Here is a 72089-nt window from a genome sequence, read left to right on the forward strand (position 1 = left end):
TGTAGAGTGCTCGATCCACAAGTCGCAGTTGCTTGTGACCATTGTGCACCCGACTTAGCGGCGCCCGAATCGAGGGGCCTCCGGAAAAGAGGGGTGTCCGCTCTGGTAACGCGAAGCCGTGAAATACAATATCCACGCGTTTTCGAGCAGTCTCTGGCCACTTGCGTCCTTGGCTACACAAGCAGGGCGCGCACTCACGCATTCGCTTAAAAAAAAACAAAAATAAATGAACCAAGACACTCATGAGGGGGCCGCTGGCCGCAATAAAAGGGTCCGCGGGCCGCGTGTTTGAGACCCCTGATCTATACGCTCTCATTCTGGTTCAGTACACTCTGTTCTGGTTGAGCAATTTCGAGTCAGGAGCAGTTTCCTATTTTGATATGTTTTCCTACACTGTGTACACCATACGTGTATATTCAACAAAACTGGTTTTAATTATTACATGTAATAAATATGTCCTGTGCTTTGTTTTTTTTTTTCAAATAAATGAATGATTCATGGATCCTGTGCTATAACCAGTCTCCCTTTTTCATTGAAGAATCGCATAATCCATATCAAACGATCAGGGCCCGAACAAAGGAAATGCTTAAGACGCCCTGCCGTTTTCTACGCAATGACGGCACGTGTATTATATTTTTATTATTGAGTAATTTTTGGCAACTTTAAATGCACGATGTAAACACGCCTTACGCTGTGCATGAAGGCGTCTGCTTGAGAGCGTTCGCGTTACTTGCTGCCGAATTCTGCTTTGTGGGGTCTATGAAAGAGCCGAAAAACAACCACGGGATGAAGCTTCTTTGATTACGTGGTTCATCTTTCCCGGCCTAATGAAAAAAAAAAAAAAAAAAACACTGCGCGCGCGGAAGGCTTTCAACCCTGCAGTTGCGCGTACCCTTTGCCCTTTTCATTCGGGTCTTTAATAAATAGTTAGTAATAAATATATTATTTATTTTTATTGATTTATTTGTTTATTTGATTGTTTATTTGTTTGTTTGTGCATTTGTGAGTTTGTTTGTAAATCAGGCCTCTATTTAGGCCCAGCACAGGAGCGTCAATATAACAAATTCGTCGACAACAACAAAAAGACTGAGCAACACGTACGAGACTAGCATCGTCCCCGACAAAGCATTCCTGGAAGCACATCATATACACAGCTTACAAAAGTTGATAATTTGCGTAAACAGTTCTGGAACAGGCGCTACAAGGATAGGATGCACAGCCAAGGGCGCCAATTTTATCAAGTGACCATCGCAATGAAAGCCCATGCTAGCGCCGATTAGCTTAGTCACAACCAGCGCATTTCGAAATACGACACGAATCGTGAGATCAGCTGTTCATCGCTAGGCTGAGCAAAACGTGCCCAATGCCTAAATCTCCGCGTTCGAATCTTCTTCTTTTCTTTATTTTTTTTTTTTTTTTTTGCTTTTGTTTTTGTTTCTATCGCGATCGCATACGCGGCTACACGCTTTTCGTTGCCGACGGCGCGCATCGACGACCGGCGTGCCGCTCGCTCCCGTTTGACTTCGGCGCCGCGGCGCGCGGCCGCGGCGGAGAGAAAGCAGACGACGCAGGCGACGCGCCTCCGTTGCCATAGCAACGCGGCGCATGCGCAGAGAGCAGTGGGGGTGAGATCAAGTGCGAAAAACCGCTCCCGTGGTCGACGGTAGAGGCGTGGCCTCCGCGATCGGCTACCGGCGGCACGGCCTCCGCGATCGGCTGCCGGCGGCGCGCCGTTGCCGGACGCCGATCGCGGAGGCCGTGCCGGCGGCATTCTAGTTCACTCTAGTCGACGGTAGGTGCTTGTTGTCGGTGTTTTTATTCATGCATTTTTTGTGCGATATGCCGTCGTAAAATGTGTTCGCCCTTTGTGGATAAAGCCTGCTTGCCACTTGGGAAACACGTGAGGTTAAGGATAAGGTGAAATACAGCGGTCAAACGATCGAAGAACGGCGGCGTTTTCCTGTGCCCGGACAAAGAAGTAGAGATGCGTCGCTCAGGAGTGATCCGGATCTTTTAAGCCGCTCTTTTTGAAGAGCGAGTGAGCCGTGGCTCAGTAAAATTGAGCGGCCGTTCTTTTGGAGAGAGGGATCCCCTTCTCGCCCCCTCAGTGATCCGTGTAGAACGGAGCGAGCCACAGCACAGCAAACCACGGAGGAAGAGCCAACGGAGCCGAAGAGCCGGGTCAATGCTCTGTGCGCCTGCTATTGCCGGCGCGAGTAAGCAACTCCACTGCCGGGCTAGTTGGGGCTAATTTTCCAAATTCCTCCAGCGCCCCCTGTCGTGGGAGCAGACAATTCGAGTCAGGAGAACTGAACGCAATTTTCACCCGTTCTTCGGCTCTTCCGGCTCTTCCGCTCAGTTACTGAGCCGAAGAGCCGAAGATCCGGGTCAAATGAGCCGTCCCTCAGCGCCATCTATAATCGGTGCGAGCAAGCAACTATACTGCCGGGCCAGCTGGGGCTAATTTTCCAAATTCCTCCAGCGCGCCCCCTGTCGTGGGAGCAGACAATTCGAGTCATGATAGCCGGATGCAGTTTTGACCCGTCCTTCGGCTCTTCCGCTTAGTTACTGAGCCGATGAGCCGAGGAACGGCTCAAAAGACCCGGCTCTTCGGGGCGAGTTTCGCGCCATCTATTATCGGCGCAAGAAAGCAACTGCCGTGTCTGGCCGGGGCAGTTGCTCGGTGGGTCTAATTTTCCAAATTCTTTCAGCGCCTCCTGTCGTGTTGAGCAGACAGTCCGAGACTCCGAGTACGGAGAGCCGGTTCTTTTGAGCCGTTCTTCAATTCTTCTGACCCGGTCCTTTTGAGAGCCGCTCTTTGCGAAATGGATCTTCTGAGGCGAGACCGCGGTGGCGGCGGTGATTGACAGATCGTGAGGCCGCAATGGCAGCAGTGAACGAACTGCGCCTGTATTTTCAAAGTAATAGGAAAATAAACTCCTGTGACCATATTATTCACCGCAGTTACATTTGTGCGTTCAGCTGTTGTCCGAGTCAGGAACGAACCGGATCTTCTGAGCTGCTCAGTTCTGCGGCGATTCTCGGCTCCCGGCGGTTCTTTGGCAGAGCGGCTCTCGTAAGAACCGCCGCTCAGCGACTGCGCTCGCTCGATCAGAAAATCGTGCTGAGCATGGCTCTGGACGAGTCATGTCGGCACGTTTCGGTAGATTTATTAGAGGCGTATCGGCCGACCATGGAAGAAAGAAAAGGTTGCGGCCGACCCAGCTCGGTGTTGTGCGCAACTTGCGCGTCATCTATTATCGCTTACAAAAAGCCGACTCGTTTCGTTTCGAATAGACTGAACAAAGTGTTGTTCACAAGCCGCAATAATTAAATTATTTTCTTGCATTGTATTTTCCTGAACCACTTCTTCTGGCGTCACAGCTCACTAGTAGAGATCATATTTGCGAGGTAATAAAGTTGACAAAAAGTGCATTTTTTCTTTATTATATCGACCGAGAGTGATCCTGAAATACCACTCACACATAAATTCTTTTGTAATGATGGTGAGGCCAATTCTTTTCAGTACCAATACACGGGGTGTTGTTACAAAATAAATGTCTCAATAACAATTAAGCAATAATCTAACCTAACCTAACCTAACCTAACCTAACCTAACCTAACCTAACCTAACCTAAATGAACCGCTGAACCGTTCAAATGAACCGGTTCACTCCAGTGAACTGAGCCGTTCTGAGCCGCTCACTGAAGTGAGCCGTTTTGCCCATCTCTACAAAGAAGTTCGGTAAGTTCTTTTTTGCTGGACCGGTGACCTTTCCTAGCGCGACTAAGGTTCAATTTCTCGTTTCCGCGTCAGTCTCACGCTGTGGTTTGTGCAAGCTAAAGGCAATTTACTGACGCTGGCGCTGCTCGATATTTCTAGCGTTACTGACGGACAGGTGGTGGACGCAGCGGAGTGCCTTAGGAAGCTTGAACCGATGACAGCGTGAGGAATCGAGGTGTTTTGTACCGTATGCGGTTTTTATCGCATTAAGTCTGTTTCTATATGCGGCCGTGCGGTTTCACCGCACTTTTGTTTTATTTCGATAGCTGTGCCACTTTGAACCACGACCGGCTTTATAAAGCCGGTCGTGCTTTGAACAAAGCAAAATACAATGGGCGACTGCTCAACTTATCGGACGTAAAACTTACCTTGAGAAAAAAAGAAACCGGATTTGAAAATCTTAACTTGGCGATAAAATTGTTTTGATATTTTTTCATCGTCTTGTTAATGGCTGAAAACCTTTCCTGACCCTTTTTCGTGTTCTCGTTCTTTGGAAACTAGTGGGTATTTGTTTTCTTCAAACAGTTTATAGTTCAGGAGCTCCTAGGCGGAGTATATTTCACATTGCTGTAAACGCTGTCTACGCTTACATATCATTGGTTTTAAGCACGTACCTTTCATCAATTCTGTGGTTAGGTCTTTTAACATAACTGTCTTTATAATAAAACCATTCAGTGGGTGTGCTTACTTCTCAGAATGTGTAGTGTACTGTGAGCTTTTAAAGGGACCCAGAAAAGCCTTCTGTAAAAGTTACAAAAGGCCTGTATTGTCGCGTAGCACCAATATAGTGATGCAATGCCGTTGGAATTATTGATCTACATTCAGTATTAGCTGTGCCAGAAGCAATTAAATGTTACCTCTCCCCACTTGCCGATCGACTCCTCCTCCCTCTCTGCTTCCTTCAAAGCAGCTGCGCTATATAGCTACATTCCTGCGCCTAGGTACAGGTGCCGTCAGATGGAGCACGGGAGCTGTGGCCGAACCGCATAGGAGCGCCGTGTAGCTACAACAGCGGTAAACGAAAGGAGCAGAACACGCATGCGTGCCTGCCGACGGGGATAGCCCATCTATACTTCTCAACCCACTCTTAACTTAACGCCGCTTCGAGTATTATTCGCAGCATACTGCGATGGCGCTGATAGCACAGGCGGTATCTGTCAGCGCGCTCACACGCTTTCAGCGAACGCGAGCTGCTGGAGAAGCGTCGCAGGGATCTTAAGTGACAATTTTTGTTTTCTGATATTTTTAAGTGGGTCATCGTTGAGACCAGTATACTGCGAACAACGCTCAAAACCGAGTTAAAAGAATTCGTGGGTTCAGAAGTATTGATGGGCTATCGATGTCGGCAGGCGCGCATGCATGTTCTGCTCCTTTCGTTTACCGTCGGCGCAGCTGCACGGCGCTCCTATGCGGTTCGGCCGCAGCTCCTGTGCTCCAGTTACTGTTGACGGCACCTGTACGCGTCAATCGCTGCGGACCCGCCTTTGCCGCCTTTGCCTCGGGATCGCGCAGGAAGGAGGAAGAGCAGCCGGAAGACAATGGCAGTGACGCCGCCGGCGGCCGACCTCGCCGGCCATGGAGGAATGTCGCCGGCGATTGGGCAAATCAGGGGGCGCCTTCGCCGTTGTGTCAGCCGGTGTCAGCCGCGGTCGGCTCGCTGCGGCGTCGCGCCCATCGGCTGAAAAAGGCGACCTTCAAAAATTGTTTACAAATTATCCGTACATCGTATGGGGCTCGCACTTGTCTCAAAAATCCCTCGTGGTGTGTTCTACCACCTGGATGCATTTGACTGCCACCTTCACAAAGCTTTTCGGGGTCCCTTTAACTTTGGCAGGTAATGACGTTCGTGCTTATGTAACTTTTCTTTGCAACCTTTTCATTCAAAAGTGGCTGGAGCTTCAGGACGCGGGCTGTCTGGCAAAGTGAAAAGCAATACAGGTACGTACAGCGTTTATGTGGCCGATATAGGAACCCAGAAATAGAACTGGACCTATAAGTATGCGTTTGAGTGCTGTAGGGCCTTTACAGCCCGAGTGCGGGCGAGTGCTGTAGGGCCTTTACCTAACTTGTGGGAGTTGTTTATTCTTGCATTACCACAGGAATAATAGTAGTAGGTAGCCCTTTCAGCAGTACGATGCTCTGCATGTTTAGGACATTTGAATTATGTTGAATGTAGCTTTTTATATGTGCAGAAAGCGAATTCTTGTTTTATATTTTTTTTGCACATGATGTAGTACCTGTGCAAAGCAAATTTTGTGTGTTAAAAGTCCTTCAACGTCTGCTTGTGGCTGGGCAGCTGTTATGTCATAATGCTAGTAATGTGAGTAAGCACAAGGTCTTGCAGGTGCAGTACCAGTGCCGCAAGAAGTAATTGGAATGCTGGAGCTGGGGCCAAACTCGGGTCTGTGTAGCTGCACCACCAGTAACTGACAGGAGCATATCATATATGCATGCATATCGGCCACAATAACCCCTCTATACCTATGGACCCTTCTGTATTACCGTGGCACTGAATATTATGCATTGGATGTTGGATGCTGCGCCAGTGGAGTGATGGTGCTCTTAGCACACTTCTGGCAGGGTAGCCTGCATGCTTCCAGTGAATGCGAGCTAGTTAAGCCTAATCTCTTGTGGATACAGGAAGGCACTGTTCTTTTGTGTGAATACAGACTCCTGACATCCTTTGGCGCTATCTATGCACTGAGTTCACATCGGTTCCTTGTCAGTGGTCAGTTAATCAGCCGGCTGTTTTGCAATGCCCCGCACAATGCCCCGCACGGGGCACCTTGAGTATTCATGGTGACGGTGAGCAGCAACACCGCGGACCCTGAGCTCCCAAACATAAACCGTGTCCAACCGTGGCGAGGTGTTTAAAAGTGAAGGGTAGAAGCCGTAAACGGTGGCCGTCGGAACCTTGGTCAAGCTCCGGCCGATGGGCTCCCTGCCTGTCTACCAGACAGGGAGCTCCGGGACCTCTTTGACTACCAGGGTAAGGTCAAAGGAGAAAGTACCCCCGTCTCCCTGCTTTTCGATGTATCATATGGCATTTTCCAACCCCCCCCCCCCCCCCCCAAACGTGATCGGTCCCTGAAAAGGGGCCGCACCGAAGTATCCTTTCCCCCATTGCCGTCGTTAACATTTCCTGAACCGGATCGTTTTTCTCGATTTCTTGTCATGGAATCCCTCAATCCAACCCAACCTCTTGCATCTCAGTCAATCTTCTTGATTGCAAAATATCTTGAAGCCATAATAGGAAAATCATATCAGGCCAAAACACAAAGAACTGGTGAACTCCTCATTGAGGTAAATGACAAGCAGCAGTCCACAAAGCTTCTAGCTCAGACTAAACTGGCTGATCTAGACATCAGGGTCACACCCCATCGGAGCCTCAACAGCTCGCAGGGTGTGATATCCGAGACAGACCTCCTGAACGAAACGGATGCGGATCTCCTTGCCGGCTTGAAGGATCAGGGCGTCACTGCCGTGAGACGCATCACTATCCGCAGAGACAAGGAGATTCTCACCAAGCACATTATCCTGACTTTTGACCGCGCAGTTCTCCCACAACATATATATGCCGGTTTTATCAGGTGCTCAATACGTCCGTACATCCCGAACCCGCGGCGCTGTTTTAAGTGCCAGCGGTTCGGGCACGGTACTAACTCTTGCCGTGGCCGAACGACGTGTGCAAAATGCGCGGCGCACGATCATCCTAGCGACAACTGCCCATCCGAAACCCTCGCTTGTGTAAACTGCGGGGGGCCGCATGCGGCATACTCCTGCAAGTGCGAAAAATTCCAACTAGAAAAAAAAACCTCCGTCGCATGCCCCCGCGCGAGGGACACGAGTAAATGCAGAGCATTGGGGGTGGTCACGTGGCGTAGGTTGTGGTAGTTGGCGGTGGTAGTTGTAGTTGTTGTTGTCGTAGGGGTTGGGTAGTTGGGTTGCGAGGCGAGAGAGAGAGAGACGAGAGACGTAAGTACGTAACGTGTTATTTATTGCCATCGTTTGCACCACACCCTGTCTGCGGGGCAATCGGTTGGATCTTTATTATTATTCTTTTCTTTAAGCAGAACAGAGCGCAGGAGTAGAATGGAGTGAGCCGCGCTTATATTCGTAGTGCGTGATGCCCGCTTTATATTCGTAGTGCGTGCAGTAGAGGGAGAGGAGGTAGCACCTGCTGCTGCAACGCCTCTTTCAGCGCCGGAGCACGCGCATGCGCGCCCGCACCTGTTGTTGAGAGCGAATAGGAGCGGGGGAGGGGCGCACGTGCTGGCTGGCTGCGGACGCCGATCGCCAACGGACGGGTTCGCCTCTTTCCCTCTGGGGAGGTACGCCGACGCAGCTCGCCGGGGGGGCGGAGCGGCGTCTGGTGTCCAGAGGGACCCAGTTCAGCGAGTCTGACCTGGTCCCGCCCCCCGCTGGGTTGCCTCACGCAGCCCAACCCGGCACCACGCCGCTTGCTGAGGCAGCAGCGGTTGTGGTGCAAACCACTTCTGTCGGGACCGGTGCCGCTCCCGCCTCCGCCTCCCCGTCCTCCAGTGCGTTGGAGGGTACCGAGGTGATGGACACCACGGGCCCCACATCGGCTCCCACCGCCACCGCACCGCCCGTGCCACCTCTGGCGCCCCCGATGGTGGCGGCTCAAATGAAGGGCTCCCGAAAGGGGGCCAAGTCTGGGGGGCCCGGTCCGTCGGGCACCCCTCGGACATCCGACGACGAGATGGATGTCGGGCCGTTCCTGCCTGCAACGCAGCGCAAGGAGCGGCCACCGACTTCCAAGCCTACAGAAAGGCCCAAAAAGCCCAATCCAAGAGTAACAGCCCCGGAAGACGACACATGAACACACACGAACACACACACTCCAGTCATTCTTAAATTTAAATAATGGGAACAGAAAACATCATCCAATGGAACTGCAGAGGCCCGCTTAAAAATCTTGACGATGTGTATGAGATTCTGCATGCCAGTCAGCCAAGTATCATGTGTCTCCAGGAACCCCACCTCAATTCTAAACAAACAAATTTGTTAAATAGGTACATGGTATTCAGAAAGGACAGGGTTGGCTGCACCCACTCTTCGGGAGGTGTGGCCATTATCTCCTGGAAATTATTAGCATCCCACACTCTCTCTTTAAACACTGTCCTCGAGGCTGTAGTGATCCGTACAATAATATTTAATAGGTTGATAACGGTATGCTCCATTTACATCTCACCTGATTTTGCACTTCTGAGCTCTGATTTCGAGGCACTGGTTGACCAGCTGCCCGAACCATACATACTAACAGGTGACCTTAATGCGCACAACTCTCTTTGGGGCTCTTCCAGAACGAATGCCCAAGGTCGCCTGATAGAGAAGTTTCTTACATCCTCCGGAGCATGCCTTTTCAACAAAAAACAGCCTACTTACCATAGGTTAGGACACAATACATACTCTCATCTTGACTTGGCTATTGGTTCCATAGTTCTCTTTCCATGTCTTGAGTGGGGTGCGGGCACAGACCCATATGGTAGTGACCATTTCCCCACTTCATTAACGTATATGTATAGGTATTGGCCCGAGCAGCCCATCTTCCCATAAAAGGTTTAATGAATCAAAAGCAAACTGGAGCACATTCACATAAATATCTCAACTACACCACACATCCATAAAACACCTACACGTGGAGGAAGCCGCCCAACTCATCATGGCGCACATCCTCGACGCCGCCGAAAAGTCCATTCCCCAGGCCTCCAGTGGGTCCCGCACCCCAAGGAGGCCCTGGTGGAACGAGGACTGCAGGCGGGCGCGAGAGGCCCAGAACAAGGCGTGGGGCGTCCTTCGCCGGTACCCCACGTCAGATAACCTCATTTCTTTTAAACGGGCAAAGGCTTTTGGGAAGCAAGCGCGTCGTGAGGCGAAAAGGGAGAGTTGGCGCAACTTCCTCACTTCCATCAACTCATACACTGACACACACAAAGTCTGGACACGAATACGAAGACTAAAAGGACAACAGACACACAGCCTGCCCCTGGTTAGTACAACAGGGGACACACTGGAAGACCAGCTAACACACTTGCACAACACTTCGAACATGTGTCCAGTTCAGCACACTACACAAACACTTTCATGAAACACAAAACATCTGTATAAAAGAAGTCCCTGCGTGATAACAACAAGTCGCACACTTCTTACAATTCTCCTTTTTCAATTCATGAGCTGAAGGTTGCTCTGAGCACATGTAAGCCTTCAGCTCCAGGTGCAGACAAAATCACATACACCATGATACAACACCTACACCCAGACACTCTTGAAACACTCCTACATCTATTCAACAATATATGGCTTTCGGGGCACATTCCTCGCTCTTGGAGGGAGGCCATAGTAGTGGCTTTCCTGAAGGAAGGAAAGGACCCTTCCTCTCCTGCTAGCTATCGGCCCATCGCCCTCACAAGCTGCCTGTGCGGGCTCCTCGAGAAGATGATAAACAGGAGACTCTTGTACTTTCTGAAGTACAATGGTCTTCTCGAGTGCTGCCAGGCAGGCTTCAGGGCGGGGCGGTCCACCAATGACCAACTCGTCGCGCTCGAGTCCTATATAAAGGATGCTTTCCTCCACAAACAATATTGTATGACGGTATTCTTTGATCTGGAAAAAGCATACGATACCGCGTGGCGGTATGGCATCCTAAGCGACCTCAAGTCCTTCGGCATGTCACGTAACATGATGAACACACTTGCCAGCTACTTGTCTCAAAGAACCTTTCGTGTGCGAGTTGGAACTGCACTCTCTAGGGTTCATGGGCAGGAAAATGGAGTGCCACAAGGTGGAGTTTTAAGTTGCACCCTTTTTATTGTGAAAATGAATTCGCTTAGGAAGGCATTGCCACTGTCGATTTCCTGCTCAATTTATGTAGAGGACGTACAATTATCCTTTAAGTCTTGTAACCTGTCTGTCTGTGAGTGTCAAGTCCAGCTTGGTGTTAACAAGGTAGCTGGTTGGGCAGATAGCAACGGTTTTAAATTTAATCCAGGGAAGTGCACTTGTGTTTTGTTTTCCAAGAGGCGTGGCATCCGGCCGGATCCAGACATTCATCTCAATGGTGTCTCGATTCCTCTCGAAAAGGAACACAAGTTTTTAGGTATAATCTTTGACGAAAACTCACATTCATCCCACACATAAAACAACTAAAACATAAATGCTTAAAAACAAGGAATATCCTGAAGGTTCTGTCGCACATTTCTTTTGGTGCTGACAAACAACTTCTTTTACGTGTTTTTACCAGCTTGATAGGTTCACGATTGGACTATGGTAGCGTTGTCTATGGGTCAGCCACTAAAACATCCTTCAGAATGCTGGACCCTGTGCTTCATCTAGGGCTCCGCTTGTCGCGTGGTGCCTTTTGGACTAGTCCAGTCGAAAGTCTGTATGTAGAGTGCAACAAATGGAGCCTAGAACGTCAGCGAGCTTACACAGACCTGCTTTATGCTTTTAAAATTTCGTCAATCCTCACCATCATTTTACATCAGTTTTTTATGATACATTCATATCTCAACTTCTTACTAATCGTCCATCAGTCTCTGCTCCATTCGCTTTCAGAGTAAGAGAAGAAGCGTCACAACTTGATGTCATGTTCTCAGACACCATCAAAACCTCTGCTACTGAACTTCTGGTACCGTGGCAGCTTCGCCCAATATCATGTGATGTATCTTTTACAAGTGTCGAGAAAAACAGAGTGCCTAGAAGCACGATCGTGCAACATTTCTTGTTCCTGCAGCACAAATACAAGTGTGCTGAATTTTACACGGATGCTTCAAAAACTGCCACAACTGTTTCTTGTGCTGCGCATGGTGGCACCTTTAGTGTCTGTAGAACTATGAATAGAGATACAAGTATCTTTACGGCAGAGGCCTATGGCATACTTCTTGTAGTTCAACATATTGTTCTAAGTCAAATTCCGAAATTTGTAATTTATACTGATTCCTTAAGTGTTGTGCGTACATTATCCTCACAGAAGTCTAAAAACCATGTGGTCAATGCTCTCATTAGTACTATTATGTCTGTGTATGCGTTGAACCTTGAAGTGACCGTGTGCTGGGTGCCAGGGCACTCTGGAATTCTAGGTAATGAGACCACAGACCGAATGGCGGCCGCTGCTTCCCTTACAACTACAGTTGACATAACAACAATACCCTACACCGACCTCAAATCACACATCAGACAACACCTTCGCATAACATGGCAAGCACACTGGAATCAACAGACTGACAACAAACTACACGTTATAAAGACACTCTTGGGAGCATACACCACTGATACTCACAACAGACACAATGAAGTTACCCTGGCTCGATTATGGATAGGCCACACGCATGCAACACACTCCCACCTGCTCACGGGATCTCCAAGACCCATGTGCAGCGGGTGTGGAGAGGGCCTATCCGTAATCCACGTACTCGTTCAATGCAAGGCACTTGACACAACACGACGCAAACACTTTCCGCAACTATACAGACGACACATCCCGCTTAACCCATCGTACTTTTTAGGAGACGAGCCCATGTTTTCCATCAAGCGTGTTTTTAAGTTTCTCACTGATGTCAAGTTTTTACATCTCATCTCTTACCATGCATCATGACAACCTGGCCCTTTACACCAGTCGTCTTCATTACCGTGTGTTTTACTTTGTTTTTTTTTTACTGAAATGGTTTACTTTTACATTCATGTCACCTAAATTAACCAACCATACTTTGGCGCTCTTTGCCCTCAGTCGGCCTTGCGCCACAAAAATCCAAACATCGTCATCATCAAAATAAAAACAATGGGAAGGTTATGCTGAGTGTGTGTGCAAGGTCCCAAAGTTATTTGTGAAGTTGAGTTGTGAGTTGATCTCTCGATTGAATTTTTTCCTTTTTTTTGCATTCAAGCTCACCCACCCCTTTCTCTGAAATAAGATCATGTCTATGCTACTGAGCGGCACTGTTTGTGGCACCTGAAGTGAGGCATCTTTATGCTTCACTTCTTTATGTCGACTGCATACTGTGACTGCTCAAAATGCTGTAAGCAGTGCTTACATTATGCGCACAGCCTCAGTTGTTGTGGCATGAGCATATGAATGAGTTCAAATTCATTTTAGCCAAATAGATTTTTTTCGAAGGAAAACGAACCGTTATGCTTTTTTTGCCATCTTTTTTTTTATTGTTGCTCATTTAATTATTAAAAATATTCTTTTCATCTATATAAAATGTCTTTAGTGCCTTTAAACGTGTGCAGACAAAGTTTACATGTTGGGTTCTGTTTTTAAATGAGGCATAGCCACATGCTACTCAAGATCACCTCGAATCATAAGAATTGACGATTTCATTCTTTTGGGCCAGTGAAGTGGCCGCACATGTTTATGGGGTGGTAGTTCTGGCAAGGCATCAACCGCCTGGTCATCATATTGAACATATATTTGGGTAGATAGTGTGTGAAGGATGTGAAAAAAAAACTAATGGTACCAAAACAATGTAAATTAAGTGCAGTAAAAAGTTTGGTTCTTTGCACTATAGGGTAATGTTAGTACCTAAGCAGTATTTACTGCATTCGCAAGCTTGAGACACTGGCAGCATAATGCACCCTCAGCTAGGCTCAGTGGCTAAGGTGTGGTGCTGAGCTCATATATGCAGGTTTGATCTTGGCTGCGGTGGCGGCTTTTCTGATGGAGGCGAAAAGCGAAAACACCCTTGTCTCGAGATTCAGCATAAGTTAAAGTTTCCCAGGTGCTCAAAATTAATCTTGAGCCCTCCACTACTGTGCGCCTCATAGCCCATGTGCAGCTTCAGCGTGTTAAACCGTGCAATCAATCAATCCGACGGCGTAACGTAATCACGTGATTTTTATCAGAGCCTTTTGGTGGGATGAGGGGGCAAACGTTGCTCATAGCCCTGGCAAATAAAATGCATCAATAGTACGGATGGGTAGGTTTACCTGAAGTAGACCATGCTGGCTTGTGTTCCTGCATGGTCTACTTTAGGTAGATATTGGGGCAGCAAGGCAGTGCTCCCTAGTGATTTGGCCACAACCCCCCTGTGTACCAATTACTTTGTGTGTGCTTAAACTGTGCAGTATTTAGTGTCCACTTATTTTGTGGCCAGCATGTGAAGCAGGGGTACCTGAACCAGTCCATCATCATTTTTTGATACCTCCAAAGCTTTTCTCTCATTGATGATCCGGCACAAATAAGATTTTGTTTCGTTGTTGCTTATAGTCTTGCTCTTCTTATCGAGATCAGTTAAAAAAAGCACAAGAACATAGTGTATGCTTATTTTGAATTTTGCCCTTCCAATAATAATGCCAAAGACAACCACATACCGTGTTTACTGAATTGTAATGCGACCACAATTGTAGCGTGAGGCTGACTTCATCACACCTAGAAAGAAAAATTAAAACCACAAAAGTAACTCATAGAAACTTTCTGTCGAGGCAAAAAAAAAGCCGCCAAAGTACTCACGGGAGGCCAGGGGAATTATGGAAAAGCACATTTATTTTTCAAACACTTGGGCTAGGCGCCCACCTTTGACACTTATAACTTCGCAGGAAGCCCACCTGTCAAGCGATATCGCTTGTTTTGAGCTGTATAAGTTCAACACTGATCGCCAAAAGGCGGTTGCACTGTTTGGTGACCCTTTTGTAATTTGACGTGGCAGCTGTAGCAAGGCCCTCGGAAACTTTTTGCAGGGTTCGCATGTAAAAAGGTGTTCCCGCAGTAGCTGCCATCCACAGACGGTCGATGTTGACTCTTCGGGGAGCTGCCGAATTGCCTAGTTCTTGAGCCATTAAAATAGCATGGGTCATACTGAGTGCAACACGTGGCCGTAACAAGGGGAGCTGAAGAGGTGTTAAAAAACTTGAGGGCAAAGAAAGTTACCTATGCCTCAAAACAAAAGTACGGCGCAAAAACAAAGGAAAAACGGTGCGCACGCTGTCAACCACCACAAAAAAAAGCAAGGAAATGGAAAAAGTCGATCTTAGCTTGTACTGAACCCGAACAGCTCTGGCACATCTTGCTGACATAAATTGGGAAATGGTCAAAACTGTAGCCATTGATGACAATTGGGTGCATCCTTGCAATTTTTAGGCAACTTGGGTTGCGCTATTCGATTGTAAGCGAGGGTTGACTTCAGGTTGCAAAAAGAAAACGTGTTATGATCGACTAAATACTGTAACATACGTATTTGTATTTAACTATTTAAATTCAATTTAAGAAACGTATGATATTTGTTCACCTCCTCTATTGTTTTGATTGTTCAGCATGCTTGAGCATGACAGCATCATGTGACGTTTTCAAACTGCCTAGAAATGAATGAACTCATGTTGCTCATGGAAATTTCTGAAGCAGTGATTGAAATTTTGAAAAACTAGGGAAATTTTGACGCATCAGTTTGGTAGACGCCCTGACTATAACCGCAATTTTCCAACCCTCTCAGGGTGGCGCCATTTTCCGGGTATTGGTGTGGAGCCGTGCAGGCATTTCCCAGGGGACAGCGGGAGCAGCCACGGCCCCAGCCACTAGCCACCAGCCGCATTGGACTGCGTATCGTGTGGCTGATTTGGACGCCTCATCTGATTTGAAAATTGGTAAGTTCATTGTTCAACAGTTTGCAACCCACAGTTTAACAGTGGAGTAGAAAGTGGGTAAAAGGCGAGTGAAAGCTAGTTGCATGCGAGGATTGCGTATGCTGTACACAGGCTGCAAATGGACCATGCTGTGTGTGGTTCTCACCGAAATCGCGGTTTGTGGAGCTATATTTCCCTGTGCCAGGCTTTTTGCAGTCAATTGCTGCACCCGACTCCTGTACCCTACGAATTAGCTGTGCGCTCACCTTCCCCGCAGAGCTGAGCTGTAGCACTAGAAAAGGGTTGATTTTTGTTTGTTTCTCGTCTATAAAATGAACAGAGCTAACCTGTAGGGAACAGAAATTAGCGATAGATAATGGGATGGGAATCAATAACTGGGCTCTAAAAACAGCGTACGACAGCGCGTATTGTTGCCAAGTGCTACATTCTAATATGTTCAATTGGGCGTGATGATCTATTGGCGGAAGCACTCAGGGACCCCCAAGATCTTAGTTATGGTTTTTAATGCATAACGATCTTGTGTTTGTTATTCTTTTGTGTACTCAACAACTGTGCAGTGACACTCACACAAGTAGCCTTTGCACATTGTTAACTTCACCCAAGGCATGCCGACCTGCATGCTGGGGAAAAAAATGCCTGAAAAATGTGGGTACAGCGGTTATATTTAAGAGGACTGGCATGACAAAATATACCACCCAGAGACCATGAATCTGAAAAGACAGCATGCGACACGGTGCATTTGCAGCCTGTGCACAGCATGGGCAAACCCGCCGTGCAGTTAGTTCTCGCTCACCATGAGTGCACTCTCTAGCGCGGTTAAGCTGTGGGATGCTGACTCGTTGAATAAAATTGTACTTGCCAAAACCTTGGTGCGGAGACAAATCGTCTGGAATGCAATTGAGTAAGCACTGTTTGTTGGTAATGGCACTATCTAACCTCATTGGTGCTTTATTTTTAGAAAGTTCATAGCATTATCGAAAACCGTGAAAGATGCAGCTTGCACCAGTTCACGATGTGTGCTCTCAAATTGAGTCTGTGCTTAAAAACTTCCTTACTGGGGGCAGCTGGATGAAACATAAATTATAATCATACAAAGAACTAAATATTGCCAATGTTAATTCGACAGCAATTCGTGTTTATTGTCTTTTAAGCAGCATTTATTTATGCTTCCTCAGAAACTTCATTGCAGCAACCAAGCACAAGTTCAGAAGTTCTTGTACTGTGTAGGCAAGGCTTGCTCAGTTTTTTTAGTATCCTTTCCTGTGCAAGTTTGTAACCTCTATTGTTGGCTAGAAGCTTACTATGATAATAACCGTTGGATAGAACAAGCTGACAATGTTCCTGTCAGTGCTGCGGCACTAGCCCGAGAGGCAGTGGCTTTTTTGCCATTTACTATGCCAATGTGGAAAAAGCCATGTGTGCATTTCTCCTGGCAGGTCCCTGGTGTCAGGGGGGTGCTTGAAGTAATGAATCAGTGCTGAGGTAGATCAAGTTAAGCAATTATCACAATACAGACCTCGATCAAGAGCTTCTAAGAAGTCGAGGTAGGTATCGGTTTGTAAAGGTGATAGTAGGAAATTGTAGGGCATTTTCTTGCACGAAAGGAAAAAAGTTGATTTTCAGATGTTATGACATTTCTCAGAAGATCTTGCTCTAGGAGCTTGTAGGCATTTTGCTTGCAAACGGTGGTGCGTGCATGCTTCCCAGCTTTGGGGTAGTGCATGGGCCGCTGCTATCTCCTGTGAGCACCGCAGCAGACGTGAATATTGCCAACTGGTTCTTTTTTTTTTTTTTTTTTTCCCCATTGCAAACACAGTACACTGCTAGCCTTTAAATGTAGGTTGCAAACCTTCCTTAGAAAGCTAATATAAAAAAAGAAACATTTGAGCAAGCCATGTTTCTGCAGTACAAATAAACCGCTGTTTTGAAAGCAGTAAAGATGATGCTTAGTGAAACACTGCAGCGAATAGTTTGTTCTTCGCAAAACAGTATTTCTGGCAGAGAAGTTCTGAATGCAGCGTGGCTGTAATTTTAGAGCAGTCATAGTTATTAAGTGAAAGAAGCTGTGGCTTTCTACAGTGCTGTGAACCTTTTTAAAATAAGTCGTCAGTGAGCTTGGAAAGTGCTGTATTGCTAATCAATCAGTAGGCAAATGCATTCACACAATTTTTTTGGCAGAAAATAGTTTTTATACTTTTAGTCGCAAGACAACCGCTGGTGGCTTTAGTGAGCAACTACTGATGACCTCTGCCCCCCCCCCTTCCCTTAGACACACATACACACCTTTTTTGGCATCTTTGTCAACTACGACTGCGCGCTGCAATTTCTGTGGCTGCAAAGCTCGTGCGAGCGTACTGAGTTTGTTCCCTGCCATGTCCGTGGCCTCAACAATATTGGGGCAGCAAAGTATTACAATCTAGGCAACTGACCATTCATAGCCGTTGTGCATAAAAAATGGTCCTGTTTGTTTCTTATAGCGTGTGCTTTCTTTTTTCTTTCTTTCTTTTTTTTTTTTTTTTGAGGTTCAGCATTGTGAGGACACCTATGCGCAGAATTTTGCGGCGTGTGCTTATTGCAATACCCTTACTTCATTACACAACACTAAAGAGGAAATGCGGTAATATGCCGTAATTGAAACAACTCAAATAAAGCCAACGGTAGGTAGGCTGTAACAAAGTGCAATAATATAAGTATGTGGTCCAGGTTTTGTATTTTCATGGTAGAAGCATTCCTTTCCCGTCATTCGCACAAACCTTTTTACTCAGTGGCTGCTATGAGGCTTTTTGATCTTAGTGATTATTCGAATAAATGCTAATGTACTGCAGCACGGTTGAGATGCACTGCTTTAATTTGATAAAATTACAGGTGGCGAAATGTCGTATGATGCTTAATAATGACAGAACTGTATCAATAAGTGTTCTCAAAATACACATTTCATGGGCTTTGTTTTTCCACCTGAGAGAGTGAAATAGTACTCATGCATATTTAAATACACACTTCAGGTTGTTATGTAATTAGTAAAACTCGCCTGCTAGTTTCCCACAGTTGACTGAGACACTTATATCCTAGTTACACGGGCAAAGTTACCCCGCTAACCAAGGTAAACGCAAACTGAGCTTGGCCACCTAAGTTCGGGTACTCTAACTGCAGTTGCCGCTGCCGCAGTGTTCAAAAATCCCACAAGTCAGTTTGGACGCAAGTGGTGGCGCATCAGCGGAGGGGAAAGAAATCACCTGGCGTTCGCAGGAGACGAAAGCCTCAAATAGCGGGAGCCCCAAAGCTGCCCCCAAGAGGAGCTCGCGCTCTTTGTGTCGCTCTTGAAGTCGGCACAACCACCCGTGAGCAGCAGCTCGTTTCGCGGTCCACCCGATCAACTATGAGAAAAGCCTAAATTTGTAAATTCCGCTCGTTTGCGAAAAAAAAAATAGACAAAGCAGGCAATCGTGAAGCGTTTTCAGATCCGCGCGCACGTCCGCCGTGCCTGCAAACACATCGGCCCGTCTGTCCGCACAGCACTGAAAGCGGCTCGAACCGGCCCACACCTGGCAGCAACAGCTTGTCGCTGCTCTTCGAAATCAATCTGATCACGGGAAAGAACTTCCACATGCGAGAAAGTGGATGTTAGTGTGGTTAAAAATTGTGCTATGGATTGTAATTCGCAGCTGTAGATATAGCGCCTGTCAAATATCCACCGCGATCCTAAGTTCCCAACACTGAACCAACCCGAGAACAAGCCGGTCGCAAGCTGCTGGGGAAGCCCCTTTTTCGCCGCACGTTAAGCAACTGTTTAACGATATTTTCTTTTGTCTACACTGCTTCACCTTTGGTTTTTATCGTGAGGTTAAAAGTTTGTTACTTTATTTTTGATATGCTCACAACCAAGTCACCGCTGTCGACAGACTTGGAATTTCGCATGTAACAGCCAAAACCGCAGTTTGCGATAACTGCGGTTAAAATTTAGCAACCACTGTTAAACGTAACTGCGGTTACTTCTGCCGTGTAACTAGGGTATTAATCTCAATTTTATTTATTTATTTATTTCATACTGCAGACCACAACACGTGGTCCAAGCAGGACGGGCAATCACGAATCACAACAAGCAAAACAGTGAACTAAGATTGATCACGAACGCAAAAAAATAAAGTGAGTAAAATGAGGAAATATATACAGTGCTACATAAACAAATATACACAATGCGACAAACATACATACTATGCAAGGTGGTCACGCTCTGACAAGGAGTTCCACTCAGACACTGTGTGCGGAAAAAAGGAAAATTTATATGTATCTGTTTTGGCAAAATATGGTGTTAAATAGTTTGGTTGGTGATGTCGTGTATTTCTGGTTGACAAAGGGGTTAAATACAATGAAGGGTCAATCGCAAATCTATGGTTAAGCAAGGAATTCGGGAAGTCTAAGCGGAGTTGCCTTCTTCTAGATTGAAGTAGTGGAATATTGTTAGCTGACATTAGTTCCGATGGAGAATCCGTGCGACGAAATTTAGAATATGTAAAGTGAACTGCTTTTCTCTGAATTCTTTCCAATTTATCTATGTTACATTTTGTGTAGGGATCCCACTCTACGCATGCGTATTCTAATTTTGGTCGAATGTAGGACTGATAACACAGAAGTTTTACATTTGGTGGTGAATTGTGAAGCTTGTGTCTCAAGAAGCATAATTTTCTGAAAGCAGATGCACAAATGTTATCAATGTGTGAATTCCAAGACAGGTTAGCAGTGAACGTAACACCTAGATATTTGTAGTTATTGACGTGTTTAACTGTAGATGAACCAAGAGAATAAGCATAATGAAGGGGATATTTTTTTCGAGTTATACACATGGAAACTGTTTTTTCTGTATTTACAATCATACCCCATTTGTTGCACCATTTGTATATGTAGTCTAGATTTTTGTATAGCTCTATTTGATCATGTGTGTTATGAATTTCGCGAAATAAAGCGCAGTCGTCTGCGAACAACCGTATCTGGACGGCTGGCTCAATTACATCTACAATATCATTTATGTAACACAAAAATAGCAAGGGCCCCAATACACTACCTTGGGGTACACCCGACGTGACTGGCAAAAGACTCGAATTTTGACCCTCGATGGCGACGTACTACACCGATTGCTCAGGTATTCAGCTACTCGTGCGACCAATACCTTCGGAAGACCTATTTTATTTAATTTGTAGATTAATTTCTCATGAGGAACTGTATCGAAGGCCTTACAAAAGTCTAGAAAAATGGTGTCTATCTGAATGTTATTATCGAGGGCGCCGGCAAATGTATGCGTAACGGTAACAAGCTGCGTCACGGTGGAATACTTTCTTCTAAAGCCGTGCTGGAAATGTGTTAGTATGGAGTGTTTCAAGAAATTCTGTAATCTGGTTCGCTATAATGTGTTCTATTAGTTTACAACGTGAGGAAGTTAGAGATATTGGCCTGTAATTAGGTACTGATAATCTGTCGCCTTTTTTGAAGATAGGCGCCACTCGGGCCATTTTCCAGTCACGCGGCAATGTTGCTGTTGACAGGGAAGCATGGAAGATTACAAACAGGAATTTGCCAACGCGTTCGGCATAACGTCGGAGAAAGACATTGGGTAGTTCGTCAGGACCGCAACTCTTTTTCGTATTTAGGTTTACAAGCATGGAAACCTAACCAGCATATGAAATGAAATTGACTTCGCATGATTGAGATGACGCTACAGAAGACGTAGATGCTCCGGGAACATTAAACACGCTATGAAAGTATGTGTTGAAATGATTTGCAATGTCACCAGAATTTGAAACTATGCGGCCGTCAAGTGCAATCTTTGAAACGGGTTTCTTCCTATCTTTAAGATAATTCCAGAACTTGCAAGGATCATTCTTTATAAAATTGGGCATGAAGGTTTTATAGTATTTTTTTTTTTTGAGCGATGCATTTTTTCAGCAAGGATTCTTTGGTGCTCCTTGATAACTGTGCGCTGCGCATGCTGCTTTCTTAGCCGTTTAACTTTTCTTTTTAGTTTAACAATTTCATGAGTCATCCATGGCGTACGTTTGTGCGTTCGTTTGGGTTTGTTAGGGATAAAGTTCATACAGTGTTGGCACGTCTCAACGAATTTTGCCCAAAGAGCACACGGGCTTGAAGCGTCATCATTAAATTCTGCAAGTACAGCTACCGTGTATTCTATTACATGGTCATCATCAGCTCTTGAATAATCTTTAAAATACTGGATGGGTGATTTTTGGTGGCTACTGCATTGAAACAGAGGTATTGACACGCTTACAAGTTCATGATCTGAAAGCCCCTGTTCCACGACTACAGTATGTTCTGAAAAAGCACGTTTTACGAATACCAAATCTGGGATAGAGCTTGCATGTCCTTGCACGCGTGTTGGTTGCTTGACTATTTGAGTTAGATCATGAGCGAGCATAATATCAAAAATAGTGTTAGCATTTTTACTGAACTGGGAACAGGTCAGCCCCTCCCAGTCTAGACTTGGCAAATTTAGGTCTCCAACCAAAAAGATTTGCCTATTTAAAAACCTTGACATACGTTCTTTCAGCACGGTTAGGTACTCCGGGTTCGCATCTGGAGGGCTGTAACATGCGTACAGGATAAAGCTATGTCCCCAGCATGACAACTGTACGCGCAAGCATTCAAGAATGCCAACATCAGCTGCAATCGTAGCTTCTATTTCTGGCTTGACAAGGATGGCTACTCCCCCACCTCTGGCAGATCGGTCTTTTCGATACACGTTGTAACGGGGAAATACCTCGTCATCACTAATTTCCTCTCGCAGCCACGTCTCCGTTATCATCGCAATGTGGGGATCATACTGCATGAGCACGCTTTCCAAGGAATCTATTTTATTAGTGACACTGCACATGTTTATGTTAACTAGTCTAAGTTCTTTTCGTTTGTTTGTGTTCCCGCTATTTTTACGCAACCTAGCTGTGTTTTTATAGGGAGGGGTGACAGAAGGCATCTGGTCTATATTACATTCCTCAGTTATGTTTGTCGTGGCGGTTGGCTTCGCGTATTTGGCCGCCGGCATTTGGTATCTACGGTATATCGCTTTCTGGCATCGTTTTTTTGAACGGGCACTATATCATTTTTGTCTTCGTCCCAAACGTATTCCTTCTTGTTGATATATAGCTTGTCGTACACCAGCGAGGCTTTATCGCCGTTATCTCTAGTCATTTTACAGCTCTGCCATAGTTTTCTTCTGATTTCCCATACTCCTACAGAGAAATCCTCCCCAATAGAAAAATCAGTGTCTTTTAGTTTGATACACTTTTTCAAAATTTTTGTCTTGTCTCTTGAATCTAGTAGTTTGAGAATCACGGGCCTGACCTTGCCGGGTGATGGCCTCCCCAGTTTATGAATACGTTCAATAGCCACCAGATCTAGCTCAATAATGCCCTTTATTATCTCATTGTTTACAGTGGACTCTAGCGACTCGTTTTTCTCTTCTTCTGATTCAGGTAGTCTGTAAACAATGATATTGGACCTTCTGCTTCGGTTTTCAAGATCATCAATCCTTGCTTCAAGATTCGCAATCTGTTGCTGGCATGACATGACCTTTATTTCTAAGCTGGCTAATGAATCTAATTTTTTGTCTATATCGGTCAAGCGTTTTTCCTTACTCTCCTTGATGTCAGTTGCGATTTCGCTAAGTTGCTTTGCTATTTGTTCTAGAGTAGGGCCGGGGTTAGTCTCAATATCGCCACTTAGCAAAAGGATCCTCCTAACAGATGACGCCACATCAAACAATATGCAACATATTCCGCAACTGAACAACCGTGGGCACGGCAACATCACCAAGAATGGATCGCTAGAACGAAAGCACTTTCCGTATCGTTTGCTTACCTGTACAAAATACAGGAAGGGATTAGATGCGACCCACATGGTGGTGATGCCGCTGTGCCCAGTGCCAGCCCAGTCCTCGGGAGTGCCTTTTATAGCCGAACCGGCTGATGACGTCCTCCAGCCACTGGTCACGTGGTGATGTGGTGGTATCTTGATTTGGAAAACTGATGGGCTTGTGCACGATAAAGCTGGGAGATTGTCAGTCGGTTCGTGGCAGTCGGAGGCGTTCCACTCATGCGACGGCGCAACTTTCGTTGCACCAGCGCACGTTTCATTGACGATGTGCACCAGGCCAAATATCTGTACAAAATACAGGAAGGGATTAGATGCGACCCACATGGTGGTGATGCCGCCATGCCCAGTCAATCTAGGCTAAGGGGTGGTGTGGGGACAACCAAAATATTTGAATATTAAAACAGTTTTGTTGAATTCTTGCCAGAACTTCTAGGGCTCCATGTCAAAATTAACAATATTTTCTAATGATAACATGAAGGACAAACAGCTACAATGCAGTTGCATAAGGAAAGAAGCATAAAATGAAGGAAAGCTGTTTTGCAAATGGTGGGGTGTTGCACCATTCTTTGGATGGCTCTTCAACTGCATGGCAGCTTTTAAAGTTGAATGAATTATCGGCAAATCATCTAAATCATGCCTGGCATTCCCTCGGAACTCCGAGGGTTCAGGTGAGCTTTAGTTGCCTGCTTCTATTCAGAGTCAGCACCTAAAGCAAGAACGAACACCATGGCAATATCATTTTGTATTTAAAACACTGATCAGCTCCGCAAGGTTTGATCAGCGATTCCAAAGATTTGGTTTCATCACAATGGTGTGGAATCTAGTTTGCTGACTGCCCATTTTTTTGCTGCTGCCTTCCATTGTGTTACAGGGCCCTTGCCGCATTATAGTGCGGGGAATAGTGAGAACTTCAATCTGCCCCTTAAGGAGTGCTGGCACAAAATTTCAAAGCACAGATGAATACATAAAAAGTTTTCTTTGTAAATGGAGACACCCCTGAGGAAGGTTAACCTGTAACTGTTCGATAGAACATATTTTAAGTCAGTTTTAATATGTTCATGCTCGAAAAAGTTAAGGACGGATTCCCTTTCGACATCGACATCAGTGTGATGCCATGTGTGCCTCTCCCCAAACTGCCTAAGTCAGGGCTCCCCTGACGTATCCAAGGTGGCCTGCTCTGCCTGATCTTTCTGAGAAAACACAGATCCTTCAGTGATGACGCCAGTGTTTTCTATTGAACACAATTGCCGAGAGCCATGAGCTACTGCCCACTCTTTAGAAAAATGTCTGCTGTCGTCTTGGGTGAAAAGGAAGGAAATGCCCAAAACAGGCTACACAAAAGACAAAGAAATAAGTACAAACAACAGCACTCGTGTTTTTCCTCATTTCTTTGTCCTGTGTATCTTGCCCATTTTGCAGTCTCGTCTTTTTCAACTTAGAAACAACTTGGCCTAACCTAAACCCTAGCAAGTCTTCATGTGCCCTTCATTGAAATTACGAAGGGTTTAATGGGTTTGTATGCTTGCGGGATGCATGCAAAGGAGAGATCTTACTTATGTTCATTCACTTCGAATTGAACAAGTAGTGACAGGTTAAAAATTTGCAGCTTTTGCTGAATATTAGTTTATAGCAGGGGTCAGCAAGCTTTTCAGGCGGAGAGCCGGGTTTAATGCCATGGACACGGAGGGGGCCGGAGGGCACATTGGTTGTGAGGGGAGGAGGGCTTTGCAGGCAAATAATTTTTTTTGCGTAAATTGAAAGTAGTGTACAAAACTAGACTAGCAATCCTTATCATGTTTATTTTCAGCACGAACTTCACGAGCTTTCATGCCAGTTGAGGCCAAAACTGCCATGTCGGCCTTCAGGTAGTAAGTGACAGAGAAGGGGGTCTGCCATTGTGCCGGGGGCCACATAATACTGCCCCATGAGCTGCGGGTTGCCAACCCCTGATTTATAGCATTTTCGTATATCACCTGAACATGAAGCACTGGACAACCTAAGGTTGTCAGTTCGTGATGCCTTCACTTGTGACAGGGATGGGTGGCATCTGTGGAAACTTTCTAGGTGTTGCGAACAACTCAAGCAGGTTTTCGTGGGAAGATTGACAAGCATGCTCTCATTACGTTGCAACACTTGTGAGAGGGAACCCCTCTGTCAGAGGACCTGTTTACAGACTAGTTTCTCGGTGCTAAAAAATTCCAAAATTTTTATGGCTGCTGCAAATCCTAAGGAAAAAATTGTTTTTACAATTTTGTAACACTTTGTGACCCCGCTCAAGCATTTAAACTGCTTGCCTGGTTTTCTATTCGTTTTGGTTGCTTATTTTTCATTCGCAAAATACCGTATATTATGTCTGGTGTTTTTTTTTGCAGTGCCTGGCATGAGATCCTTACTACTGATCCCCCTGCCACAACCGCCGTGGACGAGAGTGGGCAAAATCTGTGCGTCACTGCTGCTAATCTCAGAAGGTTTGTATGATTTCTGCATTTTAAAATCGAGGAAATTGACGTGCAGTTTATTAGGCTTTAGACAATACCTGCTGGTAATAGTTACTGGTAAGTTCCTTGGCATAGCCATGAAGCAGAGTATGATTGCTTTGTGTTTAAGGTTATTTCAGCCCTTCTTTCAAGCTTAGAAAGATGTGTTTGGCGAGTTGGTGCATCTGAACGATACTTGCACTTGGTGCGAAATATCGACAATCACAGAGAGTAGCTGGTGAGAACAGGCAATGACTAGCAACTAACTTTTAGGCAGCTTAAGAACACACATAATTGCCGGCCAAAGTTACGTACCTCCGTTCGCATGCAAAAAAAATTGATAAGGAAAGTTCACAGCCTACTAAATACGCTCTTTCATATGAAGACTCGTTGAAATGTCACTGACACAATAGCATCCGTTCTTTCCTATGTGGTAAGCTTCCTGTATCGCCCTTCCTCATGTATCACTGCACCTGGACAATTTTCACTTGCTTTAAGAGCGTCATGCATGCGCGTGCAGAGCTATGGATGGGTGATGCCCACTTGTGCAGTTCTCAACTGAGAGGTTATGTTCATGTTCACGCAATCGCACATTCACACACCTTCCAGTGTGCCCTATGTAGACCTTTCCACATGAAAGAGGTATCTCATAAGCAGTGTCCCTACACAGAAACTTGCGTTGGTGTGCTTTTTCTCACACCCTTGCCTATCAAAGGGACCCGCACCACTTACCCTCGGCTACTCAAAATGTATTTTGGGGTAAAGTCTATTGTCCCAGCAGTCACCTCCCACAAGAATCATGGAAATCTGTTTGCTATGATGGAAGGTACGTGCAATGAGAGATTGCACATAATCATTCCCTCTCAACTCATTGCGGACAAGTGGGACAGCGCATGAAAGCTGCACGCTCTCTCCCAGAGAAGGGGGTGGCTCGTGGTGTTGCCTTAGGGGGCCTTCGATATATCGCAGGCTGGGGAGTTTTCTCCTTTTCTCCGTAACAAGGAGGGGTGTATTTCCAGTCTGGAGCAACAAAAAAGCAGGCATGGCTACCTGCGCGCAAGCGTGCACTCAGACGTTTTGAAGCAATAAAAGTTTGTTTTCAAGGGGTCTGATTGAAAGGGAAGTATTGAGTTTGCCACTCACACTTCGTGCATACTCAAGAAAAAAGAAACGCTGAGACTGTTCGTACAGCTTCAGGCAATAGAAGAGGTTGGTGCAAAGCGCTGATGGCGGCAGAGCGTTACAAACAACCAATAGGACAGCCATGGCAGAAATGACGTAATTTCAGAGGTGCCAATGGTGCATAAATTAATGAGAAAAATTGAAGAGAGCGCGGTTGGTATTTCCGCGTCTTTTACAGTGATTTGCGTGCTTGCTACTTCATGTGCACGTGTAATATTTGACTCGGATATTCTTCGCAGTGTAATCGAAACATCGCGTAGGTTGTTTACTGCTCAAAGCAAGTTGCAGGGTCCCTTTCATCTTGCTTACACTGCGGGTGCACATTCCTGCATGCTTGATGGGTGGTGAAAATGCACCTCAACTCCTGTCATTCATTACCATTCTTATGGTGTGGGACATATTTTGAAGCAGTGACACAACTTCACGGTTTTTATTTTCCCGCTCCTTTTCAGTGTTACTGTTTGCATTTTCGGTTCTCTTTTTTACTACTATATGCGCTGCCGCTAACACAAATGACTGCAGGAATTGCCATTCTTTTATTCTGACAATCTGCACGCCGAAGCGGTCCTTAACATTGTGGAGGCATGACTTGCACTGGTTGGCGGAGATATGGAGTCCAGCACCCCTTTGCGCAAGAAAAAATGTGGTGTTAGTGCAGCGACAAACGCAGGACAAACGCAGGACATGCGACAAACGCAGGAGGCTTACGCCATAAGAAAAAATATGAATGTGTCAAGAGGCCTGTATACTGGAGAGATGAAGTATGCAGAATAGCGTATTTATTAAGAGTGGAGACTTTTCTTATCACATTTTTTTGTGCATGTGCTTTACCTCTGGTTGTGTTCTTGCATTGCATAATAGTTGATACTCTGTGCCAGTCCCTGTCAGCTACTCACTCGCTCTGGTTGTCAATATTTTGCCGTTTACAAGTGTTGTTTCAAGCCACTTTTTCGCTTATTGGTAGACACAGCTAATGCAAATATTCATAGGCAGCATTGTTCAAATAAAGTTTGGGCTGTAATAGGATTCTCTGTTTATGAAAATGCAGGATTAGGGCAGAGTGAAAGAAAGGGAAGTTTGGTTTCAAATCGAATTTCTTCAAATTTGAAGCTCACGGAAATGTGAAGGGGCCGTGAAAAGAAAATCTTTGCTTAATTTTGTCTACATTAATGACCTTTTAAGAACATAAATCCAGAATATTTTCACAGTTCATTGCTTCTGGAAATTGGGAAACAACTTCTAAATTCTTGTTTTGAGGTGCATCGTAAGCGACCATGCGTGCATCGCCAGTTGGCAGTGCAACTAGCAGTGACGTCAAAGTTAAAACAGTCAAAAGTTAAACGCTCTTTGTGTATATTGTTCTGTACAACTGCAAACCCAATATTTTAAAAATAATAAAAATAATGCACCCTTTATTCGTTACCAAACCAGTTTTCTATTGACGTGACCGGTGTCGCAACCGCTTCTGTTGTGTGGCAACCATTGTGACAGAACTCAGACATAGCCTCCTGTAGAGGCTATGACTCAGACCTATGGCTGGCTGTTTGTACGATTTGTAGCCAGTTTCCCTGCTGAAGTTCACGTTTTGCTGCATTCTCTTTGGAATTGTGCCTCTTTTATATCAAATGCAGTGATGCTACCACTGCGCCAATTGCGCCAAACTGCGCCCAAGTGCTCTGGCTGCTACATTCTGCTACATTTCCTCTAAATTTGGCGATTCTGCACCCAACCTGCGCCCAAGGGTGTACGCCGACTTTCAGAAACGAAATTAACTACTTGAGGTTCTCCATTGAAAGCGACATCGCGGTGCACCTGTTTTCGGCACACAATCGGCGCCAAGCCAAGGCAAACTGGCCCTTGCGATAACGGCGATGATGTGTTTTGCAGATGGCGCCTCGTAGGCGTTGTGAAATATTCCCCCTACCCGAGACTTAATTCCGTGCAGTGCGCTTCGCACCTATTGCACTCGCGAGACCGGCTGCTGCCATCGCGACCGCCCTCCTTGCGGTTTTCGGGCCGCGATAAGCTCGTGATATGCGTTGATATTGCATTGTTTGAAATGGGAAAAATTTCGGCTCTTACGAACGGACCTGCAGTGCCCGGCGGATGATACGAACGCGTTGGCGAGGCGCCCGACTGCCGAGCGAGCAAGCTACGTCGACGTACGGGCTCGCTGCCCTCTTTGGCGCTCTTTCTCCAGAAACAGCCAGGCTGTTGTTTTCTGCTCGCGAAAACGCACCGCGAAACCACCCGCACGCTGCGCGGGGCGCGGCCGGCCACGGCAACATGTCGACGGTTTCGGTCGCGAAGTGGTGCGGGGCGCTCAAGATACCACTTCTAACCGCTCTTTAAAATGTCGCTCAAAGTACACACGAAGTTTTTTATGCGGTAAGTGAGCTAATAATGTGAGTGGAAATGGTGCTATAAAACATCATCCGCGCCGCTAGTGAAAGCGCCCATGAAATATCGTCGGGGTGCTAAGCCTAAACATCTCCGGCGGAGCCCGCCAGCTGCCTTGAGCGCTTCGTAACTACCGCCATGAGGCGTACGCCTTCCCATTGGCGCCAGTCGCCAGGCTCCTCCCACTGCCACGCCCATCGCGCGTAATTTTGGGACTGCGGGCGCCAAATCGCCAATGCGGGCGTGAAAATATCGTGCGCACAACGCCGACGCGTACGAATCGCGTGCAAAAACGCTCCTGAAAGTGAGCTTGGGCACTGAGAGTGAGGAGATGAAAGTCCAGAAAGGACCACTCGGCGACGTGGAGGTTAAAAAAAAAGCAGAAAAACGTCACGGATTTCTTCACGCGAAAGTAAGAAAAAAAATAAACGAAAATTTGTTTTAGTGCTTAATTTTTTGGGCTGTGTTCATACGAATTTCTGATGGATACGAATATTTTTCGCGGTCCTGGGAGATTCGTATCATGGAGATTTGACTGTAAACAGATGAGAATTTACCAAGTGCAGGGGGGAGAAAATAGTATGCAAGGGCAGGAAACGGTGAGAGAGTTCGGGCCGTGCGCTAGCAAGCGAGTACGGCAATTTCACGATGCCTGACGTTGCCGAGCTTCACGAGTAGTACGCAATGACGATGCCAGTCTTAGATTTCACGTAGAGTTCATAGAGGCATAAAATTCACATACGAGGAAATTGTAGTTGAAATGCGCGCATGTGGCCTCGCAGGGAATTAATATAGTTTCGGGGTTGGGGGGGGGATTTCACAACGCCTACGAGGCGCCTGCCCGTTTTGCTGTGGGAACGTCAACTGAAGTTTCTGCACACAACTGGGTGTGAAGCCCGTCGACAGGCCTTGTTGATGGCGTTTTCAAAGCTGAAAGATTCGTACATTATACTTTTATTTTGCTTTTCTTGTATGTTTGCCACTGCAGATGGATGGGGGTCTCATTTCATGACCGCCTTTAGGCATAGCAGTGTGCAAACAAATGACGGAGCGGTTCTTTTGCCCTCACTTGAACCCTTGTTATACACGGGCACCTTAACGGCCGTTACAAGAACGGCAGCAGCGCGATTCCAACAGCGATCACCGCGCCAACGGAGGTCACCGATCTCCGTTCCGTCTTCAGATGGGCAAGATGGCTGCGCCCAGCAACGTGTGCTGCAGACGAGCGCGCTGCCACAAAAACGCTTCATGTGGACACCATCGCTGACGCATTTGCCAATTAACTTGTAGTAGGACAGCAGTGCTGCGGTTAGTTCAAGCGATGGATTGTGAATTATGACGCTTCACCACATCAGAACTCCAACAAGCGCAGCCATTTGCAACGCCATGAATTGGATTGGTTCGGTTAAATGTTATGCAGTACTGTTACAAAAAATGGTTGCGACGAGTGAAAGAAATACACTGTGCAGCGCAGAAAATAATTAGAGAAGGAAATTTTTGAGTTCTCGAGGTAGCATTTCAAGAGTAACGTGATAAATCATCCAAACGGAACTGAACATGGGAAGTGCTGTGTGAACACAGCCACCACCGTTCAGTTCCCATGGCTTTGCGTTAACAGCCCTTGCCCATGTAGCAGGGGCACAAAAGCGATGGCTGATTTACCTTTGATTATTACTGCAAAGGCAGTGCACCAGCGTCACAGGCAATTTTTCATTCGGATTTTAATGGGCTACCTGTCATTGGCAGGTTTTCCAACGGAGGCGTTTTGGTTGCTTGCGGCAAATGTGTCATGAAGGGGCAAGATTCAGCCTGCATGGTGCTGCATGTTGGTTGCCAGAAATGGCTGCCCACTGCCTTTGTAAACAATAGCGCTGCTATCGGTGGCCCTTACGGTGGCAGCGCTGACGCTGCTAAATAGTGATGCATGTGCTACACACGGAGGAGCATGATGTTAATTATGCAGTCAAAGCCGTGGCGCTACTGATGTTATTGGTCAGCGCTCCCACGATAGCCTTCCAATAGCTCTCGATTTTACATAGCATGTTTGGTGTGACGAGCAATTTTTAGTTTGTTCATATTAAATCTGCTATTGTGTGAAAATGAGAGCTGTTTTTTTTTTTTTTTAAATTTTTGTTGTGCAGGCTGCTGCACAAAGTTCAATGCAGACATTCTTCGGGAGACTGATGAAAATGGGGACAAAATATCCACATTCTGGGTTTTTTTAATTTTTTATTATCGTTGAAGGGCGTGCTTTTAGCGATTATCTATCAAGAATGCAATACGTGTCTTAAAATTGCTTCTATGAACACCTGCTCTGAAAGCTGGTTTTGCTGCTCCGAAACGCATTTTTGCCTTCTCCAAAAGCTGCTCCAAAGCGGCCTAAGCCAGTAGCATCACTGCAAATGGCAAAAAATCGTCAAAGCAAAGAAAAAAGTGCCCCATGTGCGTTGAACTTGAGGCCGCCGGGCCAGCCCAACGTTTCGGCTAGCCTGCATTGATGTCAGACATTTTGCCCACTACCTAGCGCGCGTGACAGAAAACTGCAGCATAAAAGCCGCTTCACATTTGTAACCCAGCACTCAGGTGTGTTTTCATAAATTCTAGTCAACTTAGAGCTTTCACCGCCAACTTATGATTCAGCGTATTTGCAGTGAGCCAAATGGGAGCATACCCATTCAACGAAACAGCGTTGACAGCATTGTTTATTGCAGGAAACAGCAAAGAAATTGAACTGCGTGATGGCCGGACTCAGCGCTGTGTCCCTGCTTCTCGCTAGTTATTGTTGTGCTTGATGAGTAAAGGACGGGTTGGCTTTAAGTTTCCACTATTTGAAGTTCCTTCGATGAACGTGTTAGTTAGTAAATTCTCATTTTAAGCTTTTGGTCATTTATCTCCTCAGGTCAGCAGTTTCACGTTCGCGCAACTCACATTACAGGCTACGTCAGACAGACCTCTGCAGTTTAGACTCGTGTGAAACAGCGTAAGCGGTTTACAAATACTTTCAACCTGCTCACCTCTGCCTGCGTCACTCGCCCGCATTGTTAACTGAAAGTTCGACCACGTTGATCAGTCGCATCAGAGATCATCAGAGATCAGACATCTCCCATTCAGTTGCAAGGTGAACTTCATTATGGTGCAGATTTATCTGACCCTTTGCGAGCCCACTCTGTGCCGACATATGCAGACAAGGGGGAACTGTGGTTGGCTTCTTACCAAGGCGTCACTTCACGATTTGAGGAGGAAAGCCTCGGTGAAACATTAACTATTAACTGCATTTTTTCCTATTTGCCAATATCGGGCAGCGGAACGGTTATGCATTGTTTATTAAGGTTCCACAGTTATAAGTGCCCACACAACACAACGTTTTTAGAAAATTTCTTCACGACCCCTTTAACGTGCTTGTGCTGCAAGCACTATGCAGTTCTGAACTTGAGACTAAGCTGTGTTGTTGTTGCTTTGTTTGTGTAATTTCAGGAGCAGAGAATTTACCACTCATAAAACACTGCTTGGTACTAGATCCACTAGGCCCGAATAAAAGTGAAGGGACATGCAGGCAGCTTCTTCAAGTCATCCTGTTACTAGGTTATTCATGTAAGCAGCCAAAAACACATGAAGTACAAATGGGGTCAGTACAGATATTAAATAATTTAGCCTGTGAGTTTAACTAAATTGAGTTAAAGGGGCAGTGTAAATAACTGGGCTCCTCAGAAATCATAGAATCATTGCCACTAAAGGAGTGAACTACACGGTTTTAGTGCCTTGTCCATCACCTTGAGCAAAAAAAAAATCAAGCTTAACTTCATGTCTGGAAATTGCAGTTGAATATTCTTCCAGCTGCATCACCATAGCAGACTTCCCAGTGAACATTTTGCTTTTGCTGTTTCCTTTGCACTGCCCAGCGGTTAAGCCACTTTTGTTCAGAGTTGCCATTTTTTGCTTTAGTTAGTAATTTTCTTTAAAATATCCACCGCATCAGATTTTTACTTTTTTTTTTCTGGCCAAAATCTTTGTGTGCTTTTTTTTAGGCACACTATAAAGGTGCAAAAACGGTCACCTTATTTGATGGAGTATTGAGGGAAAAGGGAAAGCGTTTTTATTGTTGCAACAAAAACTGCTTTCTTGATTTATAATACAAAAATTCAGTGAGTGCAATTAGAAGTGAAGAAATTTGATGCAGACCAGCATAAGATTGAGAAAAATTTATTCATCATTTGCAAAGGTCAGCCTGACTGATTTTTTGATGTATTCATTTGACAAACAGATTTGTTGATTTGTATATGTAATAGTAAAAGAAGAGCAAGATAATGCCGTTGTTAGTGTACAGTTGACCTTACAGTTCGGTAACTATGACAGCGAAGCTAAAATAATTTTGTACAGGGACAGAGACAAGTTGAATCATGGAGGCACATTTTCTGGCTAAAGGACGTTTTATAAAACGGTAGTTGTTCACATGCATTCGGTTGTGTTAACGAGGCTGTTGAATTGACTTGTAGTGGGAAAATTATCTGGATCACTACTCAGTATCTGCTATATATAACTTAAAAATGCGGCCTGTGCTTGGAACCTTTGCAAAGAAATGAAATTTTCAGCAGTTTAGGTATTAACTCAGGTCATTTCCTTGCCTTGAAACAGAAAAACCAATTCACCACCTCATTTCTTGCTACACTTGTGAAGTTGTGGTTACCATTCCCATAACAAAAAGTGTTGGGTGAGCTTGTTTTGCTTAGTGTAACTTTTAAACAGCTTGCGCTCTCTGTCCCCCTTCCTGTTCACACCGAATTTGGAGTCAGTACACTGGCACGTTAGCTTATGGGAGCTGAGTGCCTCTACGGTAAAAAAAATTACTTTAACAGCCTTCATTGTACTGTTGTGGAACGAATTGCCCAGCTCTCTTTATTATTGCAGCAAGCTTGCATAGTTGGAATAGCTGAATAAACTTTTTTCCCCGAATCAACAGTCTACAGTTTGAAGCTGTGGCACTTGTGCTCAAAAAGAGGTTTCAAGTTTTTTCACAATGAAGTAATTCAGTTTAGCTTTAAAATATTGAGTGGCTTTTTGGAGTTGCAGTTGGTTTCTTAACTACAAATAAGGCACAATCATTGCAACCATAAATTAATTTGTAGCAGTTCTTGCTTGTTGTTTAGGCCAGCAAATAAGTCATTGTCAGTGAGCTCATGTCAGTATGGAGTATTTTTGTATCGACTGAAACGTTCAGGCAGCAGCCACTGAACTGTAGGAAACAGCCTAGCTGTTCATCATGAGTAATGGTTATGGATAAAGCATGGTTTAAATGATAACTATAATTTAAATTTAGAAACTCTCAGCTTTGTCTTGACTCAGTGAGGCTGGGGAGCCCGGTCTGCTAAAACATTGTGACTATTGTTACTTTGTATTATTTTCTCTGTACTGGTTCGCTTTTTTTGAACCAGCACATGTTTGAACCAGTTCTATCTTTGAAAAATGGCTTTGGGCCATACATTGTTTGAACTTCCCCTAAAGGTTGTCGAAAGTCTTTGTAACTAGACAACAGGTACTGGTAACTCAAGATTCATGATAACTGTTCTTTCTGGAATTTTTGCATTCTTAGGGACCCTGCAGCACTTACCATTGACTATTTGGAATGTATTTTGGGTTAAAGTCTATTGTCCCAGCAATCTCCTCCCACAAGAATTAGGAAAATCTGTTCACTATAACCGAAACTACGCATGATGGGAAATCGCGCAAAATTGTTCCCTCTCAACTCGACTGCAGGCAACGCGACGAAAGCTGCGCGCTCTCTCCTGGAGTGGGGGCGGGTCGCGTATTTCCTTTGGGTGCCTTCACTATATCACAGGCCGGGGAGTTTTCTTCGTTTCTCCGCAAAGTGTAAGGGTATTTCCAGTCTGGTGCCACAGAAATGCAGGCATTGCAGCCTGCTCACAAGTACGCGCTCAGGCTGGTAGTGCATTTTTAAAGCAATGGACGTTTGTTGTCGAGTTGTCTCGTTGAAATGGGAGTATTTAGTCCATCACTCAAACTCCGCGCACTCAAAACACAAAAGAAACCCCAAAACTCTGCATACAGGTTCAGGCTTAGGTGAGTTCGGTAGAAAGCACCGACGGCGGCGGATTGTCATTGGAAATGCAAGAAATAAGCCGCGAAGTTGACCAGCCGCAGCCAATAGGACAGCCATGGCTGCAATGACATCGTTTAGGCCATGCCAGAGGTGCATAATGAAGAAAATTGAAAGCGCGGTTGGTTTTTCTGCATCTTTCACAGTGATTTGCGCGCCCACTGCTTCACATGCATGTGTAATATTTGGCTCAGGTATCCCTGGCGGTGTAATCTAAATGTCGCGCAGGTTTGGTTCCACTGCGGAAAGTGTGTTGCAGGGTCCCTTTAAAGCAAGATTCATTGCAAATCTGCAGTTTAAACATCTGTAGGGGCCTCGAACTGCCTTGCTGAGTTTGGTGACTGGGCTGTGCAGTGTTGTAACTCATCCTTTTTTTTCTTGTTCCCTGCTGCAGGCACTCCTGAGCATGGCAGCTGTGGTTTCCACTGGAGCAAAGCAGCTGTACTCTGTCCATGACCACCATAGCGGTTGCATCAAATGGAAGCAGCATCACTGTATGGGCAGCAGTTTACAGAATAAATCTGCCCCACATTTTGTCAGTTTCCGAATTTTATGTTTTCCTTAAAAGCACGAATGATTGCAGTTTTAAGGTTATAAATTTTGCACTTGGCTGTAGAAACAGCTTGGCTATACTTATTCTAGGGCTGGATGAGAGCTGCAACACCACAATTAAAACCCCTGCTGCAGTGGAACGGCCGGACGAGTAAGTTGCATGGCTAAAGTTCAACCATGGCTGAGCAGCTATGGTTTGACAGCTGGCCCCCTGGCTAGGATGAATAGCCGTCGTCTGTGAAAGTTGAACGGCCGTGGGTTGTTAAAGGTTGAACTGCCGTCGGCCTACAAAGGAACGGCACGACGGCGGTGAAGCCTGGCGGCCGAAGGGCAGTTGTAGGCCCCTTGGCGATGCGTTCGTCAAAGGTGAGCAGCTGTTCAGCTTACACCAGGGAACTTTCAGCACATGGCCAAGGCCCACTTTTGAGTATGGGCTTTACACTCTGATGGGGGAATGGCCGTGCAGAAATTACCTGGCCAGAGATGGACACTTCATGCTTAGTCGTACATGCTTGTGCTGCTTGGGGCAGGACAATATAGTGGAGCTTTTGGCAGCGTAACTGTAAAATTCTGCACATGGGTATTTAAACTGCAGAGACAGAAAATGCGGCAGTATTGCAGCTCGTGGTACCCGATTTTTGTAACTTTTTATAAAAGAAAGGTCGCAGGACACAGGGGAACTTGCCAAGGCGGTAAAATGTCTGAAAAAAATTATCTGTGCACATCTAAAAACGAAGCGCTGAGATCCGAGGCTCACTCTAAGCGAAAAGGGCATAGGAAAGTATGGGTGATTTACAAACAGCAGAAATGTGGATGTATTGTTCAAGACAGGATAAAAAGGATGGTTATTGAGCGATGAAGTTTTAAATGCATAAAGTAAGTCCATGTACGCCCGCTGGTTCTCAAGGCGCCACTTGTTACACTCAACATACAGACTATGGACCATGCTAGTGCGAAAAGCACCCGATGCAAGAGGAAGCCCCAAGTGTAGCACTGGGTCAAGCATTTGCAACGCTGTTTTAATCCCCGACCTATACCCCACACTGCCATAGTCCGAACGAGACCCAACCAAAGCAGTATACAAGCACAGCAGGAGTTCTTTGTCAGCCCCATAGGAATGGTAGGAGAGAACCTGATAGATATTCATTGTTTTCATGAATGTGAGTTTGTTGTGAAACAACACCTAAAAATTTGTGCACCTTGTTCACAGGAATGGACACATCATTAGGACTACTGTCTAGGTCGGCATGGACCTCATGCTTCCTGGAGAACACAACGCAAGAGCTTTTTTCCAGGGATAAGTCCAAAAACATCCTTGTCTGGCCAGAGATTGATATAATACATAATTTAAGTGATATCTGCACGTTGTCTACATACTTGGAATAAGAAATTCTAGGTTAAAATGCCTTCCCAGAAGAGTTCATCTTGACTATGAAAAGAGTGCAGCTCAACACGCCACCCTGCGGCACACCATTTTCTTGCACGTGCACCTTTGAGAGTGCACAACTAACTCACTCCAAACGTTCTCTCTGACAAGTAACTAACAAAGGTGTTTAACATGTTACCCGAAACACCGAACGACTTGAGGTCACAGAAGATCCCGTAACGCCAAGCCGTTGCGCCAAGCGGTGTCGTAGGCCGTCTCGAGGTCGAAAATAGTTACACAATACTGTTCATGCACGAAGGCATGCATGATGGACGAGTCAAGTGCGACGAGTTGATCGTCCGTCGATCGCCCCACCCTGAAGCCTCCTGCCTGGCAGCTCTCGAGAAGACCCTTGTACTCAAGGAAGTACACCAGCCTGCGATTTATCATCTCAAGAAGCTCGTCAGGGCTATGGGACGGTAACTTGAGGGGGACAAAGCCACTACTATGGCCTCCCTCTAAGAGTGGAATGTGCCCCGAAATCCATATTTTATTATATAGATGTAGACGTGGTTCAAGTGTGTCTGCGTGTAGGTGTTGTATCATTGTATATGTTGTTACGATCGGCGTATTGACATTACGACGCCCGTCTGCAATGCTATCGGGTTCAGTCACCCAACGCTTCCGTTGGCCAATTAATTATCGCAAGTTTTCCTCTCCCCTACCCTCACCGATGGGGAGCGACCCGGCTTTGTATGCGATGACGCGGTGGAGAGGGGCGCTTCTGCTGGACACAAGGCGCTTTCCGCGGCTTCCCGCCGGCGAGGCAGGGAGACAGGGAGGGATTTACAAAGACGTGCAGCATTGCTTTTCCGCCGGCAATCGTCAGCGGGGGACTGCTTTGTTGTGGTCTGAGACGCTGCTATTCAACGAATACTCCACGCCGGGTTATCGACCGGGTCCGGGCGTCCTCCCGGCGCTTCAACCATTGCATCATCAGGAGTCAACTGAACATTAACCTGTGCAAAGTGCCATCTCTTTGTGAGTGTGTGGACGTCAGCCGAGGCGCCCCTGATTGGACCATACTGACGTCAGTCGAGGAAAGGGGGAAACGGGGCGGACCCAACCTGGTTATTTAATCTCGTGCGCGCAGGAGCGCAAATACCTGTTCACTCAGTCAAACGCCATGTAGATATGTGTACATAAAGTTTCTTTCGTCGCCCTACAAGCCCCAATGTTTGCCCCAACTCCGGATCAACGTACGCCACCACCGGTCACGCTACCAGATCCGCAACACTGGTTGGCAGCAAGTGGGATCGTCTCCACCCCGGCGAAATCATCTCCACTGCGGACGGGATTGTCTCCATGAGGCACGGGTCGACTCCAAGCATCGGAACCGACTTCACGAAGGCATGACTGCAAGGTTTGGTGAGTGCCAGGCCATTCTGTTTGAGGGATTACCAGGCTCTGCTTACTAGGTCTGGCGAGGGAGGTAAAGTGTATTACTCTTTTGACGCGAGGTTTCTTTGGTGCGTCGGGGTAAATGATTTTTTGCAGTAACAGTTGGCAGCACTCGATACAGACATGAACCTGAAGTCGCTACGAAAGCCGCAACTCCTAGAGTTGGCAAAAATGTTGGGGTTAAGCTTAGGCGATGAGAAAAGAAAGCCAGAAATCATCGAGGCTATCGAAGCAGTGGGGGCAGACGACGATGAGCTCTCAGAGGGCCTGGAGCTTATGAAAGAACGGGAGCAAGATGAGAGAAAGAAAGCAGAAGCGGAAGCACAGCGTCGTGCAGATGAGCTAGAGATAAAGCGGCTCGAACTTGAAATACTGAAAGCCAGAAGCGGTGGTGGTGTTGGCGAGGCCTCTAGTGGGGGAGGAGTAAAGCTGCCGTTCAAAATGAAGGACCTCATGCAACCGTTTAAGGTGGGAGAGGGCATGGGTTTATTTTTGGTAAATTTTGAACGCACATGCGAGAAAGTGGATTTCCCTAGAGACACTTGGCCGCAACGCCTACTGACTTTGTTGCCGTGTGAAGCCGCCCATGTGGTAGCCCGCTTGACTAGACAAGAGGCAGAAGATTACATCAAAGTAAAAGCGTGTCTTCTAAAGAAGTACAGGTTGTCAGCAGAGGCCTACAGGCAGCGGTTTCGGGAAGGTGAAAGAGGGAGAAATGAGTTATACTCGGAGTTCGCGTATAAATTGATGGCGAATTTGGAGGAGTGGCTAAAGGAGGAGGGCGCGTTTGGCGGCCACGATAAAGTTGTACAACGTTTAGGTTTGGAGCAGTTCTACCGCCGGATCCCCGTAAGCATGCGTAGCTGGGCAATGGACAAATCAGATGTCACAACGGTGACACGAGCCGCCGAGCTCGCTGACGAGTTCTTGTCGCGTCATGCTGGAGAAATAAGGGAGGGTCCGAAGCGGGAGTTCAAACCCAAATGGCAAAAAGACAGCGTTTTCCGAGATGCCGAGGGCGCTAGAGAGAAAGATTTGAAGCACCGTGACGACGAGAAAGCGGAGACAAAAGACGACCAGGCGAAGCATCAGAAAAAGGTTTTCGAAAAGCGACAACCACTGACTTGCTTCAACTGTCGCCAGCCGGGCCACGTGGCCGCCGGGTGTAGGAATCCCAGGGTAACTTTTCTCTCGGCAGGTGAAGGCGATGTGAATATGAAGCTGCTGGAACCGTACATTCTGGAGATGACGGTGAACGGCAAATGCTGCCGGGTACTCCGAGATTCCGCGGCGACGATGGATTTAGTACATCCATCTTACGTGACCCCAGAGCAGTTCTCAGGCGAGTGCGCCTGGATCAGGCAGGCGGTTGAGGCAAACAGCGTGTGTCTTCCAATCGCGCGAAATTGTATCGAGGGCCCCTTCGGGATACTTGACACCGAGGCCGCGGTGTCGCCTAGTTTGCCGCCCGAATATCCGTATACCTGTTTTCCAACCGGTCTGAGGAATTGTTGCGGCAAAAGGGTTTGAACTTCGGGGCAGTTGTCCAAGCGCTGACCCGCTCAAAAGCTCGGGAGTTGGCGGCGATAGCGCCCAGTTCAAACGGGGTGGCACCCAGCAGTCAGTGCATGGGTGAGAGCAGCACTCTAAGCGTAAAGGCGCCCCTTCCGGCCACGGTAGTTGAGGTGACATCGCAAGGCTCTGAACTCGAGGAACAACCTAGAGACGAGGATGAATTTTCCGATTTCTTAGGTAAGGTGTTTGTCCCACCCACTTCCGAGAGTTTGCAAGAGCTGCTAGGAGTAAACAGATCTGCCCTGATAGCTGAACAAAAACGTGACGCAACACTTCAGAACATTAAGTTGGGCGGAAGCGAAGGAGTTGCAAAGAAAAATGTTCTTTATCAGGAAAGGGGTGGTATACTGTACCGTAGGTACAAGGATAGGAAGGGAGTGCAGTTTGATCAGTTGGTTGTGCCAGGGGCTTATCGCAAGAACCTCTTGCACCTGGCTCATGGCAGCGCGTGGTCCGGGCACTTAGGTGTAAAAAAAAAACTAAGGACCGGCTACTACAGGAATACTACTGGCCATGGTGCTTCCGCGATGCTGAGGAGTTTGTTCGAACGTGTGACACGTGCCAACGGCTGGGTAAGCCGGGCGATAAGGCGCGGGCTCCTATGAAACTGGTGCCCATAATCTCCGAGCCATTTAGACGCCTCGTTATTGACACGGTAGGCCCTCTTCCAGCAACCGATTACGGCCATCGTCACATCCTGACCGTCCTTTGCCCCGCTACGAAGTTCCCTGAGGCAGTTCCGCTCAAAGAGCTGAGCTCGGCGGAAATTGTAAACGCGTTGCTGGCCATCTTCACGCGAGTGGGGTTCCCCGCCCAAATACAGTGTGACCAAGGTACAGTGTTTACCAGCGCACTAACCACCACCTTTCTAGAGAAATGCGGGATCAAATTGCTTCACAGTTCGGTCTACCACCCACAATCTAATTCTGTGGAGAAACTTCATTCCGTGATGAAGCGCCTCCTACGGGCGTTGTGTTGGGAGGGAAAGACCGACTGGGATAGGTGCTTGCCTGCAACAATGTTCGCACTGAGGACAGTGCCTCACGAGGCGACGGGATTTGCGCCCGCCGAGCTAGTTTACGGCCGGTCGTTGCGATCACCGCTCCGCATTCTACGCGAGTCGTGGGAAGGCCGCGGCGAGGACCCCACGGTGGTCGAGTACGTTCTTGCCTTGCTTGATCGGTTACACCATTCTCAGGAGTTGGCCGAGGGCGCAATGGCTGAAGCCCAGCAAAAGGCTAAACGGTATTACGATCGCAATGCCAGGGCTCGCAAGTTTGAAGTTGGGGATGAAGTGATGCTGCTAAAGCCATGCCAGAAGAACAAACTCGAACTCTAATGGGAAGGCCCCGCACAAGTCATTCAAAAGCTGTCGGACACAAGCGGAAACAGCAGCATGTGTACCACAGCAATTTGCTGAAGCCATACAGGCAGCGGGAAGCAATCGTAAGCATGGCTCTTAACTTCCCGGAGGAAATGCCACTCGATTTTCCCGAACTAGGGCCCGTGTCGAGCGAAGAGGACCCCTCCCGGGTCATCGAGGAAATGGTCGAGAAGGCAGACCTAGAGCCTAACCAGAACTGTGACTTGAGACAATTTGAGGACCGGTTTTCCAATAAGCCAGGTAGAACCTCCTTCGTGGTTCACGATATAGAGCTGACCTCGGCCCAACCCGTTCGCTCTAAGCCTTACCGTGTGTCACCGCGTCAGCAGAGCATCATGGAAGCATAAATAAAGCGCATGATTGAGCTTCACGTAATTGAGGCGTGCGAGAGCGATTACACTTCACCATTGATCTTGGTGGAAGCTCCCGGCAAGGACCCCCGACCTCGTCTAGACTACCGGAAACTCATAATCACCAGGGATCAAACGTACCCGATACCTCAGATTGAGGAACGGATAGAGAGGGTGAGCGGGGCCCGGTTCATTTCAACCTTAGACTTAGTTAGGGGCTATTGGCAGGTGGCTTTGACGGAGCAGGCTAGCAGGTATGCCGCATTCATATCTCCTCTCGGAACGTTCCGACCGAAAGTCTTGAGCTTCGGGTTGAAGAATGCACCCTATTGTTTTACTGGCCTCATGGACAAGGTGCTTAAGGGAATGGAGAGCTTTGCGCTACCCTATCTCGACGACGTAGCGATATTCTCTGGTTCGTGGGCTGAACACGTAGAACATCTTCGCGCCGTCCTTAATAGGCTGAGGGAAGCAGGCCTCACGGCCAAGGCTTCGAAGTGCCAATTAGTCCGGGCAGAGGTGACCTACCTAGGTCACGTGATTGGTCAGGGGCACCGACGGCCTTCCGAGGTCAAGGTAGCCGCGATTCGCGATTTTCCGCAGCCCCGTACTAAGACCGACATCCGCTCCTTCTTGGGCGTAGCAGGCTACTACCAGCGATACAATCACAGGTACTCGGAGTTAGCCAGCCCCCTCACTGACGCCCTTCGGAAAACTGAGCCACTTACGATAAAATGGGATGAGAAGAAGGAGCAGGCTTTCAATGATTTGAAAAGAGCGCTGACGAGCCAGCCTGTGCTTACAGCCCATGACTACGACAAACCTTTCGTCATTCAGTGCGACGCTAGTCATCGAGGCATGGGGGTGGTATTGTACCAGAAAGGGGAGACGGGTGACGAGCACCCCGTGCTTTACGCGAGCCGTAAGCTGACAGTACGCGAGGAGGCATACAGCGCCTCTGAAAAGGAATGCGCGTGCCTCGTGTGGGCAGTTGAAAAGCTAGCTTGCTACATCGCCGGCTCGTATTTTGTTATTGAAACTGACCACTGTCCCCTCACATGGTTGCAGACAATGTCCGCTAAGAACGGCCGCCTCCTGCGCTGGAGCCTCGCTTTGCAGCAGTACTCATTTGAGGTCCGTTACAAAAAAGGGAAGCTCAATGGCAACGCTGACGGCCGAAGCCGCTGCCCTTAGTGTAGAGATGGCCTCGAGGAATATGGTTTCATATTTTTTTTCCTGAACTATGTTTTTATTACAAATATTGAATTCTGCGGTTGGTGTCATTGTGAGTTCCTTTGTTGATGCGTTTTGCATACCAGATTTATTTTTATTCAGTTCATATTCTCCTGTTGAGTGTTGCCACATTAGATGGGTTTTAGTCAGTATGTTTGTTTGAATTTAGAAGCAGCCTGGTGGTCTTTCAGGGAATTGTCCTTGCACCCGCTTGCTTTGTAGCTGTGTTTTTTGTGTTTTTCGGAACCTGCGAGTGCACGTGAGAGAGCCATGAAGCCCGTCGCGACAGGAAAAGCCAGGAGTGTTCCCGCAAGTGTCTGTGCCGTGATTCTGACCGTTTCGTCGTGTTAAAACAATGGGTTACCCTTTGGGAGGACTGATTGAGGTGTTTGTGTGCCGTCCGGAAGTCTCTTACCTGGGACAAGGCTCCCTCCTACACGGGCTGGAAACCAATGTCGTCGGGAGCTTCCTGCCGGCCGGAGATGCTGTTACGATCGGCGTATTGACATTACGACGCCCGTCTGCAATGCTATCGGGTTCAGTCACCCAACGCTTCCGTCGGCCAATTATCGCAAGTTTTCCTCTCCCCTACCCTCATCGATGGGGAGCGACCCGGCTTTGTATGCGACGACGCGGCGGAGAGGGACGCTTCTGCTGGACACAAGGCGCTTTCCGCGGCTTCCCGCCGGCGAGGCAGGGAGGCAGGCAGGGATTTACAAAGACGTGCAGCATTGCTTTTCCGGCGGCAATCGTCAGCGGGGGACTGCTTTGTTGTGGTCCGTGACGCTGCTAATCAACGAATACTCCACGCCGGGTTATCGACCGGGTCCGGGCGTCCTCCCGGCGCTTCAACCATTGCATCATCAGGAGTCAACTGAACATTAACCTGTGCAAAGTGCCATCCCTTTGTGAGTGTGTGGACGTCAGCCGAGGCGCCCCTGACTGGACCATACTGACGTCAGTCGAGGAAAGGGGGAAACGGGGCGGACCCAACCTGGTTATTTAATCTCGTGCGCGCAGGAGCGCAAATCCCTGTTCACTCAGTCAAACGCCATGTAGATATGTGTACATAAAGTTTCTTTCGTCGCCCTACAAGCCCCAATGTTTGCCCCAACTCCGGATCAATGTACGCCACCACCGGTCACGCTACCAGATCCGCAACAATGTGTTGTCTGGGCCTGGAGCTATGGGTTTACACGTGCGCAGAGGAGCCCTCAGCTCATGCAGTGAAAACTCTGAGTTATAAGAAGATGTTGACCTATTGTTATCTAGTAAATGCTTCTTTTCGGCCGATTGTTTGTGTTTTATGAAAGTGGTTGAGTAGTGTGCTGCATTGGATACGTGTTGCAAGTGTTGTGCGAGTGCGTCAGCCTGGTCTTCGAGTGTGTCCCCTGTAGTGCTGGCCAGAGGCAGGATGTGTGTTTGTTGTCCTTTGAGTTTGCGTATTCGTGTGCATACTTTTCGCGTGTCTGAGTAGGAGTGAATTGATGTTATGAATGAACGCCAACTATCTCGTTTTGCCTCACTGCGCAAACATTTTTCTAACGCCTTTCCCATTTGGAACAAAAGCAGGTTTCCAGACGTAGGGTACTGACGAAGGATACCCCACGGCTTCTTCTTGGCCTCTAACGCCCTCCTACAGTCTTCATCCCGCCACGGCCTGATCTGGTTGCGGAGGGCACCTGAGACGTGGGGAATAGACTTTTCGGCGGTGTCGAGGATGTGCGCCGTGAGTAGTTTGGTTGGATGCTCAACGTGTAGGTGCCTTATGGACGTGTAGTGTAGTTTGGATGCCTCTGTAAATGTATTCAAGGGGACTCTTGCTTCATTGAACCGGTTCTGGGAAGATGAACTGCTTGGGCCTTTACCTATATATGTTAGTGAGGTGAGGAAGCGGTCACTACTATATCGGTCAGTGCCCACACCCCACTCAAGACAGGTAAAGAGAACGGCAGATCCAATAGCCAACTCAATGTGGGAATAAGTGTTGTGTCCTATATTATAATATGTTGGCTGTTTCTGGTTGAAAAGACATGCTCCCGACGATGTTAAGAATTTCTCAATGAGGCGACTACGGTCATCCGTGCGAGCAGAGCCCCAAAAGGAGTTATGTGCATTCAGGTCGCCTATAAAATGAAAGATTTGGGTAACTGATCTACCAGACCCTCGAAATCTGAGCTCGAGAGCTGGAAGTCAGCAGGGCTGTAAAGATAACATGTGTTATAAGCCTATTGAAGATTGTCGTTCGAATGGCAACAGCCTCTAGAATGGTCTGTAGTTGCACAGTGTGGCACGCCAAGTATTTCCAGGCAATGATGGCCACACCGCCTGAGGATGTGCCACCACCATCTCTCTTCTTCCTAAATACCATGTAACTATTCAAGAATCGTCTGTGCGAGGAGTTTGGATGGGTTTCTTGGAGACATATCACACTTGGCTAATTGGAATGGAATAACTCATAGACATCACCAAGATTTTTAAGAAGGCCTCTGCACTTCCATTGCACGATATTTTCTCTTGCCATTATTTAAGTTTAGAGCGACTGGAATATGTGCGTGTTTATGTGTCAACTTTCGGGGCTTTAACTCTTGGAATGGGTTTTTTCACCTCCTCTACTGACCTAGACGCCGTAGCCCGTTCCTTTCGCTGTGGTGCAAGCCGGAACGGCTCGACGTCCACGTCGGCATCCCAAGTCATGAGGGTGCCCTGTAAACCGGACCCCCTGTACTTGGACTTGGCACCATTCTCGTTGCCCTTCGTTGGAGCCGCGGCCGCCGAGGGCGTCAGGAGGGCCCCGAGTGGCACAGGCCGTGAGCGGGAGTGGGAACTGCCGCGGGGGCCTCCGTCTCCATCTCGTCCGTGCCCTCGCGTGTGCTTTGGCCCGGTGGAAAGGAAGCAGTGGATGCAGCGGCATCCCCAACCGACGTGGTAGCCACCGCAGCCGCTGCTGGCTCAGCAAGCGATGCAGAGGCGGCTGGGCTGCCTGAGGCAACCCTGGGGGGGGTGGCGGAAGGCGGCATCAAGTTTGACTAGCGGGACTGGGTCCTCGCCGAAACCACATGCCTCTCCACCCCCCGGCGAGCTGCGTCGGCGTACCTCCCCAGGGAGAAAGAGGCGAAACTCTTTCGCGACTCCGGGAAGGTGATGTTTTCTGTGACCTTGATGTTTATTATTTTCTTTTCAAGCTGGAACTCTTCACATTTCCTCGAATAGCCACGTGTGGGCCCTGGCAGTTAATGCAGAGGAGTTGTTGTGAGCTACAATTATCTGCGGATGGTCATGTTGGGCACACTTGGCACAGGCTATTTGGCCCCGACACCAGTTAGCCCATGCCCGAACCGCTGGTACTTGAAACAGCGCCGCGGGTTCGGGATGTACGCACAGACGGAGCACCTGATGAAACCTGCATTGATGTGGTCTAGAAGGACGGAATGGTCAAATGTGATGATTATATGTCTAGTGGGTACTACCTCATCGTCTCTTCTTATGGTTATGAGCCTCACAGCCCCCATACCTTGACTTTTCGGGACTTCCAAGATCGGCCTGTGTCTCGTTTGCTAGATCTGGCTACGAGGTCACGCCCTGCGAGCTGTTGAGGCTGCGGTAAGGTGTGACCTTGATTTTGTGGCCTGCTGTTGACATTGTACCTCGAGATTCAAGTGAGGTAGTGATTCTGTGTTCAAGATATTCACTGTGTTCACAGTGAACCTCATTTGAACTACCTCACTTGAAGTGAGGTAGTGATCGGGTTTTGGGATTGTCATGGTCGGAAGGGGTGGAAATGATACTTCGGTGCGGTCCCTTGTAAGGGGGCCGATCATTAATTGGGTTTGGGGAATTTATAAAAAAAAAACACAGCATGTATAAAAGCAGGGGACGGGGTACTTTCTTCGCTCGGGTTACCCTGATACCGAGAGAGTCCCGGAGTGCCCTGCCTGGTAAATTGACAGGGAGCCTAACCGCGGGAGCTTGACCTGGGCTCCGACGGCCACCGTTTGTGGTTTCTGCCCTTCGCCTTACAACTCCTAGCCACGGTAGATTACAGCGAGAGTATGGGGCCTCGCGGTCCACGGTGTCGCCAATACCGTCACCAAGAATACTCAAGTGCCCCGTGCTGGGGGTCTGCCTCCGAGCTGACACACAGGTGGACTCACCACTGCCTTCTGACAAAGTTGACGAGCAGTCTGAGGCCGCGTTTACGCGGCGGTAGGTCGTCCAGTCCGTCTTGGCTCCAAATCTCTGGGGGCATTCTCTGCCTGGTTCCGCACCGCCAGCAGCTGCAGTAGCTGCAGGTCCTCCGTGGTCCCCGCACGGGGCACCTTGAGTAATCTTGATGACGGTGAGTGGCGACACCGCATCCCCCCAGCTCCCATTCTTAAGCTTAAGCTGTTACCTGTTACCTGTTAAGCTGTTACCTACCGTGGCAAGAAGTTCAAACGTGAAGGATTAGAAGGCGTGAACGGTGGCCTTCGGAGCCGTGGCCAAGCTCGGGCCGATGGGCTTTTGGTCTGTCTATCAGGTATTCAGCTCCAGGACCTGTTGGACAATCAGCGTAATGTCAAAGAAGAAAGTGCCCCGGTTCCCTGCTTTATACTATCTCGCAAGGTACTTTCGAAACTCTTTCTTCCAAATGATCGGGCCCCAAAAAGCGCCCGCACCGATGTACTATTCAAACCTCTGCCTAAAATAAGTTCTAATACCCCGGACAACTTTTCTCGTTTCATGGTGATACAACACAAGAACTAGGAATCTCCAGTTACCTGCAAATCAGCCTTCTTCATTACCAAGTTAATCGTGAGTGCAGTTGGTGCGAACTACAAGGCAAAGATGCTGACATCATGGGACGCGCTGGTTGAACTAACTTCTAGAACACAACCTGACAGTCTATTGAACCAGACCGACATACTTGGCATTGAAATAACTGTAACGCTACATCTTACCCTTAACGGCTATCAGGGCGTGATTTCAGAGACGTACATCCTCAAGGAAAGTGAGTCTGACCTCCTCGAGGGAATTCGTGACCAGGGCGTTACTGCGGTAAGAAGAATCACTATCACACGCGATGGCAAAGAAGTAACAATGAAACATGTGATTCTAACTTTTGACCGAAGTCGGTTTCTGCACGAGTCGGTCTCTGCACGCTTCCTTCATTGAAATGTCCAACCTTACCTACCAAACCCACACTGCTGCTTCAAATGCCAGCGGTATGGGCGTAGTACTAGTACCTGACGCGGAAAACTGCCGTGCACCAAGTGCGCAGGATATCATGACCCTCCAGAGAACTGTGGTTCTAACGCATTGAAATGTCCCAACTGTGAACAACCCAATGCTGCATACTCCCGGTCACGTGGGAAATTCAAAGCCGAGAAATATATCATAATCATGAAGGTCATCCAGAATATTACCAATCAAAAAGCGCGACAGAAATACTTGAGGTTTTCACAAAGGCAGGCCGCCGCAGCCCGCTGGAGGGTGGAGCGGCGTTTTGTCATGACGGCCACCTGGTACTGCGAAGCAGACTTGCTGCCGCCCCAGCACCCCCAGGTGCTGCCCAGGGCAGCTCAACCAGCCGACCCGCCACCTGTGCCACTCGCAAGAGTTGCGTGTGGGCTTATAAAATTGCATCCAAGAGAGGAAAGCTCTCGCCCAAGCCATGGGAAAGCACGCTTCCCCCATCAACGAGCCGGGATCCCTACCCGAACGGGTAACAGTGTGACCAACGACACAACCCCAGATCTCACGTGGTCCTCGGGGCCGCTGGAGACGAGGTGGAGGCCTCAGTATGAGGCGGCCTACGGCAAGGCGAGGATAACAAATTGGGATAAGATGAGAAAGCACACGAGTGAGAGGAAGCAGGAAGAAAATGCCGAACCGCCTGCGGAATCCTACAAAGACTGGGCCATACGACAGCAGCCCACGCTCCAAAAGTACATGCAAGAGATCACCACGGCGATGAGCACGCCTTTTGTGGACGCCAGGCTCTCCAACCTGTGGGCCTTGCGCCACTCGCCCATTCGCAGGTGAAAGCGCCAGCGGCGTAACAGGAAACTGGCTAGGCGCATTGGCCTACTGAACAAAGAGATAGCGGCGTATGCGGCCAAATTGTGCAGGGAAAACTGGCATGAAATGTGCGGAGGCTTACAATCGTAACTGTCGGCGGGCAAGACCTGGAAATTGTTGCGACACCTCATCGACCCCGCACAAAGCAAGTCGACCACGAATCGGAACTTGACCAAAGTCATCCATGATTACGACGGGGATAGCGCCGAATTGCTCAGAAACCTCTAAAAGCGTTACCTCCAGGCTGAAAAGGGGCGGTATATGCCACCGCACGTTTACGAGGGGACCCCTAACGAGGAGCTGGACAAACCCTTCACCATCTCAGAGCTATGGACCACCATAGACAAAAGCAACAGGAAAAGCGCGCCCGGGGCGCACATCACCTATAAGCTGTTCTTCAACATGTGCGGCAGAACGGCCAACGACCTGCTGCAACACATCTACGAGGCGTGGGAAACGTCGCGACTACCGCAAGAATGGAAGACGGCCCAGGTCTGCTTTATCCCGAAGCCAGGGAAACCACCATTGATCGAGAACCTGCGACCCATATCGCTCACGTCCTGCGTGGGCAAGGTCATCAAAGGGGATGGTGTTGCACAGGCTGCAGAGACACCTCGAAGAAACAGGACAGATGCCGGCGACTATGTTCGGTTTCTGCAAGCATCCCGGTACGCAGAACGTCATGGTTCAGTTGCACGAACTCGTCATCAAATAAGCAACCAGATCGTGCCCTAGAGCCATCCTGGCCCTTGACCTCAAGGGGGCGTTGGACAACGTCATCTACGCCAGCGTCCTGCGTAACCTGAATGGGACCGGCTGCGGCGCCAGAGTCTTTCAGTACGTCCGTAACTTCCTCGAAGACAGAGCGGCCGTTCTGACGATAGGCAAAGTGAAGACGGACCCGATAACACTAGGAGAACGCAGAATACCTCAGGGATCCTTAATATCACCCTTGCTGTACAACCCCTGCCTAAACTACTGGAACGCACTGACGGGTTAGACCACGCTTTCTACGCCGACGATATCACGGTCTGGACGAACAGGGCCGGATCGGAGGGGTGGACGGAAGAAACACTGCAGCGCGCAGCGACGATGGTCCACCAGTACGCCAAGTCGTGCGGCCTGAGCTGCGCCCCCCAAAAGTCCGAGCTCTTAGGAGTCCAGCCCGGCATCGGCAAGAGGAGCCGATGCGGCCTAACGATCGAGATCGACGGCATCCAGGTCGAACTCACTCAACAGTGTCGGATCCTGGGGCTGTTGCTTAGCAGCGACAGCAAGGCGGACGCAGCCGTGGAAAAAATATGCCTAACGTCGGAGCAGGTCCTCGGCATGCTCCGTTACGTAGCAAAAAGAATCGGGGCATCAAGGAGAACGACGCGCTGCGCCTGGTTCAGGCCTTCGTGGTTACCAGAACCACTTACTCGGCTCCATACCTTAACCTAACCGGAACACCGAAGGCAAAACTCGATGTCCTCTTGAGAAAAGCCACGAAGCAAGCTCTTGGACTACCCACGTACACGTCGACCAAACGGCTGTATCAGATGTAGGTTCACAACACCGTGGACGAGCTTGTGGAGGCGCACCTTTCTACTCAGAAAGTGCGTCTCAGCCGGTCCGAACACTGGAGGAGGATATTGGAAAAGATCAGATGGAGGCCTGAACCGATGGAAACGTCCGGCCGCGTCCCCGAAAGTTGGAGAGGCAAGATCAACACAAAACCCCTCCCACGCAACATGACGCCGGGGGAGGATGACGACAGGAGCAAAAGCGTGCGCCAAGGCTTTGGAAACGTGCTTGGAAGGCAACCACAACGTCATGTATGTCGACGCCGCCCTGGTCAAGGGAAGCGACAAGGCCGCTTTGGCAGTCACAAGGGACAGGCTCGTCACCATGGCGTCCACAAGGACAAGAAACGCAACAAACGCTGAAGAGATGGCGATCGCATTGGCACTCATCTAACCCGGGGCGACGTACGTCGTAACAGACAGCAAGAAAGCCTACGCGAACTACCGCAGGGGATTTGTCTTCTCCGAGGCGGCACGCGTCCTCAAACGACACAAAACAGCAGACAACGAGGTAGAACTGATTTGGACCCCCTCGCACTCCTCGCTGGTGGGCAACAACATCGCCGACTATTACGCTCGAGGCAATGTCCCGCCATGAGGTGGAGGAGGGGGGGGGGAGGGTCGACGCGTTCACACCAGTCACTACCTATAAATATATCATTGTAATGTACAGTGAAAATAGACAAACAATACCTGAGCCTCATCGCTCCCTCACCCGCAGGGACCAGAGATAATACGCGGCATACAGGCAGGGTCTCTGGCCCACCCAACACTACTACACAAGATGTATTCGCACCAATACTACGAGCTGTGTCCGTTCTGCCAGACTAGCAAAGGAACGTTACAAGACGTCATCCTAGACTGCACTGTACTAAAGGCACCAATACCCGACACACCGTCCCCTTACCCCGTTCCCCTTAAAGGGACACTGAAGTGAATTTGTCAAGAGCCGCCGCGGTGGCTCAGTGGCTAAGGCGTTGCGCTGCTGAGCACGAGGTCGCGGGTTCGATTCCCGGCCGCGGCGGCCGCTTTTCTGATGGAGGCGATAGCAAAAACTCCCGTGTGTACGAGATTTCGGCGCACGATAAAGATCCCCAGGTGGTCAAAATTAATCCGGAGCCCTCCACTACGGCGCGCCTCATCGCCTGCGTTGCGTCGGCGCGTTAAACCCTACAATCAATCAATCGAATTTGTCAAGCTCCCGTTTTTGCTTGCACTGCGTAGACTGGCTCAAATTAGCACACTTTTCATCGTTTATCCGGTTAACAAATCGGTAATTATTTTACAAAGCGCGAAAGAAGAAAAACTACCATGCGCGGTTTGCGGCGGCCGCACCAACTAAAGCTGTGACGTTAGGAGGAGCGGGCACCGTGATTGGGCGATGCCCAAGGTGAGCAACCAGACAAGTTTCGGTTTCGGTTTCGGTTCTGTAAAACACAACCGGTGGCGTTGTTGTATGGGCATTCTCAATAACTCAGTAATCATCGTACCGCGCTTCTGCCATGTTGTCAGCTGTAAAAATGCATAAAGATAAGCCTCCCAGGACGGCTTGGAATCGTAGCATTCACTAGCCGAGGCCTACGCAGTGCATGGACGCCCCCCGCGTACCCGCAGACGCCCAAATGTCATGCGCTTTTCCCCCATATTTGGAGCTTGCCTCACTCATGCCTGTACCGTAAAAAGCGTGTTCGCACCAGGCCAAAGGTCTGTTCATTCTGGCCTGTGCCCACTGCCCGCAAGCAGTCGGTGCTTATGGCAACAGCACGCCAACAAGAACTCGCTAGCGCGCCAGTGCCAGCCTGCGCGCGTTCTGTGAACTAGTTCGTGGAGCCATGAACGTTGCGGCCCAACAAAAGGTGAACTCAATGTAGAAAACATCGGCAGAAAACGAAAAAGTTAACTTCCCAAAAAAAAAAAAAGTCACGTACCCGCGGGGACTCGTACTCGTGACTTGCAAAACACTTGCGGCAATATACCTAGCGCCCAAGACCACTCGGCCACGAGACGGGCTCCGCCGACCTCGGAAATATAAGGTATATATTGTACAACAAGTTTACACTTTTATTTAGTTTTGGCATTTCAAGCAGCTTAGGTGACTATTTGTTGTATTGCGCTCGTGCAGTAAGCGTCCCCCGAGTTTCCACAATAGCTCACGTCTAGCAATTGCATTTCGTAGACGGAAAAGCGTTCGCAGATGCGTAGTCGTGCTGCTGACCGCTGTGCTTGTTCGCCCAGCGCAAAAAAGTGCTTCCCGCACCCTATTTTTACGCTGTACGGTAAAAATATCAGTTGATTTTATTTCCTTAGTACCTATATTGACTTCGCTGACTCTTCTCCCGCCTGCAAGATGCCTTATATTTTCCTACTGGCGTACCAGTCAGCGAAGCGTCGCATGTGCGCTTCTGCAGCGCTTGTGTGAAGCGACCTTGACTTGGAGCTAGATACAGTGTACAAACTAACCAACTAAAGAAAGGCCCATTCTTCCATTCACAAACGTGTCCTGGCTTCGTTTCAACTGAGCGAACGAATTGCGACGACCCGTCGGTGGCCGGCGGACGAAACGCTGGGCCGACTGACTCTTTCTGAAGGCCGGGGAGCCGTGCAGTAGCGCAGCCAATTGCGAGCTCGGCTCCTCGCGACGTCACACGAAAACGCCGCAGAAAATGGGCGAGCGTAAAGAGAGGAGGAGAGCATTTTCGAATTAATTTTTCTACTAAATAAAATCGCGTAAACGCGCCCAGAGTGGTCGTAACATGGCCTGGGGACTCCGGACTACAATTTGCGCAAGTAATCCCGCAATGTTTACATATCACTTCAGTGTCCCTTTAATGAGCGATGGGAGATCCTTCTGGTCGGCCCCTCCGCAAACGCCCACGCGAGCCTAGCTGCCCGTGGGCGGGAGTTGCTAGCCCGGTACGGGTCCTGGGAAAGAGGCTCCGCTCCCGTCGGCGGTCGCCCCCCCTCCCCCCGGGGTGCTTACTCTTTCGCATAATAAAGTTTGATCAATCAATCAAGTCGGCCACGAACGCCATGAATGACGCCACTGCCGTTGGTCCTCTTACGGCTGCCAGACCTCAGTCGTCCATGGACGTAGATGTAGTGGGTCCTACGACCGATTCTGCATCCAACACTCAAAAAAGGGTGGTGGGAGGGATTCCTATATCCACTTCAAGCATATTCCGTGGTGGACGCCAAACGGACTTCAGCTTGTCACTGCCACAGCAAAGTTCTAAGCTCACAGTTAATTTATTCAGCATTGTAAACTCTTAAAAAGTTGAAATAAAATCAAGTCAGAAACAAAAATCTCCAAAGAAGCAACTTTGCAGGATTGCTGCCGCGTTTGGCAGCGGAAGCGGGGACAGAACTGCACGCTTAAGACAACGCTTCTGTGTTGCAGGCTATTATAAACACGTGTGGTCATAGTTCGTCTTCGCTGCGCTGTCGGATAAGCCGCAAGCCACCACAGCCACGTCACCGATCACCAGTGGCAGGGCTGCTGCTGCTGCTGCTGCTGACCACCAGGCCCAGGCTGCATAAAGGACGCGCAAGCAACCGACAGCCTCACTTGGCAGCGGCAGCGGGGACAGAACTACACGCTTAAGACAACGCTTCGGTGTTGCAGGTTATTACCAACACGTCTGGTCATCGTTCGTCTTCGCTGCACTGTGGGATCAGCCGCAAACGACCACAGCCACGGCACCTGATCACCACTGGCAGGGCGGCTGCTGCCGCTACTGACGACCAGGCTCAGGCTGCACAAAGGACGCTAGAGCAGCCGGAAGCCTCACTTGGCAGCGGCAGCGGGGACAGAACTGTAGGTTAAGACAACGCTTCTGTGTTGCAGGTTCGAACTTTCGTTTCCGCATTTTTAAATGTGGAGCATTTCTTAGTCGCACGATGTCCCGCTTCGGCGTCGGCGCCGTTCACACGCTCCCTGCGCATGCGCGTCGCGTCGAGGCGCAGGTGCGCGTCTCTCCCCCGTACCCTCCTCGCTCTCAACAACAGGTGCGGTGGTGCGGGAGGAGCGCGTGTACCCCGTGCGCTCCGTCGCTCTCAGCAACAGCTGCGGCGCGGTGCGGGGGGAGCGCGTCTGTGCGCGCATGCGTCGTAGCTACCCGTGCGCTGCGTCGCGCACAACAGTAACGGCGGCAGGGCGTGTACACGTGATAACGGCGTGGTGGGTGCGTGGAAAGTTCGCGCGCTTGTGTACGGAAGTGTGCGCATGCGCGTCTCTCACCCGTACTCCTCTCCCTCGAACGCGGGCGGTGTGTATATAAGCGGCGGAGCGCGCGTTCGGAATTCAGTCAAGGGCGTCTTTGCTTGGCTTTCGCTTGACTTGACGCTTTGCTTGACTCGAGTAGATGCGATGGAAGCAACGTCTTCACCAGTTACGCAATCGCACGACCGCTCCTCAAAGACCCCTTGACAGTGCACTTCAGCGACCACAAAGCAGTCATCCTCTCCGTCCAACACAACGACGGCACCAAGCAATAAAGACAGACTTTAACTTTGCACTCCTTGCCTTCGCTTCTCCTTCATTCAATAAATAAGAATAATAAAGACGAAATAACAATTAAGCATTCCCAAACCATACCCAATTACGCAACATTCACGCGATATCCCCACCACTTTGCGACGCATTTACTCGAGTTCCCCCCGTGGGAAGATGCAGGCGGGTTTTTTCGTTACTGCTTTACTTGCTCCTGCTGCTGCTGCCAAGAAGTGCCTTTTGTCTTGTCATGAACCTGACGTGTCAAAAGAGTTGAAAGATGCTAGACAAAAAAATTGTGACATGCGTGCAGTGTTGGAAAGGGAATTCAGGAAAGAGAACAGGGAGGTGAAGTGTAGTATTGAATATATGAACAAGTCCTTAGAGAAAATAAATGCCAACCTCAAAGCTATTGAGGAGGAAAATGCCAAAATAAGGGCTGAAAATGCTTCTCTAACAAGGAAATGCGCTGAAATCAGAAGGCAAGTGCTTTAAAGCGAAGAAAGGCTCACGCAAATAGAACAGTACTCAACGAACAAAAATCTCGAGATAACCGGCATTCCCTATGCAACAGAGAAAATCTGACAGACATGCTGGCAATTATCGGCACTGCCATAAAAGGAACAATCGGCGCTGATGATATCAACGTTTGCCACAGGGTGCCTACAAAGGATAAAGTGCGTTCAAATATTATAGTGCAGTTTCAGAACAGGAAAACACTCGACGCCGTTCTTGAAAAAGCTCGGTCTACCACTGATATCGGATTTACGATGCCAGCTGTAGCTGTGCACTTCAATGAGCACTTGTGCCCTGAACTAAAAACACTACTGGGCATGACCGTCGCGAGAAAGAAGGCAAACAATTGGCCCTATGCATGGACGAAGGGTGGCAAAATATTCGCAAAGAAAACTGACTCTTCGCGCACGCTCAGGGTAACCCACGTTAGCGACTTAGAAAAGATTGCCTGAGCATATCTTATCCATATCTGATCGTAGCGTCCGACTGGTTCAAAAATGGATGCCGACTATCTTACACCGGAACAAGTAGGCGTTCTGCGGGGAAACAATCGTAACAGTTTGTGCTTCGTTCACATTAATGCTCGGTCTGCACGTAACAAAGAGGAATAAATACTTGCGTTACATGCGAACTTTGGCTTTGATCCGGATGTTTTGATGATAACCAAAACGTGGTACCAGAATGGCATAAAAGTTTTAAAATCACTAGGTTGCACCACATATTTTGTAAATAGGGCTTCACAAAGAGGATGAGGTGTGCTGTTAATGATTAAAAACACTATACATTGTTCTCTAGTTGAATCTCGCACATCGATCACGTGCGACTATGAAATACTGATGGTTCAATGCGGTAATACTGTATTTTGTGTCCTTTACCGACCAGCAAACGGGAATGGTCCAAAATTTATCTCCTTTATTAATAACTAATTGGGCTGGAATAATGACTGCAACCATCAATAATTACTAGGGGGTGATCTGAACATTACCCTTCTTACGATAGCGTCATGGCATACCGAACTGTGTAGGTGCTTGATGTCTAATGGTTTATAAATGTAATTAACGCTGAAACTCGTGTATGTGGTACATCAGCTACGCTGATTGATGTTTTCATTGCTAAAATTATTGACTCAAATTAGCGCTCTGGCATAGTCATTGCTGGAATAAGTGACCACCTTCCAATATATCTTGTGGTAAAAAACCTCTACACAACTCCGGTGATACAAAACATTCCGATCAGCATTGGTGACATAAACGCAAGGAGTCTAGACATTTGTTGTCTGGAAATAATGCGACCTGATCGGTCCGAAGTACGGCAAATTACTGATCCGGAGATTGCCTATGATAATTTCTATCAAAAGTTTAAGAGCGTTTACGATAGATGTTTCCCAAACAAAACTATAAAACGGGCATCAAATGGAAAAAACACTGGATGACCAAGAAATGTCTCACAGAAATTCGCATTAATAAATACTCTATACAAACGATTTTTAAAAAAGAAAACGGAGCAGACATACAAAGTATTTATGGTAAAAAAAAAAGTGACCAGCCTTCTTCGCTTTGAGAAGCGCCGGTACATGCATAACATATTCAATGAAAAATGTACTAAAAAGTTCGGATCTTACTTGGAAAAGGCACTATGATATTTTAAACCATGATAGTGTCCATGCTGAAATAATTAATCTCTTAACTTTGGACGGTGAAACCACATCTAATTCGGAACTGGCAAATGCTTTCAACAAATACTTTCTCTCTATAGAAGGGAATGCGCACGACCCAGCATAGGCTACTTATTTAGGTATGAGAACAAATGAAAGTGCATTCCTATCACCCACAACTGCAAACGAAATAATGAACGAAATAATGCCACATGGGCCATGGTCAGGGGCCCCTCACAAGGGTAAAGGCAGCTTTCACAGCCGGGATTGCCATTTTCAAGGGTCTGCACTCAACTAGGCATGCCTGTACCCATTAAAGAAGCTGGAGTGTGCCCGTCCCTGCGTGCATTCAAATCCGGTACCTCCAGCACACTAGGCCAGTGCTGTAGCTCTGAGCTATCGCTGCGGTCATCCCGGTCACGCCGCCATCGCTCCACCAGGGACACCCTCACCGGTTGTCGATAGGTCACTCACCCCAACCACGACTCCCGAAACGTACAACCCCGGCTCAGCCACCCTAAATTCCATCGGAAAAATGGCTGTAGCACCTCCTTCAAAGTGAACCACTTGTCAACAGAGCCCTCCTTCATCACATCCACTCATCCGCCCACCAGCCTCCATCAACCTACCAGCAATGCCCACAGGTCAGTGCTAATCCATAATGCAGTATTACATATATGCCTGCCCTTCGACCTTTACCCCACCATAACGTCCCCTGCTTGCTGAGCCCTGAACAACTATGAGAAAGATGCCCAGCGCCAACAGGTCGCTTAGACAGAAGCGGTGCTGGCGGCGCCATAGGCCAGGGAGGATCCATAAACGTTTTTCTCTCCTCCTTTCTTCCCCATATCTTATACTGCATCGTTGCTGTCTGCCCAAACAACGGCGTTAGTGGTGTCACTGTGCTTTGTTCGGATAAAGGAGACTGAAAACCAACATCGCGAGATTTTCACTTGCAATGTTTTTATGTTATCGCAATGCACATAAATTTGTTCCAGTCCGAGTAGAGATACGAGAGGTTGGTGATTTCAGAATCACATTTAATCTCAACCCCCGGAAGATTCTAGCTTTTTTGCCGCTTGCGCCATTGCAAGCGCTTGGTTTTCTTATTGCGGATACCGTTTGTTAAGTGGTGTTAACCAACAAAAGTAATACTCAAACGCAAGCTTTTTCGCATCTGACTGCCCATTGATCAGCACACAGCCGATACCACCTGGCAATGCGTCGGCGAACGCAACCAGCCTTTGGTACATTTTACGGCACATTGCGTACGGTTTATCAATTCTTTCAGTGGATCTGATGACTTGTAGTGACGCGGGCTCCATTTCCACACTCGGTCTTTCAAGAGCAGACCACGGAGCGGTGGTGATACCTTGCCAGGCAAAAAGCTTTTAGATCAACTAATCTTCCCGGCGTTCATTTAGGGTACCACACTGTTTCCGATTTTGTATTACCACTTAAAAAGACAATGAAGACAATAAAGTGGTTCGTTCAATCAAGACTTCTTGCACATCAACAAAACGCTACAAGTTATATCGTCAACTTTAAGGGACCAATCTAGATAACGAAAAAAATTATTACGCAATGGCGAGTGATCGGTCACTACCTTCTGTAGCCTCAACGAGGTCACATGAATTTTTCGCGATTTTACTGCAAAGGTTGACGAAGGCACCGCCAAACAACATGACTGTGCAATTTTCCTGAATAGTCTAGTTCAGTTTTATGGCCTTACATAAAGTCTGGCTTGGAGTCAGGCCGGACAAGTCAGATTTATTATTCTTCCTATTGCTTCACGACTGACGTTGTGCAGCAGTAAATATAAGTTTATACATTTTTCCTGGAAGTTTCCGGCACCGGATTAGGGCGAGTGAGTTGCAAAGACTTTTTATTAATAACGTGGTGGTTTATCTTTTGCGTTATCTATATTGTAAATAAACGTTCCAATTTCTTTGCTCACCAATAGGGTTAGGTGTCTTCCAACATTCTTTTGAATGTGATTGGCATTGAGATTTACGAGTATGAACAACGAACAATGAACTATCAACTATAATAAAGATCATGGTGTCTATACGAGTATGAACAATGAACTAGTGAACTATTCTGCGAAATTGTTAAGCACTCCAATGTTTGAAGCTCCGCAAAACTAATGGGCGGTAGGAAGCTAAGCATTCCGTGACCGAAACACCGCAAAGGCTTCCATCAGAACGACGGGAAATGTCGCTGATTGCATGGGGCATCCGTTGAAAGATTGCGGGACGGCGTTCAGAATTCGCAAAAGGAGCAGCGCGGAATTGATGAAAGCAATCAATTAGTCTTCCACATAGAGTAAGCATCATTCAAAGGCCGAAGCCATCAGATTAACAACCCTTGCTTTGAGAATTCGCTTTTTCCTTAGAGCGTTTGGAGTTGGGGGAATCCGTATAAGTTCGACATCCTTGGTGGAGTTGCTATAGAGCCCGTAGAAAAGCGTTTTATTGAGGCAAAACATTTTGAAGCTCCTGATTATGGAATAAGGGGGGGTTTTCCTACTTTACTTTTGTATTTGAGTTCGAGCTAAAGTAACCGACGGCGTTGGTTTTTTGTTCCTGTCATTAGCTCCACAGGAAGGCGCTGAAGGCAAAGGAAAGGCGAAACTCATGTCACCATGTCAAAGTTAACCATAAGAATGCTCATATATGCGCACACAATATTATTGCATGTTGCCTGGCAGAAAAACCGCTATCAACAATCCACATCTTTTGTAAACATCTGCAGCGCGGGTATACCATTAACAACGAAGACAGAAAATAATAAAAACTTGACGTCAAAAATACACCCACACGAAAGGAACAAAAAAGGGCAATTTCTCAGGGTTTTGTTACTCGAAGTGTCACTTATACCCGGTTGCAATGAATCCGCAACAGCCATGTTTTAACGTAGTCTGGAAAAGGCATATGGCAGCTGGGAAGATGGAATAAAGCGAAGTGAGTGGGCAATGGGCTGCTTCAAATATTGTGGATTTGGCCCATGGGATTTAGCGAAATAATAAGCTTGAAGGACCCTCCTCCTTCCCCAACAACAGTGGCGTGTCATGTAGGCCCTGGTTTCTTGACTTGTAGACTTGCATGAAAGCAGGGAAAACAACAGATCTTTAACTCGATAGCGTTATCAGGCTAATTTCTCAGTTTTCCCGTGCCTGGGAGCGAACCGTTATCAGCCTTTCTCATTCAGCACCCGCGGAAGTACGTCGTCGATGGGAACAGGAAAGTACAACTGAGGCAGCCACACACGAGTGCTCGCAGATATCGGGAGTACAGAGCAGCAGCAACTAGACTAGGGAAAGGAGGAAAATGGTTCTATGTCCACGACGATAGAAAAGATAACCAATTAAAGCAGCACCACGCCTGTGCAGTAAAATACGTTATATACGGCATGGGTATTCGTATTCTAGGCAGACACGGTCATCAACCGTGTTCTCCAATTACGCCACCACCAAACGATACGCCTTCAGCCAATTAGCATTTCCAAACGATACGAATTGCGGCGCTCGCTAACATTGTGGCACCTACAAAAAGTAGCGCAAAAGATAAGCGCCACGCTGTTTAAAACCAAGGTAAACCTTCCTTAGCACCAGAAACGAGTTTGAATGTGTCCCAATAAAAAATAAAAGCGAGTATGGCGCTTCTAATTGCAAAGTCAATCAAGTCGCTAAAACCTTCTACGGCCCCCTCAATCCCAAGTTTTTAATAAGTACTTGTATTTACTGGTCTATTATACTTGCCATGATTTTTAAGCAGTCCCTCAAAAATTTTTTTCCTCTCAGTCCCTCAGTCCTTTTTAAGCAGTCCCTCTTTTTCTTATCTATATAAATGACCAGCCTTCTGAAATTTCTTCCCACATATATTTATTTGCCGACGATTGCGTTCTTTTTGTGAAATAACCTCTAATGATGAAGTAGCCGCCCTCCAAGCAGACCTTAATGCAATTTATGTCTTATGTACTAATTGGTCAGTGCAACTAAACGCTAGCAACTGTAAATTCATGAGAGTATTATGAACTTGTAATGCTGTGCCTTCTTACTTCCTTAATAACGTTGCTTTAAATACTGTTAAACGTTAGAAATATCTATGTGCTTATATACCCTCCAATCTCTCCTGGGGTTTTCACATTGATTATGTCATAATTAACGCTATCAGGATGTTGTGTTATTTGCGCCGTAATTTTTCTGAAGCCCCTTCCTCATTAAAATTCCCTTTATATAAAGCACTAATTTTCCGAAACTGGAATACGCCGCCTCCATATGGGATCTAGCCCAACATAACCTAATACATTCACTCGAAATGATCCAAAACCACTCCGTCCTTTTTGTACTTACTAACTCTAATCGAACAACCAGCATAACAGCAATGAAATCTAGTCTTAACCTTCCATCTTTAACATCTCGACGCAAAATCTGTCGCCTCAGCCTGTTTCATAAAATATATAACCATCCAGCCCCACGTGACGAGCTCATTTTGCCTCCACAGTATACATCTCCTCGCTTAGATCACGTTCATAAAGTAGCTGTGCCGTCATGCCGAACCAACAATTTCTTTCAGCCATATATACCTCGTACATCCATTGAATGGAACCACCTTCCCGCACCGCACTTACGGTCACCATTCAAGATCACCAATCATTTAAGAACGCCTTAGCTAGCATTGTATAAGCTAGAAAATTTTTTGTATCTTCTAATACATTATTTCTGTTCTGTTTCTGTTTGCTAGCTAACATTGTATAGACAAGTAATTTTTTTATATCTTATAATGCACTACTTCTGTTCTCTTCATGTTTATAACCACTCTCCTCTGCAATTCCATATGGTCCTGAGGGTACCAATAAATAAATAAATAAATTGTTCGAAACTAATTTTCGAATTGTTCGCAGTGCTGTCACCGCCACAAGCTCTGTACGGCAAATGATGAATGGCGTCACGCGGCCGATTTACACAACCTTAACACGCGGTCAATTTACACAACCTGAGGTCATCATGTGATCTTAGGAAACCTTTAGGTAGGAATCATCACCATGGGCTTACAGAAAAGCAGCAGAGCCGATGACACAACTGCCAGTATACAGGAAATCTTTGAACGTTTCGCCCACTTTGCAAAACGCCGATACAAGGGAAGAGCCGGAATAAAAATGGAAACTTCAGAACTTCGGCAGGCAAACATCTTAACCGGAATATCAGTAGGGCTGCCGTACCAAACAGTTACCCGCAGTTAAGACAGCCAAATACGCGCCGTTATTACTACAGCAAATAGCGCAGCCCTGCCTCTTAATTTTAATGACAACCGCGCAGTCCTAAGTTGGGCCTCACAAGAAATTAAAACATGTCATAGAAGCCACTCACCTAGCAAAAAAGGAGCCGCAGGAAAAAAAATGGGACCAGCTATAAAATAGAATATACCCCGCACCGTCAGAGATCAAACGTGTGGACGACATGATGGCTATGTCACGTGTCCAGCGGCTCTGCATAAAAGCCCTCCTACTACCCAAAACCATGCACCTAAATATACCCAAAGAGCTCACATTTCATTCCATTGAGGAAAGCGCCAAAACTACGAAAACACAGTCTACGCCGATGCCGGAACGTTCCAATGGACGAAGTCAAAGATTGTCGTAGTGGACTGCAAACACACCAGCCGTCCCAATTATTCGCCCTTCCACCCTCGAGCAGTGGGAGGCAGCGCTGTGCAATTCTGACCCTGAGGACTAGCGACAGTTGGTGGACCGGGCACGCAGGACCGCAGCCGCATCAGGGGCATTGGACTGAGGGCTTCTCCCGCTTTCTACCGCGAACGTGTTTAACTTGCATAAATGTTTCATTACCACGACCACCAGGCAATCACGGTGACTTCATTATCCTTCTAAACACAGGAATGGAAAAGCTGAAATCCTCTCCGCGATCAAATTGCGCAAGCACCAAAAAGATGTTTAAACATCATAGCACACGCTAAAAAGGCCATTTGTCTCTTGGCTTCCGGCATAGTACCGAAACGCTCAAGGAGCATTCTTAATTCCACAATGATAGATGTTATCTCATGAACAAACGGACAAAAGTGCCGTTGAAGCGTATCTAAGTGTGTGTGTGTCATAAAAACGCAAAATGACCAGCCATGCTACAAGGTATAGAGACTAAACACTTTTAAGCACTAACACAGTCACCTTCTTTCTGAAACTGACAAACCCACCGCAGCCGCCACATTTCACGCCCACATCTTATGCCACAAAACGGGCAAATGGCCTCTGCTCACCTTCTACAGCAATGATTTGAAAAATGCTGATGCCATTCTAGGTCTCGTCGGAGAACTTCAGTTCTTGGGAAGCGTAAATGGTAATTGAGTCAACTCAAATTCAAAACGCTCCCTTCACGCCGAAGGGAAGATATCGTGTAATACATCTTAAGACCTTAAGTAGATGTCACCTGCAATTTTTCTTTATACGAAGAACATTCTATGGAGCTATTTGCGATGATCTTCCACATTTGCACACGAACTCAGGTATTGGATAGCTCCAGCGCATGAAGATGCGGGTTTGATATCTGGGCCACGACACTACCGTTACCGTAAGAATCCTTCAAATAACGATACTTACTCGTAGTTTACGGAGGCCCGTGTTTAGAAAATTTATCTGTTTCGAAATTGAAACAACTTTGAACCTTATGAATTATCAACGGATACAATATCAGAGCTAAGAAAGGCACAAGAATGTGATATTTGCTTTTCAATGCTGGTGGAAAGGATGCCAGTTCAACTGCTGGGAAAACGAAAGCGAGAAAACGTAACTGACGGAATATTACGCATTTCAGAAGCGAGAAATGGTAAACCTGAACACCACATACTGCAAAAGAAACAAATCTGAATATACATTTATAGACGTCATCATAAAAAAATTGTCCCGCTGAGCCCCTATAGACATCCATCGATCGAACATGATGTAAAGTAACTGAAGGAAGATTTACAAAACAAACTAAATTTCTTGCTGCCGTTTTATCGAACAATAACGGATGGTATGACAAAATATAAAGGTGACATACTGATAGGGTGGCAATTGTTAACAAAAAAACAAAAGTTGCAGATGCAATCTTCGTTGGGCTTTTAAGATGTACGACGTGATAGCATTACCTCGACTCCCAGGGAGTGTTTTGGAATTAAATTGCTGCATTTAGGATCTGTGCTTCGCGAGCTCTGATTGTCAGCGAGGAGAGAAATACTAGCAGCAATGGTGTTTAATTGCCGTGGCTAAGGAGAGACAGAGGCCCTCTGTGCCTCTCTGGCTTAAGATGTGAGCGAGAAAGGTTGCGGCTGCGGGGTGCTAGTCAGTTAGAGTGAGGTGACAGTGTCAGTATTTCAAAGTGTTTTATTTGCTAATGTTTTTGCAGGCCTGAACGTTTTCGGGTTTAGCGAAGATAGTAAGAGAGGGAAAATCTGTGTTGACGAAGAAAGAGTTTGTCTTTAGGAATAGGGGAATATATTTATTAATTTACTTATTGTGTATTTGTATACTCTCATGGCCGAAGCAATTCAGAGAGGAGTGGGTGTACAAAATTTGAGTAAAGAGAGAGAGAGAGAGAAAGACGGAGAGAACCATTATTTGAAAAGGATGACCACTGGTCACAATGGACGAAAGGAATGGGGAGGGAGGGTAAGAGAAAATAAAAAAATGCTGGTCGTTCTCAGTAGAGTCAACAACAGAAGCAGTTTTTGGAACCTGCAAATAGTGGGCCAGTTCGTTGCGATCGAAAAGAAATCGCAATAAAGTCTGTTAGAAAGATGAAAGCTGGTATTTGATGTCTCCGGCAACAGATGCAGCAGCTCCTTCCCTTGCCCTGCCAATCAGCTAGCGGTGACCTCGATGCAACGAGTTGGTCAAAGCTGCCTCCCAGGTTACGATGGAAGCAGAATATGTAATGTTGCAGTTATACTTCACTGATCGTAACCTTGTACATTGATGGGTTGCGTGGAAGAGGTTGGGTGTTCTTAGAAAATAGCAGAGTTTTAAGCTAGTGTATGACGCTCCTACCGAACATCCTCGCCCAAATTTATTTGTTGGTACTTCTCTTGGTTTATACTCCACAGAGTTAGCATTTCTTAGGTATTGAGACCCTCTTGTAGCACGGGGGAAGATCGTGTTCCTAGGCGTAGGATTGTGAGCCGTTCTTAATGTTTATCGGCAAGTGTGGTAGTCGTGGCTGCATGGTTGTCGGCATGTGGATTCGCGTACTTTTTAGTCGGTGCCTAGTTCTCTTCCGGACCCTTGTGTCCGAGTGTCCAGCTGAAGTCATTAACTTTTTTTATTTGGAAACGCCATCGGTGCCAGGACAGTGTTTTCCCTAATTTCTTCAAAAGGGTTTTAAAGACACAATATATAGGAAATCTATTATCATCAACAGCCAATCCGAGTCCACTGCTGGACAAACGCCTCACGCAGGGACCTACATTTGCTGCTGTGGTGAGCTGCCCGAGTTTACTAACTGCCTCTGAATTTTTTTATCTCCCCGGCAATGGGCACCTTGAGTAATCTAGGTGGTGGTGTTAGCGACACCGCGGGCCGCAAGTCCCCAAAAATAAGTTGCAACCTTCCGGGACGATGTGTTTATTTGCGGAGTGGAAGAAACGACAACCAGCGGATGTTGGAACCATGGTCAATCTTCGGCGGATGGGCTTACTGTCTCTTTACCAGGCAGGGAGCTCCGAGACCTCTTCAGCTATCAGGGTAAGGCTGCAGAAGCAAGTACCCCCGTTCCCTGCTTTATTCCTATGCTTTTTCTTTTTTATAAGTTTTCCACACCCAATGAAAGGCTCTCTAAAAGGGGCCGCACCAAAATTTTGTTTCCACCCCTACCGACCATAACAGTCCCCAAACCTGACCCCCCTCACTTCTTGAACCCCCTCAAGTCCCCTTGACCCCCCTTCCTGACCCCCAACAAAAGCCAAGCCTATTGCCTCACAGTACGTTTTCTTGATTTCGAAGTTTCTAGAAAGTGTTATAGGTGAATTCTTCAAAGATAACAAACAAAGAGCCGGTGAGATCTTGGTCAAAGTACAGAGTCAGCATCAGGCCACAGAACTCCTGAACCAGACCCGAATTGCCCATTTTGACATCAAGGTCACGCCACGCAGCCTCAACAGCTTGCAGGCGGTGATCTCGGAGCCAGATCTAGCACAGAAGACAGATACCTATCTTGAAAGCCTGAAAAGTAAAGGTGTGACGACAATGGCGCATCACCATAAGAGGAGACGATATAGTAGTACCCACAAGACATATACTGACATTTGACCGTTTTGTTCTTCCGGGCACCATCAATCCTCGTATCATGCGGTACTCCGTCCGAGCGTACATCCCAAATCCGTGGCACTGTTTCCCTCAAGTTCGCCCTCATTTTAGCTTGGTGACCCAATAAGTATAAAACACGCCGCGCTGGCTCGGTGGGTATGGCGTGACGCTTCTGAGCCAAAGGACGTGAGTTCGATTCTCGGCCGCTGCTGGCATTTTTCTAATGGGAGTAGAAAGCAAAAACGCGTCTTTCTTGTCATTTTAGAGCTCATTAAAAATGCCGAGGACGTCTAAATTAATGCGGAACCCTCCAGTACTGCGTGCGTCATATGCCAGGTGTGGCGTCCGTGCGTGCATTACGGAAGATTTCTATGTTATGTTCATGTGCAAGGCCCTTCTGTGTGATAGCGTCAGTTGCTGGCGCGACTGGTGACCGCGTCTTCCAAGAATGCCGTCACCGACAAGGCGTTGAACAAACTTGACTGCGTAGGCGCGGCGCCTGCTGAAAATCTATGTCCTATCTTTCGTCTTCGCCGTGGAAACGTTGTCGTCCTTTCCACGCTTCAGTTGCCACTGCGCTATATTACAGATTTTGTTCAGCCACCGCACTTCGCTCTCTCAGTCATAGCTTCCGGGTGGCAGCGATGACGCATTTTCGCAGATGCTTGATGAGCACTGCTTGTAGGGGACGACTAGAGCCACGGGGGAATCGAAAAATCAGCCTAATAACGCTATCACGTTAGGAGTCCTATAGCTCCATTGCTTTTCGACGCCCCTTGCTTTCAATGCAGCGGATGCTGATAAAGGTAAGTCAGCGGTCTAACAATGCTATTTAAACCAAAGACTGAAATACCTACTCCCGAAATGAACGCGGTAACCCCGTGCTGTCTTACGTGTCTCGCAAGCCATACCAGCGGCAGAAAATGGGTCTCAATATTGATATTTGTCCCAGAAGACATAACAAGCCAGGGCCTGTCTTGTAGAGATATCCGACACGTATAGTGTAAAGCGTGGCATCCAACGCTGTTATCACTTTGAAACAAATTTCGTGATGTGGTGCTCTGATATTTTACTGAGAACGTCGTCGGGTCTTCCAGCTATCCAGAGGGTATATGGTGCTCGTTGGTTCTCTCCTTCGCATTGATGATTGGAGGGCGTTGCAGATGCTTGAAAAAACTTTCATTGCCAGCTAACTCCAGGAGTATTCTCTTCTAGTAGCATAAAAAGCAAAGTAACATATTATTTATACTGGGGTTTTTTTGGTGCCAAAATATGACCGGCAAAATCGTCTCTGGCTTCTTAAAATGGTTCCCCAGAATACTCTTTTGATTTGAGAAGGCGCCGTGGCCTGAATGCCTCAAATCAGACTTAGCACACGACGCAAACACGAATGAGGTTTCTGAGAGGTCACGTCCTCTTAGGGTTCAAAGCGTTTCCTTAACGTAATAAGGACCGCTGGTAAGCAATATTCCTCCATTACATTGCATAGCAACCAGCGCCGCTGCAATTATAGTCCTTGGGTAGCAAGGCCCATGTTTTTTCTCGTAACGTTTTGTGGAAAACTTCACCCACCCCTCAATGCGTAAAAAAATCCGGCAAATCAAAATTCGGTACGTCTTGTATAGATAAATTCCTTTTGCGCAATGCTTCTCATTTTTATTTGTCGATAACCATGACGAGGGTTAAAACTTCCAATGTTTCGATTCAGTACAGCTATGTGGCTTCGATGTTTTGGCTGTGAGCATAAAACGTTGACTTTTTCGCCTCAGCTTTTCGTCAGACTGTAACTATGTAGTTGCCCAGTGACTGTGCCTGCTAGAACTGTTCTTTGAACGCTCGATAACTGGTCGGCTTGTTGGAATGCGTCTTGATTATTCTTGGAGTATTTTTCAAATCGTTCCCAGATAATATCGTCAACGAGATCTGGCAAGGTAACCCAAGTTGCTTCATCGTAAAGAAGTTCATACGAACCGCAGTTTCCCTTGCTATAGGCCAAAATGTTCCCCCTACGCACAGCGGGGGGAGAGGAGGGAGAGTGTTTCCCAATGCTATGCCTCCACAATGTGTTGGTTGTGTTGTGTGCAATTGCTGATCAACAACATTGGCTGGATACTCGTTCAAGTACCTCCTTGTTCCCCATACATTGAATCGGTACAAGCCACAGCCACGCTGATGTTAAGCGCGTTCTTATATAGGCGTGCTTGCTTATTGCTGACATGAAAGATAGATATTCAGTATGGGCAAGGTTGTCCGCCTCTATTGAAGACACAGACGACTGGGATAATTATTCTCTTTTGTAACACAAAGGTAGATTCAAGACCCGTAAGCTGAAAAATAACATTGTATGCTAAAGCACGGATACCTAGGCCTTTGCACAAGAAAAAAGAAATTTAGATATTTAGATATGGCGCAATAGCGAAGCCTTACTTTTGCTATTGTACGAGAACTTCTTTGGTTCGTCCCAGCTAACGTTGTGTCGCGACAGTATCTGGAAAGCAATTTTGGTGCGAACAGTAATGGCGCTAGTTAACTCACCGAATCCTATGGCCAAGAAGTTTGAATCAGAAATCCATTTCTCTCAGTTTTCTCTGTGTTAATTCTATAATGCTTCCCGTGGACAGGCAATTTTTCCCTGCTGGATTGCCCTATCAGTCCAAGAACTTTTAGAGCACCTGTGAGTTATCCCAGTGCTACTGTAAGACGTCGTTTTTAGGCTGGTGCTACGTGAGCTGGCTCGCTCAAAGCGAGCCTCTTGTTCAGTTTTACAGAAGCCTTTGAGAGAAATTACTCAGGGCACACAAGCCTGCTTATGAAATTTGAACGAAAAAAATTCCCTCGCACTTCCCCGAGGGGGAGAGTGTGTAAGTGCGAATGCACGGTTGTTGATTGCGCGATTACGGTGGATATCGTGATCTTAATGAGTAGTCGAGAGATTACACACACGCACACAACTACAAAGAAAGATATTTCACTCATTATTGCTGGTACCGTTGCCCGGTCCGCCATCATCGTTATCGAGATGCAGGACCTGCGACCGCTCTCGACGACGGCGCGCGCTCGACTAATAGCCTCCCGCGCCACGTGGTCGCTACACGAGCGCCCTCATGCGTCGGAATGCGGAGCGCCCGCTACGCGAGCGAGAGCTCTCCCGCCCGAAGTGGAGAGGAGGCGCCCAACACCCGCAGTCACTGAGCGGAGAGAGGAGGAGGAGAGTAGCGCCCGCCGTTACGGCGAGGGCTACACGAGTGCCCTCACGCGTCGGAATGCGGAGCGCCCGCTACGCGAGCGAGAGCTCTCCCGCCCGAAGTGGAGAGGAGGCGCCCAACAGCCGCAGTCACTGAGCGGAGAGAGGAGGAGAGTAGCGCGCGCCCATCTCCCCCCGTTGCTAGGGAAGACGAGGAGCGCGCGCACCCGCAGCTGTTGCTATGCGGACGACGGCAGCGGACGATTCAGGCTCGCTTAAGAAGTGCATTCGCACTTAAAAGCATAATTGCAAGGGGAATTGGTGATTTCTAGATGCGGTGAGGCATGGGATAAATAGGAGTTATAAGTGCAGTGTTAGTCACGCTGTGAACAACGCCCTCATCAACACACTTTTTTTCTAGAAGCTCGGGATGGGGATGGATAATTCGTACAAGTTCATTAAAGTTCTTCGTCTAGTTCCCATTCCTTTCAGCGAGAAAAATAGACTTGAACGCAAGTAACATTTAATAGCGACCCTTCTTTATTACCCAACTGCCTTTAAAAACTCCTGCCTGTCGTCCAGTAATTTTAAGCCTCGCGAAATCCCAGCTGTTTATTCTGGGAAAAAATGCCCCAAGCTCACACTAACGCGTAAGACTTGCAGGTAGCGAAGCTGTACGCAATCCTCACGACGGGATATGCCCACGACTGCAGCCGATTTGCTTCTTCTTCGCCGCCGCAACGACGTTTACTCCATCTCTGTTGCTATTACGGCCAAGAAGAACAAACCGAAGAAGCAGAATGAGCCAACGAACGGAGCGCACACATGAACTAAGCGCCCGCAGGTGCAACGTGCACCCTATCTGGTGTTTTGTGTCGAGCAGGTGGCGTAATTTCTTTCCTGACAGTCACAGCCGAGTTAGTAAGCCGTTTGTCTCTCGGGTACTTAGTCGCGTGATTTCTTGCGCCAAGTCGGGGATGCTTTTAAAGATTTTGAGAGTTAGCTTTTCCTCGGAGTATTTCAGTAGGGTACAGCGGAAGCATTTGAACAAAGGTATGATTTATGTATGTCTACGTCTTCCGGTTTATCGTGAGTTTGTGGGAATGCGGAGCTCCGCCATCTTTCCTATCCCTCTCGGCCCGCCGCGGAGGCGAGAGGGGTGGTACCTCCCTCTCCGCGGTCGCGTGCTTCCCCCTCCGGGAGGATGCCCGTGAGAGCGGGGGGCGCTGCCGAACCCCTCACGTGACAGGTTTGGTTTGCCCGGGAAGCTCCGGCGGCCTGGTCCGAGGCGGACGACGTTTGGATACGAACCTGCCTTTGTCCGCCCTCGCGCCTGTCTCTCCCGCCCTGGCTAAGGTGGTCTTGGCGGTGTAGAACGACGCGCCCGACGTACGCTTTATTGCATCGAATAAACGTCGGAGTGGGCGAATTCTGTGTCCTGTGTTCCTTGCTGTTCCTGCCGCTACGCCAAGTTGGCGATCCGTGGCAGTGTTCAGTGGAGCTATCCTTGCGGCCGGATCTCGAGGATCGAGCTAGGCCGCCGTCAGAACCCTGGTCCCCACAAGTTGTATGAAGTACGTTCAAAAAAAGTTGTTCTAAAATAGTGAAACGAATGCCAGTACGTTCATCCGCTAAATATTTCTTCTTCAAACTTCATAGCGGCACACTACAAGTAAAACCCTGGCCACAGAAAAAAGGACTATTTGTGCACCCATGGTCACTTCATGTTGCTTATCTGAAAGGCTTGAAACAATTGAGCACATCTTTCTGGACTGTTGGGATGCGGTGTTCTACTGGGACATCCTCCAACGAACCTTGAAAAAAGACCTACCATTAACGCCTTATGGCATTCCATTTTTGCGACTGAACAATGATGCAGGAGTTCCCTATGATATGTTTATGGCACTTAGTCCGCATTCTATGCGAAAAACTCCCAGGGCCATTCAAAATGCCGAAGAAGATACTCGCACAGT

General features: G+C 47.5%; 1 protein-coding gene and 1 long non-coding RNA gene across 2 annotated transcripts; one reads left to right on the forward strand and one right to left on the reverse strand.

The window, feature by feature from the left end:
• The first annotated feature begins 5246 nt into the window (after positions 1-5246).
• On the forward strand, positions 5247-35932 carry LOC144163575 (uncharacterized). Its single transcript, XR_013320950.1, has 4 exons — positions 5247-5721; positions 15231-15381; positions 25632-25727; positions 35825-35932. It is a non-coding gene; the product is annotated as an uncharacterized LOC144163575 (long non-coding RNA).
• On the reverse strand, positions 22384-23583 carry LOC144163559 (uncharacterized). The gene has a single exon (XM_077694415.1). The coding sequence runs from the start codon at positions 23581-23583 to the stop codon at positions 22384-22386; it is 1200 nt and encodes a 399-aa protein (XP_077550541.1).
• Positions 35933-72089: the final 36157 nt, after the last annotated feature.

This window comes from Haemaphysalis longicornis, unplaced genomic scaffold, assembly GCF_048455015.1.
Source record: "Haemaphysalis longicornis isolate Haplotype H1 unplaced genomic scaffold, Haemaphysalis longicornis Haplotype H1 scaffold_1, whole genome shotgun sequence".
Lineage (NCBI taxonomy): Eukaryota > Metazoa > Arthropoda > Arachnida > Ixodida > Ixodidae > Haemaphysalis > Haemaphysalis longicornis.

Coding starts and splice junctions, on each gene's coding strand:
- LOC144163559 (XM_077694415.1), bottom strand. CDS start 23,583: ATGTGGGTCGCATCTAATCCCTTCCTGTATTTTGTACAGATATTTGGC.